This window comes from Bos indicus, chromosome 29 (genome assembly GCF_029378745.1).
Source record: "Bos indicus isolate NIAB-ARS_2022 breed Sahiwal x Tharparkar chromosome 29, NIAB-ARS_B.indTharparkar_mat_pri_1.0, whole genome shotgun sequence".
NCBI classification, from domain to species: domain Eukaryota; kingdom Metazoa; phylum Chordata; class Mammalia; order Artiodactyla; family Bovidae; genus Bos; species Bos indicus.
Genome location: NC_091788.1, coordinates 32,107,399 through 32,179,487, shown reverse-complemented (window position 1 = coordinate 32,179,487; position 72,089 = coordinate 32,107,399). Strand labels below are relative to the sequence as shown.

Below are 72,089 nucleotides of genomic sequence, written 5' to 3'. Positions count from 1 at the left end.
CCTGCATTGACAGGCGGGTTTTTTTTTTTTTTTTTACCTGGGAAGCCCTTTCTCAACAGTTAACATGTATAATCCTTTCTCAGAGTTCTCTTGTGTCCAGATCTCAGCAGGAAACAAAAGGAGTGCTTGAATTGGGCAGTTAGAGTGGAGTAGAGGACAGCTCATAAATGTGTGCACAGAGTGTGGGAACAGCACAAGAAATGTCACAACACCATAGGCTTCATAAGACTAGGCTGTTGGCCTCCCCAGAGGCGTGAGGGTGCTAGTGGGTTCTGGAACCCAGGCACAGAGAGCTGAAGTGGAGAATGATAGACCCTCAGTCCTGCTCCTGTTGATGCCACAGGAGTAAAAAGGAATCTGTATCGGGATTTCCCCAGTGGTCCAGTGGTTAAGACTTCGCCTTCCAATGCAGGGGGTGTGGGTTCTATTCCTTGTCAGTAAGCTAAGATCCCACATGCTTCACAGCCAAAAAACCAAAACATGAAACAGAAGCATTGTTATAACAAATTCAATCAAGACTTTAAAAGTGGTCCACATCAAAAAAAAAAAAATCTTAAAAATAAAAACAGAATTATTATCTTGGCCTCATTCTCCTCTTCTGTATGAGCTCCCTGATGATCAAACACGAGAGGAAGCCTGAGGGGAGGTGAGCATTGGCAGCAGTGTGCACGGCTCAGCCTTCCAGGGCACAAAGTAGGGTGGAGAAGGGGGCGGGGAAACTAAGGGGAAAAAAAAAAAATCCATCTTCATTCCGGGCCAGGGATGGGATGTACTGGCCTTGAAAAGTCATTTGGCAGAGACATGTACAGTTTCCAGAAAACACCCATGCTCCCCAAATTTCTCAACCCCTTTTTGCCAGGTGAGGTCATGTGGCTAGTTCTGAAAAACGGACAGCGAGTGGACGTCGTGTGTGTTACCTCTGGGCTGAAACACATAAGGGGCAGCACTGGACCCTGTGGCTTCCTCTCTCTTCGCTCTGCAACGTGGAGGCTGTGTGTGCTGTAGAAGAGTATTGGAGAAATAGGTTGGAGCATGAACCACCTCCCGAAGGAGAGGCGGCCTGGAGAGACGCTGGGCCTGCAGCAGACTTTGCGTAGTTAGAGATAAAACTTTGTGGGTGGGCTACTGAGATTTTGGGGGCTAATTTCTTCCTGCAGAATAACTTATTCATCCTGACTAACACAGCTAGGAAACTTCTGGCCTCAAACACTGATCTCTCAAAAATGAAATTGACTAGTTCCATATACTGAAGAAGACTTTACCAGTATAGGAGGCTGTGTGACGCATTAAGAAAGAAGACCGACCACTGCCAGCTGGATACTTCTTTCCATGAGACTGCCGTAGGCGTTTACTGATCCTTGAGTTCTTATCCCTCAGTTTGTTTGATTATCCTGTTTCTGAACGTGATTCTTCCCCAGTTTCCCCCTCCTCACACTTCCCATCCAGATGTAAGCAAGTTAGGTACTGCTTCAGAAATCCCCACCTCCTTTTTTGAGGCTAACAGTTACTATTTTCTTTGTTTAAAATGTATTTTATCAAAGTATAGTTGATTTCGGACAAGGCAATGACTGATTTACAATGTTGTGTTTATTTCTGCTGTACAGCAAAGTGATTCAGTTATACATATGTATATACTCTTTTTCACATTCTTTTCCATTATGGTTTCTCACAGAATATTGAATATAGTTCCCTATGCTCTACAGCAGGACCTCATTGTTTATCCATTCCGTGTATAATAGTTTGCATCTGCTGATCCCAAACTTCCAGTCTGTTCTTCTCCCAGTTCCCCTTCCCCCTTGAGGACTAGAACCACAAGTCTGTTCTCTGTCTGCAGAATCACTGCCTCTTGAAATATACCAGTCAAATTAATTGCTTGATGATAACCTAGAAACACATTATCAATTTGAAATCATAGAATCTCCCTACAGACTATGGGAAGAACTTGGATTTTGCAGCCAGCCCTCCCAGTGTTTGAGTTTCATTCCAGTCACTTATTAACTCTGTGACCTTGTGTATATTATTTAACTGAGCTTTAATTTCTTTTTCTCATCTGTCAAAGGAGGTTTTATTATCACTTTTATCAAAGTAGGATAAAACCTACTTTGCAAGATTATTGTAGGCATTTAAAAAGATAAGACATGAAAAACAGACTTATGGTTACCAAAGGGGAGAGGGAGGGGGCGGGATAAATTAGGAGCTTGGGATTGACATAGACACACTATTATATATATATATATAAAATACAGCAAGGTCCTACTGTATTAGTATAGGGAACTATGCTCAATATTTTGTTGTAACCTATAAGAGAAAAATATCTGAAAAAAAAAAGTATAACTGAATCACTTTGCTACACACCTGAAACTCAGGCAACATTGTAAATTCAATACACTTCAACTGAAAAAAAAAAACACAAAAATAGCACAGTGGTTGCCTGATATATTTTAGAAACTAGATGATTGAAAATCTTTATTTTCAGTTTGTGAGAATTCAGCTGAGGTTGTGGCTGATGGTAATTGAGTTTACCGTAACATCATCACAGATCTTTACCTCATGTTTGGTTATGTTGGTTGGGCCATGTCATGGGGCTTTGTGGGATTCTTGGAAATATAACATAGATGTTTTAAACTTGTGTACTAGTTTAAAACTGCTGAATTTCTGAGAGCGTCGTTCTTGTTGGCAAGCTGACTGAAAAGTTATAGCTCCTGACTCACCGCTCTCAATTGAGAGGTTATGGAGAGTATTCTATAATGAATAATATTCTATTCAAAATGCAAAATACTATTTTATTGGCGCTCTTTGGAATATTGGATTAGAAATTAGTCTGAGAGTCAAAAGATGTGGTTGCTCCCATCTCTCACAAATTTTAAATGTGTAACCGTTGCGAAATCATTTATTCTCATCAGTTCCTAGTACTATTCTCTTTATTAAAAAGTGGAAACAGGCATGTCTGACTTGCCTACACTCACAAGGTTATTAGGAGACTCAGAGAAATAGCACATATGCCAGGCTTTGAAGAATTATGTGCTATCTAGCATAGCGCTTGCGTGTGACTAAATATTTGCTGAATGGAGAAGGTTGGATAAATAAAAACTGAATCAGAAGAAATAGAACAGACTCAAATTATAGTTTCCCCTGAGGATGGAGAAGCAAACACAGACATCCACAAGCCTAGAATATCGAAGTCCTACTAACATGGCTGAACTTAGTGACCTAGAGCCACAAAATTCCACATGGAGAGAATTTTGAAAGTCCACAAATTCAATCTTCTTTATCCATGAGTACATCAAGGGGAAAGCGGCTTGGGGTTGTGGTAAAGTGGGAGTCCCAGCCTTTGTCTTCTAAATGTCAGAGGAGTGCTGGACTCACGCCACCACTTGGCGTCCTTCTAGGCTTGGTGACGTCCCTTTGAGTCCTGAGACTGTGCAGATTCTAAGGGAGGGTGTCTGATCCTTGTGAGCACACATATGGATGAGATCCGATTCATGTGCTTTGCTTTAGATCCACAAACAACACAATCCGTAACCCACACACATTTTGTCCCAAATAAGCCCGAAGGGTGTTTATGGTTGTATTCTGAGAATTCAAGGGTGATGGGGAGATTTTACCATTCACTCAGGCTCCTCCCACACTCTCAAGGTCGCCAGGTTCCTCTTCAAATGAATAGAGGCTTTCACATGTTGACAAAGCCTGTTCCAGGTGGTCTGGTGTTTCCAGGCATAGATAGAGATTCAGGTGCAGGGATGATGTCGCCTTCTGTCACAGGGCTGTCATAAATGCACTCTCCATGGTGAATCACTTTGCATGAGGGGTCCTGAGACAACACGGGGGCTTGCTTCTGTCTCAGACCGCCCCATAGCCTGTAGGGCTAAAACTTCTGTACCCATAAAAGTTGCTGCTTCTGATAGCGTCAGTCTTGTTGGCAAGTAGGCTGTGAAGTTACCGCTCCTGACTCACCACTCTCAAATGAGAGTGTGAGAGCACACGTGGGCGTGGACACAAGATCACTTGCACCATGCCTGGAAATGGATTATGAACGGACGGCGCTCTTTCTTGTCATTGGTGGTTCCTTACTATAAACTGGAAGCAGCCCAACGCTGGATTTCAGAGTAGCTCTGGGGTATTTGCTACCTAGGAAACAGAAGTTCTGCTCTGTGGGTTCTTTACTTTCTTCAGTCCTGAAGAATGAGGGGAAAACTCAAGTTTTTCTTTACCTTGGACAGGATTCCAGGTTGTCTGTTCCAATAAAATTCCACGACTTGATTATGCGGGTCTTTACCCCAAAGTGTGGATTGCACCTGGGTCTCCAAAGCAGAATGCAAGTTGAAAGAATTTCAAACATCCTCGTGGAAAAACAGGTTGACTTTCATTTACTCGTAGGCGTGGGTGTCTTTCATGAAAACATCACAGTTATTCTTGATTATATAATTGCAACAGTACTTTCTATAAAATACCCCTTCTTTGGGTCAAAATTCCCCTTTGGTGTCGATAGGTTTGACATGATAGATGGATAGGGTTTGTGTGTGTGTGTGTGTGTGTGTGTGTGTGTCTGTGTGTTTGGGGGGAGGTAAACGTAAAACTGAACATGGGTCCACTGAGTGAAAAAATTGATGAGATATGAAGGACCAGAAAAGGAGCAAGGTAGATTTGTGTGTTCCTTACGCCTGGTAGAGAAGAGAAGTGGATTTGAAGAAGTGTGGACATTTTGGTTAAATTGGACTGAAGGTAGATCATTGAACAATCCCTTTTTCTGCTCCCCATCTAAATATGAAAATACAATAAATCCAATTCCATTTTCACTTTTAACCTTATTTAAAATTTTTTTCTTGTAATTATTTCTAATCTTTTACTCAAGTGACTTACTGGAGCTGAGGATAATAAGGGGGTGGTCTTTCATTTTCCCGTATTTTGTGTCCCTGGGATCCAGTAGCTATGAATTTTACTTCCTACCTTTGCTCCCCAGTTGCTAGGTGATCTCAGTTAAGGCCTTTGATGTCCCTTTGGATCTGAAAAAGAAAAACCAATGAAATTAATCTACATCTCAAGTATTAAGTCCCCCAAAGCAGCACATTTCAACATTTCCCCTGACAGATAAGTCTGAGGTGAGGCAACTTTATCGTTCACTTTGCAGAGAAGCAGGAAATATGAAGACAAGGACAGAAAGAGACAAAAAGATGAGACAATGAATTAAACTTTTCTTTAATTTTAAATTTTCAGTAGTTTGATTTGAGAATTAGGTGAGCATGCACGTCAGTGCCTTTGGTAGGGACACGCGCGAGAGCAAAAAAGCCAGCTTGTGGTGAGTATCTTTTGATGAGAAAAAAACAAATTCAGGTATCTGTGGTAACGCTGTTTGTCTCCTTGTTTATCTCCTGAAACATCCCTCGATCTACACAGAACCACCAGAGAAAAACCACTGCCCCACATAGATCTTAGAGAGCTGACCTGAAAATTGAGATGGAAATTCCGTGACTGGACCAGACTGCAGTGCTTCCAGAGTGATCTTGGTCACTGTTGAATACCCCTCCCATCTCAGATGTGCACACATTCTTCTTACTGAATTTTCTTCGATTTGGGAAAGCTGGCCCGAGCCCTAATTCAGAATCCACCCTTTTTACTCTGTTAATCAGGTCAGGCAATTGACAGAAATGATTCCTGACAAGAAAGGGATTATACAAAATATCAAACACATTATCTAATGATTACTCTGCTGTTGAGAACAAAATCTAAAATTCCCAGCAAAGAGTCTGAAAAGATGTTCCTTTGCAGGGTTGAGGCTTAGAATTCTGCCCCTACTTAATAGATGGGATGTGGAGTGCTGACATTTTAGAGCTGAAAATCACCAAAGGCTTAGAGGAGAAAAACATACATGAAGCCCGCTGATTTTCAGTTCTGTGTTTGCATGGCCTGGAAACTCCCATAACTGTGAATCTTGATGCCATCCCCCAAAGGGGAGATTCTAGATCTAATATGAATGCACGCTCCCCAAACTTTTTCTGAAACAAACAAACAAAAAGGCCCAAAGAAACACACATCAGCTAAGTTTTACTACTAGCGTGTTGTCCGGAGCAAAATTTAAGGTTTTCGCAAGTGTCCAAATAGATTCTTTTTCTAATTTTCCCTGAGTCTACAAAGCCATATTCCTTCCACACATACCTGTTTTGTGCCTGTTCTGTACCGAGTTGTGATCTAAGGCGTTGGATACACAAGGAAATGTGATGATTCCAAGGAGCTTAAAGGTGGCATTAGTTTTCTTTCTATAGTAAAGAAAATCTACTGCAATTTCTGTACCCTTTTCCCTGTCTCGGTCTCATGGACCAAGTTTCACCTTGGTCTCCCATCATAACTGCCACCATTATGTGAGTGACTCTTAAGTCATTTTCAGGACTTTTGAAATCACTCCTAAGCTGTGGTCTAAGATTTTCAGTGTTCTGCTGTTTGTACTTACATTCATCTCAAGCTCAGACTCACTGACACTGTGCATAGATCTCCCTTTCTTGTCTGCCAACCAGATCATTCTCATAACGTTTCTTGTTCTCTTAAAGGCACGATATTCCCCAACTGCCTAGCTGGGTTCTCCTCTGTGGGCCCTTACATGGCAGCATGTCAAATGGTCCTTTAATTCAGCCTCCCCTACGTGTTCCCCATCACTCCTTCACTACCATCACCATCTCATTCTGGTTTGGTTTATTATCTCCTGCCAGCTCTGTGATAGTTCCTCAGTTTGTCCCCCATTTCCCCCTCTCTTTTCTGTTTTTGGCTCTGCTTTGTCTTTGTTGCACGGGCTTTCTCTAGATGCTTCAGGCGGCCTTAGATGCCCCTAGGCATGGGGATCTTTGTTCCCCCACCAGGGATTGAACTCATGTCTCCAGCTTTGGAATGCAGATTCTTAACCACTGGCCCACCAAGGAAGTTCCTCCTCTCTTTTTCATCTTAAACATAATGCTCACTGCTGATTGCTTTTAACAAAGCATCATTTCTTCAGCACTCAGCCTTCTTTATGGTCCAGCCCTCACATCCATACATGACTACTGGAAAAACCGTAGCTTTGACTATACAGGCCTTTATGAACTAAGTGATGTCTCTGCTTTTAATACGCTATCTAATTTTGTTGAATAATCATTTTGCTCCTATTGACTTCCTTTTGGCCACAAATAAACTCTAAACTAAGTATTATTCTTTTTTATGTCTATCTTAATTTCATGGTGTCTAGCCAAATGTCTTGCCATGTTAGATACTCCAGACTATTTGGTGAATTAAAAAAAGAGAGAATTCCTTAGTCAATTGATTCATGTGAGATAGTAAGAGATTAGGGCTCTGCAGTCAGATGTCAGGCTTCAAATACATACTAATGGCCCTGTGACTTTTGTTGTTCAGTTGCCAAGTCATGTCCTTCTCTTTGCAACCCCATGAACTGCAGCACACCAGGCTTCCTTGTCCTTCACTTTCTCCCTTAATTTGCTCAAACTCTTGTCCATTGAGTCATTGATGCCATCCAATCATCTTACCCTCTGTCACCCCCTTCTCCTCCTGCCCTCAGTCTTTCCCAACATCAGGGTCTTTTCCAATAAGTTGGCTCTTTGCATCAGGTGGCCAAAGTATTGGAGCTTCCGCTTTAGCATCAGTCCTTCCAATGAATATCCAGGGTTGATTTCTTTTAGGATTGAATGATTTGATCTCCTTGCAGTCCCAGGGACTCTTAAGAGTCTTCTGCAGCACCACAATTCAAAAGCATCGTTTCTTCAGCACTCAGCCTTCTTTATGGTCCAGCTCTCACATCCATACATGACTACTGGAAAAACCATAGCTTTGACTATAAGGACTTTTATCAGCAAAGTGATGTCTCTGCTTTTAATACGCTGTCTAGGTTTGTCATAGCTTTTCTTCCAAGGAGGTACTTACATGTTGTTTAATCTCTCCATACTGCGGTATGAAGACCCATGCAAGGAGGATAGTGCTAATAGATTGAGGTTGTTGGGAGGTCTAGTTATGTTCATTTATGAGGAGTGTTTAGAATAATGCCTGGTGCAGGGTGGACACTCGGGAAGCCCCAGTTAGCAATTTCTACTACTGTTGTTTTAAGTGTTGTTGGGATTCAGAGAAGAGCGAATTCTGTGCAAACTGGAGTAGCTGGAAGAAGCTTCCTGCAGAAGGTAGGACAGGAGTTGGGATCCTGAATGACGTTCAGGGGGAGAAGGCGCATTGCACTTTGTTTTCCTCAAGATCGCAGTGCGAGTCATGCAGATGGTGCAGTCCGTTGTCAGCCACAGAAGTGGTGTTGCTTTTCAGTCTCTAAGTCCTTTTGTTCAATAAAACAAGGACTTTTTAGGGCGTTTTTATCTCCCCTGCACCTGGCCCACATTTTCAGTGAAGACCATCAGGACGCAGAGTTCAGGGCTTCCTCCCGGTGCCAAAACCTCTGCTCTCAGCCTTGCTCAGCCCGTCAGCCCAGGAAACATCTGCGAGGGCGGCTGCTCGGTGACACATCTCAGCATCAGCCAGACTGGCCGAGAGCGGCCTGCTGGGCTCACCTCCTCCAGACCGCAGCGGGGAGGCCCAGGAAAGAGAACTGGGAGGCCGGGCTTGTCACCTGGACACAGAGGGCTCCGATGACGTGATCCTATTGTTTAAAGAGCAGCCATCTGATGCTTTGTTCTTGTTAGTAAAACAAATAGAGCCTCCCATTTCTATGGTAATGCCTGAGCCGCCTGCCCAAAACAGGCCTGATGGTCCCACCTGGACGTGGTTGCCTGGACTCTCAGTGAGGAGCAAGTGGGAGACTAATGACTTGCACAGCTCTGGCCTGATGAATAGCTTTGGAGGGAACTTCCTGGAGTGGGCGGGGGATGCTCCACCCAGGCATCTTGATTGCAGAAGCTATTTTGAAGCTTTTTTCTTTTTGACTCCCAGAGGGACAACCAATTGATTGAGATAGATTTCCTTTGGAGGCTGTTCATGCCTCACTCACCTTTCACCTCAACATGCATCCGCTGGGCCAATGCTCCTTCCACTCTATCAGTGCTCCTTCCACTCTATCAGTGCTCCCTCCACTTCATCAGTGCTCCCCCCACTTCATCAGTGCTCCTCCCCACTCCATTAGTGCTCCCCCCACTCCATTAATGCTCCCCCAACCCACCAATGTTCCCTTCACCCCATCAGTGCTCCCCCATTCCATCAGTGTTCCCTCCACTCCACCAGTATTCCCCCCACCCCATTGGTGCTCCCCCACCAATCAGTGCTCCCTCCACCCCATCAGTGGGTTCTCCCCAAGGAAGCCTTATCCAGAAGAGAGTGTCTGGGTGGTACTCTTAGTGGCCTGGTTTCCTACATCGAGCCTGCTTTCTGCTTCTCTTCCAACTCGTCATTCTTACTGTGGATGGGTTCAGCCACAGCTGGAGATAAGGAAAGATTTTTGTGTTCAGAAAACCAATTCCTTCTCTGTCTCCAGCATCCCATGCCTGCGAACAGCAGAGGGAAAAGTTTTCTGTTTCCAGTGTCCCTGGAAACCACTAGATTTCCTTTTGAGACTTGAAAGGTAGAACAGAGCTCTGTCTTCTGAGATGTTTTACCTTATCTCTGATCGTGGACTATGCCAATCAGTCCTGAAATGCATTTCCTAAAGGGTATGAATGGCAGTGCCAGGGTGGGATGGCATGATGGGTTGGTCAGTAGATGATTTGTAACTGGGGATAAGAGAAATGAGGTCTGAGGTGCTTGAGCTTGGAGTTATTTGTAAACATGTACCCAGGAGCCCATCACTCCCTTCTCTCACTGGGGACCCCTGTGATCCGTGTGTGTTTCCCTTTGAAATGGAAATGCGCACATGGCTCCAGGCTGGAGGCCAGGAACTCACAGCTCCAGGAGGAGGCTCAGGTTGAAAGTAGGAGAGCAGAATTCATCTGGTCTCTACTTCCTTCCTCCACACTTTGTCTGAAGTTTTGTTTCTCTTCTGGTGTTCTCTTTCCCAGCTCACATTCTTTCTGATGCTTAGGGATCTCGTCCCATTTTCAAAAGAAAATAAACGAAGCCACAGAACAGGCTTACCCCACTCTTAAAAATACCCAGGGGGTGGGGATGGGGGTAAAAATGTCTAAATCTTAAACCTAAAGTGTGATTTGGGAGATGGGTGCTCTATGCTCTGCCATGAATAATTCAGAGCAAAAAGAGATTCTGCTTTCTGAATGGCTTTAGATGAACTAAAAGAACACATTGGATGGGGTATCAGGCAGCAGAGCCAAGGCAGGGAAACTCAAGAGACAGTTACCAGGGACTTGTGCAGCGTTTCCTCCAAGTGAGAGATACCACATCTGAATTCAGAGGCTTTTACATAATGGGGCTAAAGGTTGTTTTCTTTGTTAAAAAACTAGGGTATAGTTGCTTTACAATGTTGTGTTAGTTTCTGCTGTACAAACCTCCCATTCCCTTTTCCCATCCCAGTCCTCCAGGTCATTACAGAGGTGAGCTCCCTGTGCTGTATAGCAGCTTCTCACAAGCTCTCTAGTTTACACGTGGTCGTGTATATATGTCAGTCCCAATTTCCCTATTTCATTCTCCACCCTCCATGTCCACCAGTGTATGTGTGCATCTCTGTTTTCGCCCTGGAAATAGGTTCATCTGTACACAATGGCAACCCACTCCAGTACTCTTGCCTGGAAAATCCCATGGGTGGAGGAGCTGGGTGGGCTGCAGTCCATGGGGTCATGAAGAGTCGGACACGACTGAGTGACTTCACTTTCACTTTTCACTTTCATGCATTGGAGAAGGAAATGGCAACCCACTCCAGTGTTCTTGCCTGGAGAATCCCAGGGACGGGGGAGCCTAGTGGGCTGCTGTCTACGGGGTCACACAGAGTCGGACACAACTGAAGCAACTTAGCAGCAGCAGCAGCAGCCGTACCATTTTTCTAGATTCTACACATATGTGTTAATGCAGAGATGTGAATGGACCTGGAGCCCATCATGCAGAGTGAAATAAGTCAGAAAGAAAAAAAAAAAAACAGGTTGTTTTTCAAAGTGCAGTCTTCATTTGGGGAGACTTTTTACTTATTCCAACTGTGGAATTCTAAACTTTTCTGGGGCCCCTCTTTTGGGGCCCCTGCTTGGAGAAAACTACAGACAAGGTATCACAGTTTTAGTCTCCCTGCAGTCCTAGAGTTTTGTAAGGCCCTAGAAGATAATATTTAAGACTAGAAAACAGTTCCTGTTTCTCCAGTTAAAAAATAAGATTGTAAATAAAAATAATGAGTTTATTACTTTTTAGGCCAAATAATCCACAGCAATTCAACACAGAGATGATCTATAAGCTCTAGTTATGTAATAGGTAGGTACACTATAATATGTTTGATGTGTTATGATGTAGCACATCCAGTATTTAATAAGTTTAATTTGTAGGAAGTTTGTATGATGACCCTGCTTCAGGCCTATGTGATTAGACATCAGTTTAAAACTTCGAATTGCAGAGGAATAGAGCAGCATAATAGTAAAGAACTCAGGTCCTAGATTCAAACCCAGTTAAAATTCAGAATTTTTATATGACCTAGGGCAAATTCTTTACCTCTCAAGCTTCTTTTTCTCATTAATCAAGTAGAAATCAAAGTAATTGCATTTCTTTTATAGAATTTTTTGAAGGAGAAAAGTCCTTTCGTACAGTAATTGGAACACAGAAAGCATTCAGCAAACTTTTAATTACAATTCTTGTTTTTCTGTTGATCAAAAATGGTTTGCCCTAGATGACTGCTATTAGTACTCTTCACCCTGGGCTCTAATAGAGATTTAGGCTGCCTCTAGAAATCAAATTCATTCCTAAAGGAATAAAAATGAACCAGTAGTGGGACTTCCCTGGAGGCCCAGTGATTAAGACTCCATGCTTCCAATGCAAGGGGTGTGGGTTCAATCCCTGGCTGAGGAACTAAGATCTACACGCCACAGGGCGTGGCCAAAAAAGTAAAAAAAAAAAAGAACCAGGAGTCAGAAGATTTAGAACAACGAGCTTCAGATCTTGATGACATTGCTGTTATCGTTTCCAACTGTCCTATGGAATGTGAGCACCTCTGAATGACATACCTCGAAGCATGTCTCTTGGACCAGAAGTCTCTCACTTGGCTGCTTTATTCTAGCACTTTTGGCTTAAAGAACAAAACTCCACATAAGAAATAAGCTATGTTTATTGTTGCTTGGAAATATTTGGAATAACAGCTGTTTCCATTGTCTAATAGTCCTCTTGAAGTCTAACAGATTCACTACACTATCTCATCACTTTCTTGTTACACAGACATCACAGCCTTCCTGGACTCTTTTTGGATCTATTGTCTTCTTTCTTTATCTGACTTACTCCTCTTCATCCTTCCAAACCCTGCTCAGATGTGTCTCCAAAAAAGCCTTGCCTAACTCCATCAGTTTGCATTGGGGACAGTGTTTTTCAGCTTCCTGTGATATCATCCAGTTTCTCTTATGTCGGACTGTGTCTGAGTTCAGTTAAATCAAAACTGATAAATGCTTTACTCAATATCTGTGTTTGTGCATGCTCAGTCACGCAGTCCCTGGCATTCTCCAGGCAACTGCTGGAGTGGGTTGTGATTTTCTCCTCCAGGTGATCTGCCTGACCCAGGGATGAAACCTGCATCTCCGATGTCTCCTGCCTTGGCAAGTGGATCCTTTACCACTGAGCCACATGTCGTTGTTGTTCAGTCACTCAGTTGTCTCTGACTCTTTGCGACCCCATGGACTGCAGCACGCCAGGCCTCCCTGTCCATCACCAGCTTCTGGAGCTTACTCAAACTCATGTCCATTGAGTCGGTGATGCCATCCAACCATCTCATCCTCTGTCATCCCCTTCTCCTCCTGCTTTCAATCTTTCCCAGCATCAGGGTCTTTTCCAATGAGTCAGTTCTTTGCATCAGGTGGCCAAAGTATTGGAGTTTCAGCTTCAGCATCATTCCTTCCAATGAATATTCAGGACTGATTTCCTTTAGGATTGACTGGTTGGATCTCCTTGCAGTCCAAGGGACTCTCAAGAGTCTTCTCCAACACCACAGTTCAAAAGCATCAATTCTTTGGCACTCAGCTTTCTTTATAGTCCAACTCTCACATCCATATATGACTACTGGAAAAATCATAGCTTTGACTAGACAGACCTTTGTGGGCAAAGTAATGTTTCTGCTTTTTAATATGCTGTCTAGGTCGGTCACAGCTTTTCTTCCAAGGAGCAAGCTTCTTTTAATTTAATGGCTGCAGTCACCATCTGTAGTGACCTGGAGTCACCTGGAAAGCCCAATTAAATACATGCAAGGTGTTGTATTAATGTTACTTAAACCTAGTCAGTTGCAACTTAATTCACATAGCTCTGTATGTACTATTTTCAATGTGTATGATTTAGGAGTATTGTAATATGAAACGTAAGAACGAGTCTATGAAAATAAAAACCTCCCAGACATGTGAAGATCTTAAAAGACAAGCTATTAATGATCAAGCCCTTGAGAGTTCTCACGAAGAGTAGTATAGAGTAGGGAATATCTCTGTAAGACTCCGGACAGCACTGTCTGGGTTTGAGTCAGTTTTCTACTAGTTAGTAATTGTATGAGTTAGGTGAGTCATTTAATTTCTCTAAACCTCAATTTTCCCATCAGGAAAACTGGAAAAATTATGATAATGAGCCTTGTGGTTTCTTCTGAGCCTGAGTGCCACATGACATTAATGACCACATCTAATGGACGGAGAGTTCCCAGGAAGCGCTCTGCCAGGAAGACTGTGTCACTCGGCAGACCACTGTGTGTACGGGGCCCGGAACCAGGCCTGGGAATGCGGAACTTCTCGTTAGTGCTGGCTGAGAGCAGAGCTGGTACCCATCAGGCATTCAGCGGAGGGACGTTCATCCGGACTGTTCCACAGCCTGCTAGTTGCCTCACTTCATTTTTCACTCAAGAATTGGAATGTTTGCTCATTGCAAACTTAGTCCTAGGATTCCTTTTAGCCCATTATTTCTTGGACCTCCAGTACCTTGAGGATAATGTTCATGCTCTTGAGCTCTTGAGCATTCCAGGCCTTCTGGGGTCTGGGCTCCACCTGGAGAGCCCTGCTCCTCTCCTGCTCCACTTGCGCTGCTCTTCTGTGGTCTCTGGGCAACTCGAGACCCCTCTTTCCTCTGCTCCTTCTGTCTGCTGTGTCTCCCAGCTCCCAGCCTACACCCTAGAGTGTGTCATCATGAAAAACTTGCTCTAATACTGTTTCCTCTCTGAAGGTATTTTTGATATTCTCCTTGTCCATCCTGAGCAGTTTTAGGCTCTCTGTGTACATCACTATTTTATGTATGTGTGTGTGAACATCTATGCATGTTCACATCAGGCTGTACTGTTTTCAGTGTGTCTGTTATCCCCAGCAAACTGTAAGCTCCAATGTGTTAGTCTCAGAAAAATTACCTGACATCTAGTAGAGTGTCTGACATAAAGTGTATTATAAATAAATGTAGATTGAATCTTGCTACGTCACTTTATTGAGTGAAGGATTGGGTTGAGGGAATGACTGACTCACTGATTGGCTGAATCAATGAATAGTCTTATATGGTAAAGGCTTCCCTGGTGGCTTAGTCAGTAAAGAATCTGCCTGCAAGGCAGGAGACCTCTTGCAGGAGACCCAGCTTTGATCCCTGGGTCAGGAAGAACCCCTGGACAAGGAAATGCAACCCACTCCAGTAATCTTGCTTAGGAAATCCCATGGACAGAGGAACCTGGCAGGCCAAATTCATGGGGTTGCAAGAATCAAACACGACTTAGTGACTCAACTACCATTTGGCAAGGACTGTAAGTACAGTCTAGTTTGAGTTGAGGGCTGTTGGTGTGATTACACAGGTAGGGACATACTTATGGGTTTAATGAGAGTTTTTTGGTGGATGGTGTTGTTCTTTTCCTCTTTATAGTATGTATTGCTATGGCTGTATGACTCTAGCTTTTTAAACATTTATTTTTAACTGAAGGATAATTGCTTTACGATATTGTTTTGGTTTCTGCCATACATCAACATGAATCAGCCATGGGTATACATATGTCCCCTCCCTCTTGAACCTCCCTATCACCCTATCCTACCCCTCTAGTTGTCACAAAGCACCAGTTTGAGCTCCCTGTGCCTCTAGCTTTATATAGAATAGATTAGGGTGAGGGGGAGAGAAGAGACTGGTCCCCAGGCCTGGTGCTTCTGGTCTACCTTTTCTCCACACCTGCAAGTAAGGATGTGTCTATTTGGGTGGGGAACTCTTTTCTGACATTTCACTCTCTTATTCTTTGGCTAATTTGAGAAACAGGGAGAGCCCAGTGTCTGCAGCTCATACTTGCAACTTCTCCCCCTGCTGCCCAGGGGGGCCTTTTCCAGACACGGGGACATAATGTAGTTGAGGAGGTCACTGGAGTGGGCAGGAGGGTCGGGTGCAGATCCAGCAGGCCACTTGAGCCCTCTGGACCTTCGGCCCCTCATTTATTAAAGGAGAGGTCACTGTGCCCCCTCCAGCTTGGACCTTCTAGAGTTCTGAGATGACTACCGTGCTGATAAGGATGATCACCTGTTGGTGGTGGCTTTAGGAGGGGGTCAGTGATGGGTTCAAGTCCTCCAGGCAAGCTCTGGCCCTCGTGGCATAAAATCAAAGAGGGCACGTTTTGTTAATGTGCTTTATCTTGCCATCAGCTCTGGGAACTTATTCCACTGGGTGATCACAGCGAGGCGGCCTCCTCATGTAAGGAGACTCGATCCCAGGAGCAGCTGCCCTCTGACCTCGAGCATTACTCACCCTGTCACTAGTCCCCAGACTGGCCCACTGCCTGTCGGGAGCTGCAGCTGGGCCAGGAATGAAACAGGATGCTTGCTGGGAGAGGGGGCAGGGTGGAGACCAACGGGCTGGAGGAAGATGCAGCCTGGACCAAACACACATACATGCTCAGCTTGAGGGCTTGAGGAAATGTGACTGCATCGTGATCTGGGACAAAGACGTGGCCAGACGGGCCCCTGGGAGAAAAGTGTCTGGATGCTGGTACCCAGACAGGAGGAAAAGATCGTAGCTGTGCCAAACCAAACAGTCAAAGCGTGAGGGGCAGCCTTGCCTGATGGGTTGGTGGCTCCAGTCACCTTTGCCTGTGTTTCTCTTCTAATGCAGAGATCTGCCTGCAATAACAAACAACAGGGAGCAGCCCAGATCTCAGTTCCTGACGGGCTCCGTGGTGGGAGAGAGAACAAACGTTACAAAAAGCCAGCCCAGGCTAGGGCCGTGTTTAACAAGGAGCAAGCTCATTCCAGTGGACGGAGCCTTGAATGTTCTCCAGCAGCTGCGGGTCTGGAGGGCTCAACAATAAGTCCTTCCAAGAGGAGGTCATGCACTTTGGTAGATGTTACCCCAGGTACTCTATCCTGCTCCCAGAGGCTAATGAACGGTGAGAGGAGGTGATGGGGAGATGCTGGGGGCACAGAGCGAAGAAAGGTTCGAGTAATATCAGGAAGGAGTCAGCGACCAAGGCTCTAAACCACCATGCTTTCAGGTTGGACCTGGGCTCTGCAACTGGCTCGTGACCTTGAGCAAGTTCATTAATCACATGCACTGAGCTTCAGTTCTCATCTTGCTTGTGGGAAATGGAAGGAAATCCCTATTGAAAACAGACGGTGAACTGAGACATTTCAAATATGATAGCCACAGATACACGGAAGTACTGCTCTTTCCTTCACTAAAGTATATGACTGAGTTCATTCTTCTCATGTTGCAGACGTTCTTCTATGGAGAACAAAGACAAGAACTAGAAAAGAGAGAAATGCCATATTTTTGTAAAGGACATGTTTGCCTTCCCTGGTGTTTGCCCACAAGGGCAGAGATTTTGAGGGGGGAGTTAATGATCACTCTGGCAGGACACACCCTCAGAGATTCTCTAAACTTGAGAATAAAGCAGAGATTGCAATGGTCACCAGTTCTATATCCTAGGAAACAGAAGGAAATAGGCTGTGTGTGTTATCTCTCCAAGCCCAACCTCTTTGATTCGGGTTTTGACTCAGAACACCAGCAACTTCATCCAGAGACTGAAACACCTTTTGAGATTCCAGCTCACGACACAGAGGCCCTTGGCTCTTCCTTCTGGTTTAGTGCAGCTGCTCTGCCGGACTGAAGGCAGGGCTGAAGCGGTGCTGGTGGATTCTGCCAGAGGAGTGGCCAGAGAGATGCTCACAGAACACAGTAAACAGGACATGGAGGAAATCAGGAGCTGGACTCGGGCTGTTACCGAGCCCCCCCACCTCCCCCCAACTACCCTGCTCATTGTCAGGAAACGGGGGGAGCTGAGAGCCACTGAGCACACAATGATGCTGCGGGAAGTGGCCTTTATAAATACGCAGGGGTCAGGGCCAAGCCCAGCAAACAATAGGGGGAATGGAGATGGAGGGCAGTGGGTGTGGAGTGTAGGGAAGGCCAGGATGACTCCATCAATGACAATAGCTGAGCAGGCAGTTGGTGGGGGTGGAGGTGCACAGGGAGGCTGGGGGTTGGGAACCAAACAATACAAATTGCCTGCGACCCTGTAGCCACAACAAAGGGCAGTGGATTCTGTTAATAGTCCTCAGAGTGTCCCATTGTTCCTTCCATAACTTCTCCCTGGCCCCTACACGGCGGAGATCTCTGTTTTGCTCTATTTACTGGAAGCTGCCCCTGATTCAGAGGGTGCTGCTCCTCACCAGCGGTGAGCAGGGTGGGCTGTTTGGCCACATTTTCTGCCTTGAGTTCGTCCTTTTAAGCAAATAGGCACCAAAGCCAGCTTGGGAAGGCTGGTGTGGAAGGGACAGAGGGCAACAGGCAGTGCTCCCTGACATGCTCTTTGATGTAATCTCCCTTGATTCACTTGGATGGATAGATGGATGGATAGATCCATGGGGATGGATAGATGAGAATGTCACCCTCATTTGCTGTGTAGGGAGGTACAGCTACCAAGTAGAACTTCCCTGGTGGTTCAGTCAGTAAATAATCTGCCTACCAGTGCAGGAGACAAGGGTTCAATCTCTGCATCGGGAAGATCCCCTGGAGAGGAAACAGCTACCCACTCCAGTAATCTTGCCTGGAGAATCCCATGGACAGAGGAGCCTGATGGGCTACAGTCCATGGGGTCGCAAAGAGTCAGACACGACTTAGTGACTGAACAACAGCAACACCCACCACGGGCAAAGATGGTTGTGTGGTTATGGCTCAAGTCGGACATGTAAACTCAGCAGATCAGATGTTCTGTCTGTCCGTCATTATTCTGTTTTCCAGTGCTTCGTTGTAAATATAGCTACACGTTTAATTGGGTAATGAATTATTCCATGGTCATCCCTTTCTCTGAAATGGGAGCTTTTTGAAGGCTGGTGCTAGATCTCTCCCGTTGATGTGGTTTCCCCAGGGCTCAACATAGTTCCTCCCGTGAAATTGGCCCTGAGTTAATATTCATTGAGTAACTAGAGGATGCATGCTTTTTTTGCTGGTGAGTCCCCTCCCTGTACAGCCTATACAAGGAGCCATCTGGACCCTGTGACCTGGGCTGGCTTTATCAGAGCGGCCTTAGCACAGGTCATCTAGATCTAGGAAGACTTGACCACGGGGTTGTCCTCAGGGTGCTCTCTCAGGACCACGGAGTATGCTGTGCCAGCAAAGGAGCTGCTCCTTAAATATCTTGTAGCATATATAATTAATTAAAATGTTGTCTGAATTGGGGTGAAATAAAAGGCATATGAAATTCAAATGGAGATTAAGCCAATTTTTATCTATTTTAATAATTGTTTATAACATACATTAAAAAAAAATAGGCTTTGCCTTTTAGTGAGAAAATACTAAACAAAATGCAAATTTAGAGCTTGCTAAAGGTAGCTTAACTCTAACCTGAACCTTCACATTCTGCTGGTGAAAGTAGAAACAGCCATATATTTTGTAGCAAGCCATCTTGCGTAAGGCATCTCAAAAGCCTGAAAATATTCAGCTTCTTCAACCCAGCAGTTTTATTCTGGGACTCTTACATGAAAATGTAGACAAAAAATTATAACCAAAGATGTTTATCATAGCTTTATACTAATAATGCTTAAAGTAGGAAATAATTTGTCTAATAATAGGGGATTTTTAAATTAAATTACTAATGTGAAAAAAGTAGAATATTATGATGCCATTGAATTAAGTTAATTAAATTAATGGTGTGCTGTGCTGTGCTCAGTTGTGTCTGACTCTTTACAATCCTGTGGACTGTAGCCCACCAGGCTCCTCTGTCCATGGGGATTCTCCAGGCCAGAATACTGGAGCCGGTTGCCATTTCCTCCTCTGGGGGATCTTCCCGACCCAGGGATTGAACCCGCGTCCCCTGTGTCTCCTGCATTGACAAGCAGGTTCTTTACCACTAGCCCCACCTGGGAAGCCCCTTAATTAAATTAATGATATCTTGAAAACTTACGTATACTTTGGGTTAGTGATTATTATTTGACAAAATGAAAAAATGTAGGTGCAAAATACATACAGCTTATATTCTCAACTATGAAAATACACATTTAAATCTAAAAAAGACTATAAACAAAGTTTTAAACTATTAGTGGTGATGCTGTCAAGATGTCAGAGTAGTGGTTTACTTTTTTTTTTTGATATGTTTTTCTGCTTTTTATAAAAGTGGAAATGTATTTATAAACAAGTATTTTATAATTGGTTTTTGAAAGTTTTGCCCTGGTAAGTTTACTTTTTAAGTTCCAAATTTTCTCTGTGAACCTCTGGAAGGAGTGAAATGTTGGAGTGAGTCTCTCCATAAAAAAAAAAAAAAAAAAAGAGGAAGGGAGAGGCTTAGTTGTTGAAGGAAATATTCTTCTGATTTGGGGAAAGATCATGAGGGAATCACTATTGTAATATGGGAAGACATTCTACGTGTCCACACTCTTTTCTTCCCTCCCTGCTGCTAAGCTGTGAATGAAGAACGTGTTTAGCAGAGGCTGTGGGAAGTGGCAGCCACATGACAACTTGAAGTGAAGAAGGCATGGTCTCAGCTGCTAGAGGTTGTCGTGGTCTTTGATGTGAGAAGGCTTTCGGGCAGAAGTCTGCTTTGATGGAAGGGTGAGAGGCAGACACCATAGGATGAAGTTGACGAACCAAGGTTAGGTCAAGAAATAAGAGTTAACATCGGTTGCATACCCACCACACGCCAGGCACTGTTTTGAGTATTTAGTATATGTTAATTCCTTTTATCCTAGTGGCAAATCCATGAGCTGTGTATATTACTTTCCTCATTTTAGAGATTAGTGAGTGGAGGCATAACATGCAAGTAATTTGCCCAAGGTTACAGGACTAGTGGATAAATCAGGAATTGAATTCAGGAAATCTATCTGAGAGCCCTAGCTTTTTCATCATGATCTAATCCCTCTCTGATAAAAGCTCTGAACAATAGAAAGGTAGGATATTAGTCCCAGGTGTTCACAATTCTCATAGCCCCGGGACACATTCATCAGGACAAGAAATGACACTTAAATAGAAGATAGTATTGTAAAAGGAAATAGCTAGTGTTCCCTTAAAACCTCAAGTCCCATTCAATACTTATTTGTTTAATAAATATTTATAGAGGGCAGGATGTCCTGGAAGGGGTGATAAAAGACTGACTGTAGAAAGACAGACAGACAAGTAAGTAAATGGTGACGGGCCCTGAGAGCCCTTGGTGGACTGACAGAGATTGATGTGATTACACGGATATTTTAGAGAAGACTCTGACAATCAGTACAACAGCTGGGAGCCTACAGGGAGACAGATCAGGAAATAATACAGCAATCAGATCAGATGTACTGAGGGCTTGAAATGCAGTCATCTGAGTTGGATGGAAAACACAGAATTGGTGACTATATAGCAGTTGGGGTACCATCAGGAAAGAGATGGCACAGTCTAGCTGGGAGTTGTTATAAGTTTAATATAGGGATGACTTACGATCCAAAAGGATATATGCACTTCAATGCTCATTGCAGCTCTGTTTACAGTAGGCAAGACTTGGAAGCAACCTAAATGTCCATCGACAGAGGGATGGATAAAGAAAATGTGGTTGTTGTTCAGTTGCTAAGTTGTGTCCACCTCTTTGTGACTCCATGGTACATATATACAGTGGAATATTACACAGCCATCAAAAAGAATGGAATTTAAAAAATGAAATAATGTCATTTGCAGCAGCATGGATGCACCTGGAAATTGTCATACTGAGTGAAGTAGGTCAGACAGAGAAGGAGAAATATCATATGACATCCCTTATATGTGGAATCTTAAAAAGAAATAATGCTAATGAGCTTACAAAACAGAGACTCACAGACTTAGTTAGAGAAAGAACTTAATGGTTGCCAGGGGAAAGGATGGGTGGAAGGGATAATTAGAGAGTTTGGGATGGACGTGTACATGCTGCTGTATTTAAAATGGATAGCCAACAAGGACCTACTGTAGAACACAGGGAACTCTGCTCAATGTTATGTGGCAGCCTAGATGGGAGGGGAGTTTGGGAGAGAATGGATACATATATATGTATGGCTGAGTTCCTTCGCTGTTCACCTGAAACTGTCACAACATTGTTAATCGGCTTTACCCCAATACAAAATAAAAAGTTTTAAAAAATATATACGGATGATTTACAGAGTATGAGAGTGGGGATTGAGCAGTACCCTGAGGTTGGTAACATCAGGAGGCAGGAGGCTCTACCTCCTCCAAGTTCGATGAGCAACAGGAAGGGATGGTTATCAGAACCCAGAACAAGCCACGTGGAAACGAATTTGTGATGGGCTCTGGCCTTATGTCCAGAATATAGCCAGTCCATGGGGACCTGACAGGGAAGGAGAAGGGAAATAAATAAAACACCTTTTCTCTCCTGCCTCCTTCCAGTCTCTGGCCAGTGCTCACCAAAGGCCAAGTGCAACTGGCAGCCAGAGTTCAAAGGAGCTCAATGGTTTATGTCACAGAAGTCAGTCTCCTTAGGGGGTGTGTTTGGGAGGGGGAAGTGAGCCTGGATGGAGGGGCGTCTGGAAGGTGTCTGGCTCACTTATGTATGAGCTTCCCGGGTAGCTCAGTTGGTAATCTGCCTGCAATGTAGGAGACCCCAGTTTGACTCCTGGGTTGGGAAGATCCCCTGGAGAAGGGATAGGATACCCACTCCAGAATTCATGGGCTCCCCTGGTGGCTCAGACAGTAAAGAATCCGCCTGCAATGCAGGAGGCCTGAGTTCGATCCCTGGGTTGGGAAGAGGCCCTGGAGGAGGGTATGGCAACCCATTCCAGTATTCTTGCCTGGAGAATCCTAATGGACAGAGGAGCCTGGAGGGCTACAAGCCCATGGGGTCACAAAGAGTCAGACATGACTGAGCAACTAAGCTCAGCGCATACTACTGTACATGCGTAAGCACTCATATATAGCAGTGATGGTGTGGGTTGACTCTGTCACAAGTCCCAGGTTTCTCTGATGCTTCATTATTTCTAGGTCCTAAAATAGGGAATATAGGAAGATGTACAGAGCGAGGATGAAAGTGGTGTGTTCTGCTTGGAATGCATTTTTGAAGTGCATGTGACAAATTCATGTAAAACATCTAATACATAGTTAGTATATACTCAGCTAAGAAGAGAGGATGAGGGATGTGGAAACTGATAGTCACTATGAGTTATCTAGGCGAGAGATAAAGCCATTGGGAGGTGGCTGGGGAGAATATGCACAGTGATGACTAAGGCCCGGAGGATCTCCAATCTTTAAAGACGTGATGGAAGCAAAGGCACCCAGAAGAAGCTTCCAAAGAAGCACAGAAGCTTCCAGATCCCTCTTAGCCTGGCCACTGCCCGTGTGCCAGGATCCTTGGGTTTGTATTTCTGTACATGGACTCCTGCCATTCCAAGGGTGTGGGATGCAGAGTGATGGGATCGTAAGCTGAGAAGTTTAAGACCTGAGTTTGTCTGCTGGGCCTCGGTATAGAAACTCAAATGCTGACCTTTCCTCTTAAAGCCTTCCTCACTTTTTGGGAAGAGCACTGTTTGACCACATCCTACCTCTCGGGGTGTTTTTAAGGATAAATGAGATAACGTCTGTAAGGCCCCTAGAGAGGAAGTACCAGTGCAGATAAGCATATGCTTGGGTATTTTTAGCTGACAGCATTCGGTGTTCAGGACGTGCCATTTAGCAATTCCTGGAGCCTTGAAAAGGAAAGAGAAAGGGGTGGGGAGACAGGGAATCAGAGGCAGACAACAAACATTGTTTTTCGAGAAATCCCTCCTACCCTGAGTGTAAGAATCCACGTCAAAGGAAGCAAACACCATGTGTAGATAAAACAGGAAGGTGACAGGTTTGCTTGCTTGCAACCAAGATGGTTCATGCCAAAGGGCCAGCCCTGGCAGTTCGTTTGCCCTAGGGGGTGGAGGTCCAATCGCCGCCTCCTCCACTGATAATGAAAGCAAGGTTAAGTGACTCTCCGTCCTGTACAGAATGGCAGGAAACACCTTCATCACCCATGACTCTTGGAGAGAGTGGCCCGGGTGGGGGTGGGGCGTGCATTTCCTGCCCAGATTCCAGAAAGGGTGCTCAGACTGTTAGGAGGCATGAACCTGCTGACCCAACAGATGCAAGGCTGTGGAGTGACCACAGGGCCTGGCCTGGCCCACCCGTGTCCGTCCATATCTGCTTCATAAGCACAAAGCCTTCAGAACGTAATAACAGGAGCCTTAGAAAGATAACTGACTTGGAGAAAGGTCTTAGAAGAGTTCATCTAACTGTTTCTTTCTCTTTTTTTAAACTTTAATTAATTAATTTATTTTTATTTTTGGCTGTGCTGGGTCTTCGCTGCTGCGTGTGAGTTTCTCTAGTTGCGGTACATGGGCTTCTCATCCCGGTGGTTTCTCCTGCTGTGTGCCACGAGCTCTAGGACACACACGGGCTTCAGTAGTTGTGGTACACGGGCTTAGTTGCTCTGAGGCCTGTGGGATCTTTCCTGACCAGGGATCAAACCTGTGTCTCTTGCATTGCAAGGCAGGCTCTTAACCACTGGACCACCAGAGAAGCCCCATTCAACTGCTTCTTCAGTGCTCTTTTCCATGCTGCAGTGAGATCTTTATTTTAGAAATAACGCATGCCCTCTGTAGGCACCTAAATGCCATGCATTGGAGAAGGCAAAGAAGCTTGAGTACCTGTTATGCCATCGGATCTGAGTTAAACATTTTATATACATTATGTCATTGAACTCTGTCTACAAAACTTTAGTGGCTGTTGGTGCATCTTTGTAGATAGGTCAGCTGAGGTAGACATCCAGAGTTGATTTGAAATAATTAGATCTGGGTCCAAGTCCTACCTGTACTCTACAGAGTGGAAGTGGAAGTTGCTCAGTCATGTCCGACTCTTTGCAAACCCATGGACTATACAGTCCATGGAATTCTCCAGGCCAGAATACTGGAGTGGGTAGCTGTTTCCTTCTCCAACTCTACATAAGCAATGTGGTATTTGGTAAGTAATTTAACCTCTCCAGGCTCAGTTTATACACAAACTGGGGGACATAACTTTCTTCATGAGATTATTATGAAAGTTAAATGAGATACAGCAGACAAATTTTGAATTTAGTTTTATATTATGTCTATGTTCTTTCCATGACTACCCTGTTAAACACAGAAGTCCAAAATGACACAGAGTACCATTAGGATGCTTTTCACAAGCTGCTTTGCCCCAAAGATGCAAGTTTATTTCAGAGTAAAATCAATGGGAGAGTATAATTTTATTCAGAACATGGTCATCAACTAACAAGTTTTTGTTTTCTTAAAGTGGAAAGAGTATGCCCTCTGTAGACACCTTCAGAGATATCTAGACAGGTGTTTCTTGATTGTGTAAGATTATCGCTTGGTTTGTGAAGGAGTGACAGACAGAACGTATTATAGAGAGACTGGGGATGAAGCTCACATCACATGCCCAGATCTTGCACGTTGAGCGGTTTGATATCAAGACAGCAATCACCTGTAAGATAAAAGATTGGGTGATATACAATTTCCTTAGAAGATGGGAAGGCTTTAATCACACGAAGCCATGAAACATTCGCCTTACCAAAGACCCAGTTCTCTTAATTACTAATGAAGAAATTAGAAGCCAAGTCAGTCTTACTCAAATTCTAATAGTCAGCTAAGTCCAGAATTGGGATGGGCATTCCTCAGCTTTGACCCAAGGCTTTTTCCTACTACATCACACACCCCTTTTTGCATTTTATATCTCTCACATTTTAGCTTCTCCTCTCCCCTTTTCTGGGTATTTCCCCCTAAAGCAGTGGATGGGGTTTGTAATAGTGCCTTGCCATGAGAAGTGTTCATTAAATGTTTGTCACAAGAATGAACAACAGAATACCTGGAGGCATTTTATTCAAATGTTTTCTCAAATCTCTGGCTTTCCTCTTTGGTTTGGGTTTGAGTCAGTTCACATAAACAGCAGTTCACTTAGAGTTAGAAAATGAAGAAAAATTGTTCTTTTATTTTTTAAGGATTTTTTTTTATGAGGATTTGTTACAATATTGCCTCTGCTTTATGTTTTTGGATTTGGGGTCACAAGGCCTGTGGGATCTTAGGTCCCCAACCAGGTGTCAAACCTGTATCCCCTGCTTTGGAAGTTGAAGTTTTAACCACTGGATTACCAAGAAAGTCTCAACTGTTCCTTTTTAAAAAATGTTCCATTCTTCTTATACTCTCAGGATCATCTCTCATTTGAGGAATATTAAATATTACAATTGCCACCAAAAGCCAACAATGATGCCCCCAGTGCCAAGTCTCTGGCAGTGACTGCTTATTGCCAATGGAGAATTAGATGAAATGACAGGGTTAACTCCCAACGGGACACCAGGCGTTGGTGACGAGAAACTATTGCTGATCTGGGAGACGCGTCAGTTACTCTCCTGACAGTCCGAATGGAGTGGAGGAAGGGTTTCGTCCGTGCCTAGCATATTACCTCCTTTCATCATTTATCAAGGCCTTTGATGTTCTTCACGATGTGAGTAGGAGGAAATCAAGGTGCTTTCTTCCAACCCGAGTTTGGAAATTCCATTTGTGCGAAGTTTGCAAATGACTGGGCAGAAGTGAGCTCTTCACATGAAAAGGAGAGGCCAGCATCAGCATATCCCGTATAACTTGAGTCTGCTCTTCTTGAAGGCCTCACCAGGATTCAAGAGGCCCCAAGGGAACGTGCGGCCTATGGAGTGGAAAGGTTAAATGAGTTTTATCGTCTTCTCACAAAAACGACAATTCTCGTGTCAAGTTTCATTTAGGTGATAAATGTCATGGTGGGAAGGGACAGCAGTGAGCCCACCTCCTTGCTCATCAGCCTGCCCATGGGATGGCCAAGGGGAAGGACATGGCAGAGAGACCTGGAAGGAATGGCAAATAGCCCGCCGTGCTCTGGAAGAAGGGTCTCATCTGACAGTAACTGAGAGATCTCTGGTCTCAAAACACAGCTGTGTTGAGTTCCAGACCAATCCCTGCCATATAAATTTATGTCCGGGTCAATATATGCTCCCCACCAGCAAGAAACCATTGACAGAGATAACAGATCCAGAAGTCTGGATACTGACATTGCCATCTTGGTTGAGCTCCTTTCACAGGTTCTCTGAGTATTTACACCAGATATAAAATGGTTACCCAGCTTCCAAACAATTGTAATCTGTGAAATTAGTTGTCTGTGAACACTTTTTTTTTGTTGTTTGGTAAGGAAGGGCTGGTGAATGCTTAATATGAGCCAACTTCATGGTAGATACTCAGTAAATTTAGGTGGAATGAAAGAAGCTAATTGAACTTCATGTTGCAGAATTTGATTCCTCCCTTTAAGACCGTGCTGCTCGAAATGTGATCCAGCATCCTCATTATCTGAGCAATTGTTACCCAAAGTGCCAAATCTCAGGGCTCACTCCAAACCAACTGGATGAGTATCTGCATTTTAGCCAAATCCTTAAGAGATGGATACGCACATTAAAGTTTGAGAAGCTCAGCTTTAAGATGCTGAACCAGTGAGTTGGGTGGTTTCCACAGGGCCAATGATGGTGCTTTTTACATCTTTTAATCTCAATGATAAAGACCCTCCCAGACCTAGATAACTGAAACAAGCAAACATCTCTGTAGCACAAAGTCAACTTGCATTCTTTTCTAGGGAAAAAAAAAGTGTATCTTCTAAAATAACTTAATACTAAATTTCTCATTCCTCCTTTCAAATGTTATAATTCTTTATTAACACGCCTTAGTCCCTTAAAAAAGTTTTGAGCTCTTGGAAAGTAAGGGTCATATTTCAGGTATTTCTTTGTATCTGTACATTTTATACATAATAGCTGGTTTTAAAATGCTTGTTTAATAGTCTCAGACCTTCAGGTAAAAATAAGATATTCTCCCTCATTGCACTACACAGTCTCTGGGAAATAAAAACCAACATTTGTAACTATGTATTTCAGTATCTACTTTCTTAACGTCTTCTCCCCCTACTAGATACAAAAATTTATATGAGAATAAGACAAGATATGTCTCATTCACTTTGCTGCGATGTTTGCCAAATAGATAAATGCACAAGAGTAGCAAGCCTACAGTTAGACGTTTCAAAGGCTCATTAATCAAGTCATGATTTGCCTTTCTACTTTGAGAAGCCAAAAAAAAAAAACCCAACTTCTGTATATACAATCTTTCTATAAAAAGATATATAATCTGTTTAACAGATTGAAAATATCCGTCCATCGCCTCCTTGAAGACCTGAATTTGGACCCTTCTTTCTCCATTGAACTGCATCTTCAGAAAGAAATTGTTTTCGATTCTCTGAAGTAGAAACTCTCAGTTTCAAGTCCTGAGAACTGTCGGTTTTATTTTCCTCCCAGAACTACCCTCCGCAAAGGAAGCCCTGTAGCATTCATCCCTCTGTGGGGACATCTCAGTGTCCCAGTTCCTCTGCCATCCAGCCAGCCCTCCGTCTCCATTTTTGGCTTTTTTATGGGCACATGAACCGACCTTCTGGTGTGCTGAGACTTTGGGGTTAAACTTTGTTTTGGGGTGTGTGTATGTGTATACGTTGCTCTGTTTTGTGGTGTTTCTTTGCAGCCCTTACCATCTGTGGGTGTTTTCTCCATCTGCCTTGGAACCACTGACTGTCAGCAGCCGCGGCTGTTTGTGCAGTTCTCTGCAAAAAATGGCTTCAAGTGTTACCTTGCCTGCTCCACTTTGGGGCGACCACAATGATGAACAGGCACGAACCCCTTGACACATGCACTTCACCTCCCCAGCGGGGCCGATAAGATCAAGTATGAGGGCGGCGAGCGGTCTGGCATTCTGTGCGCGTTCTGCGCAGAGCTGATGCTCAGCCCCCCGTTATGCCTTCTCAGGGCTGCTGGTGTTGCCAGGCTCCCCGGCCCCCCATTTTGGTCCCCCAGCTGGTGAGGGCCCTGCCTGAGTTTCCAGCGGGGCCTGAGGGTGCATTTCAGACACAGAGAAGGACCTAGAACAACTCATATCTTGTCGCTTTCGTTGTTTATTTTTTAATATAGACCTGTTGCTGGAAGTATTCAAGCAATAGACATTTAAAAATTTACTCTTTTTTTCTTTTTTTGGCCACATGGCATGAAGGATCTTCGTCCCCCCAACCAGGGATCCATTGGAAGCATGGAGTCTTAACCACTGGACCACCAGGGAGTCCCCACTCATGGCTGATGCCCACCTCTGGCTATTTCTCCTCCTCTGCTAATAACAATAATGAAGACAAATTTCTCACATGGTGAGCATTTTTACTGAGCCAGGTTCTGTGTTGAGGCATTTATAAATATATGTATATAAATATTCCCTGTCAGCCACCTCTCTACGTCTGAGCTCACAGGCAGAGCCCCACACACCCCAGCATCTAAACCAGAGTGAGGAGAGCTGGCTGTCCTTGCAGCCCACTCTGGGGCTGCTGCAGCTGGTGGTATTTCTGATAGGCTTTTCAAGCTTTTCTTTTTCTTCTAATAAGAATTCTGTCTGACTCGAAAGACAAGCAACCTGTGATGGAGGCAGTGTTAGATCGTAATCGTGTTGTGGGCAAAAATCATCTGGGTCTAATCTTTATGACCAAAGACATACTCAGTAAACTCTAACTGACACTGTTGGTGCAACACTCAATATTAAGAATCTGATGACCCCGGACACCGGAAACCCTGAGAATCACTTGTACTTGGGAGAAGACGTAGGATCCAGGGCTGGGTGTGGTGGGCAGCTCAGGGAATTTTGTTCAGTTGAACTGAAGATGGTAGGTGGTGGGGATTTTTTTTCCACAGATAAAAAAAAATTGAGGCAAAGAGCAGAAAGTGGAGTGGATCAGGATCCACAGGGAGTTAGCCACGGAACCAGTCATCAAGAAAGTTGCCACGGCAAGGGAATTGTTTTTCCCCTAACTGCAAAAGATGGCTACTCATGAAAAGAAGTTATTCATTTTCTTTTCCAGAAAGATGCCAAAAAACAAAATTATCAAGGGTCACACAGAAATATAGGGAAATGCCTTTCTTGAACATCTGTGATGTTCCAGGTTCCTTAGCTCTTTTTTAATGTTTTTATTTCTTTATTTATTTGGCTGCACTAGGTCTGAGTTGCAGCATGCAGGATCTTTAGCTGTGGCATGGGAATTCTTAGTTGCTGCATGTGGGGTCTAGTTCCCTGACTAGGGATCAAACCTGGGCCCCCTGCACTGGGAGTGTGGAGTCTTGGCCACTGCAGCACTAGGGAAGTCCCAGGTTCCTAAACTTCGAATTGAGGTATTTTGAACTTTGTTTCATAGATGGAGAATTTGAAGCTTGAAGAGGGTGAGTAATTTGCCCAAGGTCGCCCAGACAACAAGTAGGGGGATTTGATAAGGGTGCTGCCATGTGTGACTATCACTCGGGCTGCCTCCCCACGTCTGAAATGCAAAACAGACAGACAGGCTCTAACTCAGCCTGTTGGGAGCTCGCAACCCATGGTAAGGCCTCTGGTCATCCATGTCCCAGCCTGTGAGCTGGGCCCTCTTCCTCGGGCATCTTCTGGTGCCTGGGGTGTTGTAGCCATTCCAGCAAGGGGGGTGCTGAGGCCTTTGTCTACATCCACTGTCTACAGCTACCTGCTTCTTCCGAGGCTGAGCCACTCTTCAGCCACAGACGGTTGGCCCAGTGTTTTCATCTTTGGTCCCCAGAGTCAGAGAAATAGTGTGTCCTGTTAGTAACTGTGAGGTCCGACAGACACCCACCAACCATCCCAGCAGTCTCGGTAGCAGCAAGGATGAAATCCAGCCCCCACACACCGGGCAGCAGCATCTTCGATTGTAAAAGAGAAGCAGAGCAGCAGGAGGAGTGATGGGGAGGATTTCGGAAGGCGTGGGGGTACCACTCTGCCCCAGAGCCCAGGAAGGGGAATTTGGAGAGACTTCATGTCATGGTCTGTATGCGGGTTGGAAAAGGATTTCCAGACACAGAGTATTTCAGAAAGAAGTGAATTTTTTAAGAACAAATGATGACATGCATGTGTAGTTGTGTCTGACTTTCTGTGACCCCCCATGGATTGGAGCCCACCAGGCTCCCCTGTCCATGGGATTCTCCAGGCAGGAATACTGGAGTGGATGGCCATTTATCATCCCGACCCAGGGATCAAACTCATGTCTCTTGCATCTCCTTCTTTGGCAGATGGGTTCTTTACCATTGCACCATCTGGGGAGCCCATTAAGAACAAAGAGCAGAGATAATGTGGGCATTGCAAGCACAATGCCAGCTGACCTGAGAGATCAGAGAGAGCTGATGCTTTTTGCGGGTTATTAGCCAAGTTTTATAGACTCAAGACAAAGAAAATTCCTGCTGGAAGGGTGGCATTAGGTGATTGTTTAGGGCACTATAGGGTGAGTGCCCTAAACTATTAGGGACATTTTTACCTAATATGGCGTCAAGGAGCTGGATCATTTAGATCAAATGGGCTCATGACAATGTTTGCTATGGGGCTCAGTCAGTTCCGAGATGAACTTGATTCTGGGCTCCTCGTCTGTGGCCTTGGTACAAGGCCTCGAACCTGTGACCTTGGTATGGGACTCCACACTTAAGAAAGTTGCTATGCTTTGATCACTGGGCTCATCTTGTGAAGGGTAACTCTAGCAAAGGGGGCCTCCTGTCCCGAGCTTGGTGCGTTGCTATCTCATCCCTTCTCGGTTGCCTCTGGGTCACCTGGCAGGCGGCTGCTTTCCCTCTTTCTGGTCTGCTTCCAAATGTCAGAATCCCAGAGTCCAAAGTTCCAACAATTGTGTCAGCTTAATCAAAATCATGAGTTTCTCCAGAGGAGTTTTTGTTTGCAAAAAGGGTCAGGAATGGCGGGTTGGGAGAAGAGCAGGGAGAGAGCGTGGGGGCATCAACAACCCCACCTCCCTCGTCTCCTCTGAGAACCCAGCTTGCTCTGGTCACAGTTTCCTTTGCTTCAAGCAGTATAGGTGATAGGACGGGAGCCATTCACACACATGTGAAAGAACAGAATCGCTTCTGATTGCCTCTCAGATACTCCTTTCCTCTCAACACTCCCCCTCTTCAGAGGAGTGGAAAAGTTAAGTCATATCATTTTCTGGCTTTCAGAAGCTTACTTTGAGTCATCCTAGGGCCAGACCTTTATTTAAAAAATTCGAGCTGCCAAAAATTGCAAGCCTTACCCCCAAGGAGTGTGGCTATTCAAATATTTTCGGACAGGGTGGTCGTGTTTTATTCAGTGGTGCTGCGCTCGATTGCGAAATCATGTCAGACTCTTTGCAACCTCGTGGACTGTAGCTCCTCTGTCCGTGGGATTTCCCAGGCAAGAATACTGGAGTAGGTTGCCATTTCCTTCTCCAGGAGATCTTCCTGACCCAAGGATTGAACCCGAATCTTTTGCATTTGCAGGCGGATTCTTTACCACTCAACCACTTGGGAAGTCCTTTATAAAGTCACAGAGTTTCAAAGCTGGAGAAGCCCTTAGAGTCTCTTCCTTCTAATTCTGTCCCTTGACAAATGGTGAACGGAGGCAAGAGATGAAAGTGACCAGGCTGTCACACAGGAAATGACCGGCCCTCTGGCCACAGACCCCCAACCTCACATGCCGAGGACCCTTCTTTCTTTTTATGGGGTGTAGCATCAGAAAAGGAAGGCTTTACAGCAATGCAGCAGGGCTGGGCATTCTTGTCACCTTCTCCTGCCTATTGTTCTTGTATTCAGTTACAAATCTGGCTCTGACCCTTGTTGAAAGGGGTCATTGAACCTAGGGAAGGGCAGAGAGAGCTACAGGCTTGGTCATGACCAAATCAGTCCATGGTTACTTAGTTTCTCGGGACTGGAGCCTCTTTTTACAAGGTCGAGACATGGAAGTGGAGGGAAAGCAGGGGCTGCGGACATAGGATCCAGGGAAGTGGGTGGACAGCTGGCCACGCCATTAGTTCTGGGATCACACACAACCCCCGTGGCTCCCGTTCAGCTCTCAGTGGCGAAGCAAAACCCACAGGAGAAATTGATTGTCCGGCAGTTTCAGTGTAGACTTCGTTCTGTCACTGACTAAAAGAGGCAGGAAGAAAGAAGATAATCTGAAAAACAGTTGCTAGGAATGTCCTAAAAATAGTCGTTCTTAAATTTTAGAAGTTATTAAAACTAGGGCTTATTATACCCCTGTACCCCCACTCTAGACATTCTGATACAGTTAAGAGTAGAGGCCAGAAATGTCTTTCTTGTTGGTGGTGATGCTGGTGTGTTCCTCTAATTGCCCAATAGTGGGGTTTTTTGTTGTTGTTGTTTGTTTGTTTTCTTTTTTTTTCAGAGGTGTTTTTTTTTTTTTTGGACCATTTTAATGTCTTGACTAAATTTGTTACAATATTGCTTCTGTTTTACCTTTTGGTTTTTTGACCACTAGGCATGTGAGATCTTAGCTTCCTGGCCAGGGATTGAACCTGCACCTCTTGCATTGGAGGCCAGGTCTCATCCACTGGGCCCTAAGGGAGGTCCCCTAATAGTGTTTTTATGATTATTTTTTTAATAAACCTTTTTAGGGAGAATCATTTTAGATTTACAAAAATGTTGCAAATACAGCATCAGGAATTCTTTGTATCCTTCATCCCATTTCCCCTGATGTTAATTTCCTTTTTTAAAAAATGTTTTGGTACAGCCACTATGGAGAACAGTGTGGAGATTCCTTTAAAAACTGGAAATAGAACTGCCTTATGATCCAGCAATCCCACTGCTGGGCATACACACTGAGGAAACCAGAATTGAAAGAGACACATGTACCCCAATGTTCATCGCAGCACTGTTTATAATAGCCAGGACATGGAAACAACCTAGATGTCCATCAACAGATGAATGGATAAGAAAGCTGTGGTACATATACACAATGGAGTATTACTCAGCCATTAAAAAGAATACATTTGAATCAGTTCTAATGAGGTGGATGAAACTGGAGCCTATTATACAGAGTGAAGTAAGCCAGAAAGAAAAACACCAATACAGTATACTAATGCATATATATGGAATTTAGAAAGATGGTAACAATAACCCTGTATACGAGATAGCAAAAGAGACACTGATGTATAGAACAGTCTTTTGGACTCTGTGGGAGAGGGAAAGTGTGGGATGATTTGGAAGAATGGCATTGAAATACGTATAATATCATATATGGAACGAGTCACCAGTCCAGGTTCAATGCACGATACTGGATGCTTGGGGCTGGTGCACTGGGACGACCCAGAGGGATGGTATGGGGAGGGAGGAGGGAGGAGGGTTCAGGATGGGGAACACATGTATACCTGTGGCGGATTCATTTTGATATTTGGCAAAACCAATACAATATTGTAAAGTTAAAAAAAAAAGTTTTGGTAAAATACACATAATATGCAGTTTACCACTTAACCATTTTTAAACATGCAGTTCAGTGGCATTAAATAGATTCACATGGTTGTACTAGCATCATCACCATCCGTCTCTAAAGCACTATTATCTTCCCAATCTGAAATTCTCTCCATTAAAGAACAACCCACCACTGCCTTGCAGCCCCAGAGCAACCCCTGACACACCACCATTCTTAAGAGCTTACAGAAAAACCCAAACAAACTTTTTGGCCAATCCAGTACTTTCTGTCTCTATGAATCTGACTAGTCTAGGGACCTCATATAAGTGGAAATCATGGAATATGTGCTGTTTTGGGACTGGTTTATCTCACTTCACATAATGTCTTCAAAGTACATCCATGCGGTAGCCTGTGTTAGAATTTTCTTCCTTTTAAAGGCTGCATAATAATCCACACACACAGACACACACACACACACACACCATTTAGTCTTTCTTCTACCAATGGACACTTGGATGGCTTCCACCTTTAGGCAACTGTAAATGGTATGTCTATAAACACGGTGTGCAAATATCCATTTGAATCCCTGCTTTCAGTTATTTTGGGATATTACCCAGAAGCCTAATGTTAATTTGTTACATAACCATGGCACATCACTCTTCACTCACCTACAGATTTCACTGACTTTTCTGGTAAAACATACTCTTTTAATAATCTCTCCAGGTGACTCTGGTTTGCTGGGCTTTTAGAAACATTGATTTTTTTAAAATTTAAATTTATTTATTTTAATCGGAGGCTAATTCCTTTACAATATTGTATGAAACGTTGCTTTTCATTTTATTTTTTTAATGTGAGATTCACTCCAGAAAACAGGACACTGTTGGGAAGTCAGTCTTGTGCAGGGGGCTTGTATGCTGGATCTTGTTTCATTTCAGCGCCTTTCACTGGACCTAATGTTCCCCAACTTTCAAAGAAGAATGCTACAATAGATGGGTTGGAATTATCTGGAATGTTCTAGAGAGAAGTTCCGGGATGTAAAGTTGTTCTCAAGGTAGTAATTTCCAGACAGCAGCTGGCAAAGGAAAAATTTGCCAGTGCTTCTAAAATCTTAGAAGCAAATTCAGTAACAGAAAAATACTTTGAAAGGAATATGACTGGAGGTTTTCTGTATTTCTTGTTTGTCTGGTGTTGTCTAAATACAGGGTCCGTTCAGACATGTGACATCTGCCTTCCATTGCCCCAGAGGACAGCAGCAGAAGAAATGCTCGTTGGTTGCAGTGGTTGATACACATTAACCTTGAAGCTCTTTCTGATATGTGAGTGGGTGACCCAAATCTTTGGTGCCCTGATTTTGCATCCCCAAGTGAATGAATCTTCTGTAGTTTCTCAAGTAACTAATGCTAATTTTATTTTTTAATTTACCCAACACACATTTACTAATTAGTAAGTATAAACCTGAGGATGCAGAGGTAGCTTCATAGAACCTCTGCCCTTAAAACACATGCAGGTTGGTGGAAAAAATAACTGTCCATGTCAGTACCCTGGAGAGCAGTGGTTATTTCAAATTGCAAATGATTTTTGCTTGAATTAAGTGTGGTTTTGACTAAATGTCAAGAGTTCTCGCCTGCCAATGCAGGAGATCTTAGAAATGTGGGTTCCATCCTTGGGTTGTGATGATCCTTGGAGAAGGGCATGGTAACTCACTCCAGTATTCATGCCTAGAGAATCCCATGAACAGAGAAGCCTGGTGGGTTACAGTCCATAAGGTTGTGGAGTCAGACATGACTGAAGTGCCTTAGGACGCATGCACATGAGTTCTAGGGTCCTTTGACAGATACACTGGGTCCTTACAAAACAGCATGGGAGTATTTTTCTATAGGAACCAGCCCAACATAGCCCTACCACACAGAGCTTTTGCAGATGAGCACTGAGACTAAGTATGATGGAGAAGAGCAAAGGTCTAGAAACATGTGAACCAGCTTCATTAGGGCTGCCTCAGGCATGTGGTACTCTCCAGTCATCCTTTTCACTCAGACTTTTCATGAAAAAGATGTAGGAGAAATGTAAATTGAACCTGGGGTGGGGGGTACTTTTTTAGGATGCAGCCCTGAATGTAGCACAGGGATGTGCCTTTCGTGGTGGAAGCACATGAAGCCCAAAACAGGCAACCCAAGATACTCCAAACAAGTACTAAAAACAGGGAAGCAGGAAGTACTCAGCAAGAGAGGAGGACCTGGACTGAAATCTGGTTTAGATTCTCTTAATCTCAGTGGTTTGGGAAAAGCCCTGGACGGTCATTAGCTAAGGGAGGAGCAGTCATGACCTCAGCACTAACATCTTTACATCAATTCCTGGGGACCCCCTTGTGGCAGCCCTGACTCAGAAAGAAACTCACCAGCTACTGCATCACATCATCTTAGACCACTTCCTGAAGGGCTCTGGGTTTTCCCTAGAAGGCATGTATGTACAGGTCCTATTCACGTACAGATCCTGCCAGGAACCGGCAGGGGATCAAGAGGTAGGTAGGCCAATGTGAAACTGAGGTCTTCTACACAATAAACATACACACCACCACACACAAATAGAGCAGATAGTTCTAGAGATAGGGGGATAAAACAGAAGTCGTACCTTCCTGTGTGTTTATGTATATACACATATATACCTGCAGGGGCTTTCCAGGTGGCTCGGCGGTAAAGAAATCCACTTGCCAATGAAGGAGACGCAGGTTCGATCCCTGGGTCAGGAGGATCCCCTGGAGAAGGGAATGGCTACCCACTCCAGTATTCTTGCCTGGGAAATCCCATGGACAGAGGAGCTTGACAGGCTACGCAGTCAGACACGACTTAACGACTAAACAGCAACAGCAATACACAGGCAGACACACCCACACTCAATTTATTTAGTATCTGTGCTTTCTAATATCTATGTAAAAAGTAGATTCAGAAGTAGAAAAATAAACCCTATGAAAGAGGGAGAGAAAAAGTCATTCCATGACCTAGGTCAGGCTTTCCCAACTTTCTGTGCTTCAGGATAATTATGCAAAAGCAGAATTCTATAATCAAATAACCTTAGGAGAGGTTGGATAAAGCCAATTCAGGCTTTGATTGCTGGGCCTCTTAAGATGGTTAATATGCTAGTGGACTTGTAAATCTCTTTTCTCACACTTGTTGCCATTAGATGTGTTTTGTGAAAAACATCTTCAGAGGTGGTCTACAGGGCATCACTTTGGGAAATACTGACCTGGTCTGATGCAGCTGCCTTATTAGAACGTTAGCTCTGCCAGGGCTGTCTGGCAGGCAAGGCAGTGAAAAGAAATATGATGGGTCATAGTTTTTTCATCAAATAGAATCCTATCTTTTTCACATACTCCATTGAAATGGATTTTTGGATGTAAGGAGGTCATTGAACTACAAAATAAATTATCTAGCTAACAATGGCTTAATGGAAAATGTAGAATAATAATGATTATATTATTAATTACAGTAATAACACTATTATTATTACATGTATTTCAATTATATTAAATGTTGGGCATAAGCCAAGAAGGTGGCCTGAAACCTTAACTTAGGAAAAGACATTTTGTATTGGGGGAAGGAGAGCAGGCCTGTTGCTTTCTGATAATCCTATGTAATAAAATTTATTAAATTTAGAATACCTTGAATACTCATTCATCTATCTATGATTTGGAGAGGAGTTGAAGTTCAACAATTTACATTTCAAATCTGTAGCTGGGTCCAGAGCTGTTTTGTGTTTTTTTAATATTATGTAATTTTTTTCATTTTTAAAAAATTGAACAATGATTGCTTTACAATATTGAGTTGGTTTCTTCCATATATCAGCATGAATCAGCCATAGGTATACATATGTCCCCTGTGTCCTGAATCCCCCTCCCATCTACCTGAAGTAAGTCAGAAAGAGAAAGACAAATACTGTCCATTAACTCATGCATATGGAATCTAGAAAGATGGTACTGATGAGCCTCTTTGCAGGGCAGCAATAGAGATGCAGACATAGAGAGCAGACTTGTGGACGCAGTAGGGGAAGGAGGCGCTGGGATGGTAGCATGGAAACATATCTATTACCATATGTAAAATAGATAGCAAGTGGGAATTTGCTGTGTGACACAGGTAGCTCAACCCAGACCTGCTTTTTGATTGAAGGAATAATTTGCACACATTTTTAACAGGATATGCAGATGACAATGCTTGCACATTCTATTAGACATTTGAAAAGGTGGCCTCTTCTTTTACCAAATAAAAGTCTTTTCAACCCCTCCAAGAATGAACGCATGGGGAATCCTGCAGGCAAGACCACGACTCTCTTCAGAGCCATCTTAGATCTTCTCAGATGCTCAGAGAGATGCTTGAGTGGATGAACAGACTGACAGGGGTGGCTGGCGGAATAACCATAGCACCATGGCATCGAAGTTAAGGAAGAGGGTTTCCCTTTTTGGATGGCAGAGTTTCTTAGAAAGTAAAGAAGTGCAGAGAATCTTCATCACAGCTGTCTTATCCCCTTGATCTCTTCTGTCTTCATTAGCACAAACCCTCTGGGACAGTTAGAGTGAAAGTCCTGATAAGCAGGAAATCATCACTTTCAAACTAATCTAGCACATCTGTCTTGAGATGGTGATAAACAAGAAAGGTCTAATTGTTAAACAATCAATAACATAGACCTGTATTTGGAGACAGACTACTGGTTCCTCCCTAACTAGCTCTCCCACCACCCCTACCACACAACACACACATGCACACACGCAGATTTAACCAAGCAGAGTCTGGTTTTTTTTTTTTTTTGCCCCCATGGTATCCTGTGTTTCTGTTTATCAGAGAACTTACCACATGATGTTGAAATGAACTGTTTATGTGTTCACTAAACACAAAATGTTTCCCTCTTCAAAGATAGGCCCAACATAATCATCTTAAAACCCTACTGACCAGTGGAAAAAGTTCTTACAAATGTGTTGAGTATATTACCTCTAGACAGGTTCCATAGACACTCATTTATGCCATACTTACGGATTGGTTTGACAGATGTTTTCTTCCTTGAAGTAATCCACTCTTTTTCAGATGAGTAGCCAATGAGAAAATAAACTTTTAGTCCAGACTGTCAAACAGAGGTAACACCTCTAAAGAACCAATGTGTCTCTTTAGGAGAACTAGAACTTTGAAACATGGCAAGAGTAAAAAAAAAAAAAAAAAGTTGAGACAAACTAGGTCAGTCTTGTTTGTGAATTCAGTCAAATCCAAGGAAATCAGAATGATTGTGTGCCAGATAATGGAAACATAAATTAGTCCTTTCATCATTATCTTACTCCCAAGTCCACTCTGTGTTCTACCAAAATGCCTTTGTTTCACATCTGGTAAAGAATGGAATTAAAGGTCCATGTAAGGACTGCCCTGGTGGTGCAGTGGTTAAGACTTCACTTTCTAATGCAGGGGGTGCACATTCAGTCCCTGGTCAGGGAGCTATGATCCCACATGCTTCGTAGCCAAAACCCCAAAAAACATAAAACAGAAGCAATATTGTAATAAATTCAACAAAGACTTAAAAACAATGGTCCACATCAAATTAAAAAAAAAAAACAATGTAAAAGTGAATTTATTTTCTAAAATCTTCCTTCCTTACATACAAGTAATATAAACTCCTTGGAAGAGAATTAAGAGATTGGGCTCTTTACATTTTGCTTGCATCCTTAAATTGCCCCCACCCCCCAAGTATTTTTAGGCATGAGAGTATTATATTCAAGAACAGCACTGTTCAGTATAAATATAATTGACTCACATATGTAATTCTAAATTATATAGTAGCTTTGTTTAAAAAGTAAGAAAAAGCTTTAAGAATATGTTTTGTTTAACTCAGTACATCCAAAATGTTATTTTAACATGTGGTCAATAGAAAATTGTATCATGAGATATTTTGCAATCTTGTTTCTGTAGGACTTCTTTGGCATCTTGTGTATATTTCATATCTACAGCACATCTCAATTTGGGCTGGTCACATTTCAGAGTTCAGAAGCATGTGTGCAGGTGGTTACTATTTTGGACAGTAGCCGTCTGTAAAACCTATCACATCAGAGCAAAGATCTCTTGTTTTTTTTTTATGGTATCTATGGTTTTGTTGAGAATATATTATTACCTGAATTGGTGAGTCTAATTGTGCTGAGTTGAGATACAGTATCTGATAACAAATATTTATTGAGTTTTTAATGTGTTCTTAGCTTTGCTTTAGGGATTGAGAATGTGGTTGTGAAAAAAACAAAAGTCAAAATTTCCTCCCTCGTGGAGCTAGTGTTCTGTCAGTAGGAGACAGACAATAAAATAGACAAACTTATTTAAGTATCAATAAATGGTAAAGAAAAAGCTTAGAGTAGGTGAAGAGGTGTAGAGAGTAGTGATGAAGGAATTTAAGGAACAGCTATCAGGCCAAGTCTCACTCAGAAGGTAGTGTAATTGGTTAAAGACTCTCATGTTGGCAGCATTTCAGGAAAATCATGGTCTTGGGTAACTTTCCATTTTATTTTAGTAAAGAAGATTGATGATGCAATGTATAAATTAATTTTCTGATTAAAGTTTTTTAATTAGAAAGTTTTATGTATCTATAAAACTGAATGAATTGGGACAAAAATTCTCTCATTCAACAAATAGCTTGCGAAAGGGAACCGCATGCTAGTGTTGGGGATGCAATAGTGAGGGAAATTAACAGTTTCTGCTCTTCTGGGGTTTGCATCCTAGAGAGAGAATTAATGTACTAATTACATATTTGTGCCAATAAATATGTAATTAAAACTCGAGTTGGTACCATGATCTCATACCATGAAAGGACCCAAACCAGACCTAAGTGAGAGTGGATGGAGGCCCCAGTTCCCTGAGCCAGGACTGATGGGAGAAGTGGAGAGAGCATTCCTGGAGGAAGGCACAGGATATGGGAATGCTCTTGGCAGTGAACTGAAGAATCAAAACTGTAGCTCGTCTGTCCAGAGGGAGGGGACAATTCTACAAAATGAACCTGAGATTTAGGCTGGGATCCACAGGAACTTGTAGGCCAATTTCCTTCACAAAAAAATCCACCTTAAGAGTCCCGGTCCATTGTGACGATGGCTAAAAAGAATTTTCACTTCTAAGGGACCAAACTGAGAAACACTGAGGGTGATCTTCAAACGGTCTTTGGACAATACAGGGCTTCCCTGGTGGCCCAGGTGATTAAGAATCTGCCTGCAATGTGGGAGATCTGGGTTTGATCCCTGGGTCAGGGAGATCCCCTGGAGAAGGTAGTGGCAACCAACTCCAGTATTCTTGCCTGGAGAATTCCATGGACAGAGGAGCCTGGTAGGCTATAGTCCATAGGGTCGAAAAGGGTCACATATGATTGAGCAACTAACACTTTCGCTTTCTGGACAGTATAAGATATAAAAGACCTGCTGAGGCAAAATGAAGGAAAGAAAAAAAATAGTTTACAAAAAGTTTACTTATAGAGGATGGCAGTTACTTGCTTTGGGACTCCATTTGATGCCGCCATTTAGTTCAACACACTCCACTCTGTCAATTCCCCTGTCTGCAGGCTCTTCTTCCTTCAACCTATGGGTTGGTTCATCCCGTGGCTCTCAGACCTGAGGTGGGGGCAGGGCTGGAAGTTATGTCACCAAGAACAAAGGGGAGAGAGGTCAATTGTAAGAGATAAAGATGGGATGCTGGAAGCCCAGGCGAATTTCTAGAAATAATCCCCAGTTCCTTTACTTGTTCTTTTATTCTTGTGGGACTCTTAAGCCAGACCCATAAGAACTTTTTGTGTGTGCTAAGTTGCTTCAGTCATGTCTGATTCTTTGTGACCCTTTGGACTGTAGCCTGCCAGAGTCCTCTGTCCATGGGATTCTCCAGGCAAGAATACTGCAGTGGGTTGCCATGCCCTCCTCCAGGGGGGGATCTTTCTGACCCAGGGATTGAACCCAGGTCTCTTGTTTGGGTCTCCTGCATTGGCAGGTGGATTCTTAACCACTGTGCCACCTGGAAAGACAAGTTTCCATTGTACCCAGAGTTTATTGAGACTGCATCTCCATTCGTTGTTGTTGTTTTTGTATCTGTCCAGTAGAGTGTGAGCTTCCAGAGGGCAGGGCATTGCCTTGTTATCCCTGTATCCTCGATGAGCAGAACGCTGCCTAGTGTATAGTAGATGCTCAAGAAGCACTGATTAAATAAATGCTTGATAGCTAAAATTTAATTAGCAAACAATTGAATGCCCACATGTATCAATTTAGCACTCAATTTATCATTGAGTTGTCATTTGTCATTGAAAGTGTTTGAAAACAACTTTAAAAGTGTTTCAGAGATTTGAGAGGAAAGAGAGAGAGAGGGAACCAAAATTGAGAGCATTTGTGTACTAAGATATTGTTTTCTATTTTTGTTCGTAAAGTCCTGGGTAAAGTCCTGGATACCTCACCCTCAGTTCAGTCTCATACTTCCACAGTCTTGAGACATGTGACGAAAGTATCAGCACAGTGGCCCATTTTCCTTTGACAGAACTACCATACCAGGAACTTACGACAGAGTAAAAGCATATCCTCTCCCACGGCACAGAATCCAGGCCAGGGCAAGGTGGGCAGCTCTCTGTACGGTGTGATTCTGCAGGTCCTCAGAGTGTTGTCAACAAGTGATCTTGTCTGCCAGCTTGCCATTAGGTATGACATTTCTGCAACTGAAATTGTTCCTTTCACATAAGATGGTATCTTCCGAAATTCACTTGTTACACACAAAGCAGGTCCCCAGGATGGATATCACGTTCAAGGTTAATGAACAAGATGGCTTGGCAGAATTGGTTCCTACCGCTAGAGAACGCGTCTTAGAGAAGGTGCTCTTGGAGAATGGGCCACGAGAAGGTTCTTGGTGAAGAATTTGATGTCGGAAAATTTGAGCCTGAAGTACCGAGAGCAGGTGGTGATGGGAGACTCAGGTGTGAAGCTTAGTTGTGTGTAGTAGCTCAAAGGCTCAGGGGTCCGTTTGGAAAAAAAGGGGGAAAGTGGATCCGGATGGACCCGCTTCTCCGAGTCTTCACAGCATGTTCCTGCTTGCTCCTAAGTTGGGCTCTCAAGGTTAGGACACGTTTTTCATGATGTGTATGAGATATCACAAGACATCTTGGTTTCTCTGTTTTCTTGCAAAAGTGTAAAACTCTCTCTTTCCAGGGTGTGTCTCGTTGCCACAATTGAGAAGTGTACGTTTGACAGCAGCAGCACCTTTGATAATAAATGGAACTTTGTGGCCACTTTTCTCCTATGATTGTGCTGAAAGAAAACAAAAAACAGGCTCAATGTTATGCAGGAAAGGCCTGAATCAAGCAACAAAATATTTTTTTGAAAGAGATGATCAACATGGCAGGGTCACAAGCTTTCATTGGCCCAAGCAGAGGAGCTCTGCTAAATCCTGTCCTGTGAAGTGCCTTTCCTTTTCTACTGCATGGCGTGGGAGGGACTCTGTGTGAGCATTTTCCCCTAAGAGCACAGACACTGATGAGATGTCCAGTGTAATTAATAACCACAAATAATTGAAACATGGGACTGAAAACTTAGGATCTCCATTCCCTATAAATTTCCAGGTTTATTACCTGAATTGTCAGCCTTGCTCTTTAAAATCCACTCCTGTTGCTAAGTCACTTCAGTCGTGTCCGACTCTGTGCGACTCCATAGACGGCAGCCCACCAGGCTTCCCCGTCCCTGGGATTCTCCAGGCAAGAACACCGGAGTGGGTTGCCATTTCCTTCTCCAATGCATGAAAGTGAAAAGTGAAAGTGAGGTCGCTCAGTCATGTCCGACACTCAGCCTACCAGGCTCCTCCGTCCATGGGATTTTCCAGGCAAGAGTACTGGAGTCGGGTGCCATTGCTTTCTCCCATCTATTTGCTTATCTATGCCAACCTGGAGTTGGGAGTTTGAGGAAGACCTAATTTTCCAGATACTCACCATGTGTTTGTTTTTTTTTTTTAAACTTACAAGTGTAGACTCAAAACAATTTGTTGTTGTTGTTCAGTCACTAAGTTATTTCCAACTGTTTACAACCCCATGGACTGCATCACGCCAGGCTTCCCTGCCCTTCACTACCTCCTGGAGTTTGCTCAAACTCACATTCATTGAGTTACTGATGCCATCCAACCATCTCATCCTCTGTCAGCCCCGTCTCCTCCTGCCCTCTGTCTTTCCCAACATCTGGTTCTCATCAATCATTTGTCTTTCTCTAGAACTTATTGGGAGCCCAAGAAGTATTTTTTCTAAGGCAAAAAAAAAAAAAAAAGGTGTCTAATGCAAGGAGTGAAAAATGAGCTTTTTATGTTTTACACTGACCATAACACACAGTTGGGAAAATTTGAATAACTCTAGCTCAATGTGGAAAGGTGCTTCAAAAAGCCTATAAAGTGCTTTCCGATGTATTTTGCTCATTTGATTCTTCTAAACTTGTGAAAGAGTGCTTACCCCATTTCAGATATGAGATACTGGGGCTCAGAGAAGTGGAGCAGTGAGAGACAAGGCCGCGCAGCTCGGAAGGCATTGAGCTGACACCAAAACCTGACTGCAGGCTGGGCAGTTTCAAATCTCACCAACAAGAGAGACAGAGATGTCTTGGCCACCCAAGGGTTTATTGTGATGCATTTTTAAACTCCAGGCCAACGAGCAGACAAACAAAACTCCCCACTGAACGCTGAAACATCCCCAACCAAACTCAAACCACCAAAAACGGGAATTACTTTTTCCTTAGAGGAGGCAGATAGAGATGGGTACCTGCCTGGCGGGTATCAACAACACTCAGCTGCAACTGGCCTCATGCTTCCCCTCGATTTTCCTCAACCAAGCCTCTGAGGCTCTAGTTAATCAGACTGAAGGCCTGGGAATTTATCGCTCTTCCGTCAGTATTCTTGCTGACGACCGATTTAAGGATACGAATCTCCTCGATTATCTAAGAGTTAGGGACAACTGAATCCAAATTTCGCTGACAGGGAGATGAGAACCCAGGGCAGTACCTAAGACTATGACTGGCAATTAATTAGACAGATAGCATCTTACTTTTGGAAAAGTCCTTAGAGGTTGAATCCAATCTCCCTCCTAGTGCAGGAAGCCTGACAAATAACCATCAGGCATTTGCTGCTGGGACAGGAATTTTCCCGTATCTCCACTATTGGTAGTTGGGCCCTTGTGAGAATATCTTGTCTTCACGGAATTGAATTCAAAGCCCTCTTACACTGTAAATCTATGTTCTGACTTCATTCTGCCCTCTGGCACTTTAACGACTATGGTTACTTGTCCATTTGTAAGTTCTTTCCCGGATATTTGAAGTTAGCTGTCTTGGCTTTCTTAAAACATCTCTTCTCCAGCAAAACATACTCAGCTTCTCCAACTGTTTCCGTATTTGCTGATTTTCATGACTCTTGACTCTCTCCAGATGGTCCCTTGTTTGGGTTTTTTTTTTTTTTCTTCTTTCTATTTTGTTTAAGTGAAATGTCCATAGCTGATTAGGGTCTGTTTTTCCTGCTTTATTTGTCCCAGTATTAATATACTTTTAATAATTTTACTGGTCTTGAGCTCACCAGTGGCGCTATGTATATGGTGGTCAGTGACAGGATCAGTTCCCCAGCTCTGTAACCGACCGGAGATTACCAAATGAGAACTGGTTTTCTTCATGTAATTTACCTCAGAAGCCACACTACCAGCGAGAGGACAAGAACGATTGTCATGTGAAGGCCACAACTAATACACAATTGTCACTTAGACCCAGTTTTTGCTTCTATAAGCAAAACCAGCTTTTTTGTTTATCTAGTACTGCATCTCTCAAATACAGAGAAAAAACAGGTAAGAGACTAGTTTACCAAGGACTTGACAAAGAGCCTATGAGGGAGACTGAGTGACATTTGGAAAGTTGGTAAAAGCCACCAGAGTCAAAGCAAATTCTGAAAAAGAAAAAAAAAAAAAGATTGTGGCTACGCTCTGCTCAACCAGGCCACACCTGTTTTCAGAAACCACCGAGTGTTCTGCAGATAAACAAAGATGCCAGCTCTGACAGTCTCTAAGGCAACGAGATACAGATCACCCCTACACACGGACAAGATAGAAAGAGACATTGGTGACAAAACAGTGAGCCCAGTCTTCAGACTACTCAATGGTGTAGTAACAGCTGGAGTGAATTCTGCCCCAGGGGCTCATCCCACATCCAGTCTCAAACCCTAAACTCTAGCTGTAATGGAGAGAACCCTGCAGTTAGAGAAACACCTGTAGGATCTGGACCCCACTTCTTAAGCAATCATCCCACGACTCATGTGAACCTGAAAATGAGCTTCTGGAGCAAGAAGACACAATACATCTCTTCTCTGGGTTTCCTTTTCCTCACCTGCAAAATAATGTTTTGTTGTTGTTCAGTTGCTCGGTCACGTCCAACCCTTTGTGACCCCATGGACTGAGGCACACCAGGCTTCCCTGTCCATCACTCTCTCCCGGAACTTGCTCAGACTCATGTCTATGAGTTGGTGATGCCATCCAACCATCTCATCCTCTGTCATCCCCTTTTCCTCTTGCCCTCAATCTTTCCCAGCATCAGGGTCTTTTCCAATAAGTAAGCTTGTCATATCATGTAGCCAAAGTATTGGAGCTTCAGCTTCAGGATCAGTCCTTCCAATGAAAATGATGTTTATGTGGCTGGGATTCATGAGGGTCTGCACTTGGTGGTAAGCCAGTGAATTTGGCTCCCTAATGAGCAGGTTGGATATAGGAAATCACCATTAAAATAGAACAGTGTCTCTGATTTCTGAACATTTATATCTATTAAAGATGGATAAAATCAGGCTTTCCCATTTTGCGCTATTTCCAACTTGAGATATTTTAAAAGGAGTAAAGGAAAGAAGTGGTTTGTAAGAAGTTGGCAGAGACGCAAGATGGATCCAGGAGCTGGAGTGGGGGCTTGTGTATTGTGTTGAAATCATTGTCCTGGGGTTATTTATGCCTGCTTTTCTTGGTCCCTAGACTCTGAGCTGCTACATCTTGTCCACTGGGGTCATTCCCACTTTCTTGATTGGTATGTTCCTCACCTTGTTGGATCCCAAGTGATAACTGTTGAGTTGAATCACTGTGTTGCTTTGAGGAGATACGGCTTGAAGACCAGTGGATAAACTGGAATCTCATGGCTCAGGACATGGGAAACCACACTGCAAAGTCAGAATAATTAATAATTTAATGAACTTTGAAAAAATACCAGAATAATAAATGTCAGTGACAAGTTAGTTTAAGGGGCCTAATTATAAACAGCAGCAGAAAGAGTAACTTAAATGATCAGCTGATCAAATGGCAGCCATCTTTAATTACAAGGTCTGGCTGGTTGGGATAAGAATTGTTAAGTGGAGATGACTGAGGGGCAAAATGTATAGAACTAATTATGATGGTAAATACAACCAGCTTTATATCAACACCAAGGTGTACAGTGGAGACATCAAAATAAAATTCTAAATCTCACCCTGTCCGTATTTATTTTATAGTTTATTGTCAAAAACTTATAAAATACAAGCAACCAAAGAGACAAAACCAAAATTCACACAAAGGCCTACCAGCAAGAAATAAAATAGCTGTTTTAGTATTATGAAGGTATACATATTTTTTTAGTTTGTTTCTCTCTGCAAATATCACAATATATATCACACATTCATACACACATTTTTGTTTTTTGCTTCTTTAAAAGTAAAACTGATACATACATTTGTTCTGTAATTACTATGTTGCTTAGTATAGCAGGGCATATTTCCATGTTATTTCAATATTCTCTGCTTTTCATAGCTGTGTATTATTTCATTATATTTATGTATCATACATAGCATATTAATGGACATTTAGACTGACTCCAAAGTTTTTCTTCCCCCATTGCGTTTTGGTTGTGTCTGGTCAAAACTTCTGCAAATATTGTCTTCTGGAAAGTTCATGCATTTTATTTTCCTTCTTGTAGTATATATGGGGCCTGTTATCTTCTAATTTAAGAGGAAGTGTGGCTATCACTTTAAATGGCATGACACACATCTTCCTAATAATTAAAGAGCCTTTCCTATTAAAAATGAGAAGAATTTACAGCAAGTGACTTAGTCATCAGATTGCTCTACATTGATTAGGCCCCCAAAGTCGATGGTTAGAACACTCCAACACTGGTTTTTAACATAAGATTTAAAATCAGGTCAAAATAGTATTACTCCAGGAAATTTTTACATCATCAAGAGTTCAATGAATATTATCATCCATAAGAGAAAAATTTCTCACAGATGTGTTCTTATATTTAAAAAGTGATCAAAGAGAATTGAGGTGAAAACAATGAAATATAAAACAGTCTTCAGAGAGTATTCCTGCCTGGTGGTTGCACTCTCCCTGTGGTCTTTTCACTTTTGTCTTCTCTCCAAATACTTTCCATAAGCATCTTGCCAGTGGTCCGTGCTCCAGAGACTTCACCGGCTACTATCTCAAAATTTCTCTTTTCCTCTTCTGCTGTGAGAGCCAGAGTGACAGTTTTAGCTGGTGAGAACACAGGACTAGTGAGTGCAAAGCTGCCTGATTTGGGCTATTTAGCTTTGAGTAGGACAAAATAAATCAAAGCAGGAGACGTAAGAGATACAGGTTCGATCCCTGAGTCGGGAAGATCCCTGGAGGAGGGCAGGGCAACCCACTCCAGTACTCTTGCCTGGAGAATCCCCGTGGGCAGAGGAGCCTGGCAGGCTACAGTCCATAGGGTCACACAGAGTCAGACATGCCTGAGACGACTTAGCATGCATGCATGCATGCAGGACAAAATAAAATGCTTCTCTGTAGACCCAGACCATCTATCTCTCACTCATAATAGCTCAACAGTGAAGAAAAGATGGCTGTTGGATGGCTCAGGACAACTTGTCACAACAGCTAGGAAAAATACTTATTGTCGAAGTCTGTCTTGCACTGGGTCAGGAATATGATCACATGCAGGAGACAGTAGCTTTCTCCCTCCGCAGTCTTCCTGCAGGTCTTCCTGTGAAAATCCTTTGAGATATGATGACCAGCCAAAAGCCTAGAGCTGGCAACCATATTGAGATAGAAACAGAGCATAATTCTTATGGTCAAATGCCCCACTCGTAAAGGGGAGAACCCTTACTTGAATTTGAAGACTGTTTCGTTTCTTTAACTAGTGATGTTAGGCTTGTTGTGTAATCACTGAGCTGTGTCCAACTCTTTGTGACCCCATGGACTGTAGCCCACCAGGCTCCTCTGTCCTTGGAATTTCCCAGGTAAGAAGACCGGAGTGGGTTGCCATTTCCTTCTCCAGGGGATCTTCTTGATCCCAGGATTGAACCCACGTCTCCTGGCAGACCAATTCTTTACCACTGAGCCACCAGGGAGGCCCCGATGTTGGGCTTAGTGTGAAATAATTAACTCTTAACTCTGACCTTTCTCCATGCTTGGCTTCCAGAATACAGGTAGAGCTTAGAGGGGCTGAGGCCTGATTGTACACACGTGAGTCCTAGCTCTTCCACTGATTCCTGAGCCCCAGCTCTTCCACTGTGTGGCCCTGGCGAGTCTCTCAATCTCTTTGGGCCTCAGCTTCCAGGTTAATCAAAAATGAGTGATGACAACACCTCCTGGGAGTGTCCTGAAGATGAAATCAGCAAACGCACGGAGAGCGCTTAGACCAGCGCCTGTCACAGGCTCACTGCTCCCTAAGTGTTAGGGGCTCCTGTGGTTGTCACTCCTCTGTTCTGACCGGTGTCTGGACGCATGGCTTTGTCTAGGATTGCCCTGGCAGCCTTGGTGTTGTCTCACCACAGCTCATGTGAGTCTAGGAATATTTACTGAGAGCTGTAATTCTAACCCCTGAAGGGCCCCAGGGCATGAGCGAAGGCTCTGGGAAATGTGAACAGGGCACTAGAGAGTCATTGCGTTCACGTAAAGGGTTGCTGTTTCACCAGCCTTTTCCCGCCCATCAGCACAAGACACATCCACAGGGTGATAAGAAACTTGCCTGGCAGTCGGGTCAACAGAGCAGAGTAGACTGGAGCCCAGCCACAGACCGGCCTGTGCCGTTCAGCCTGCGAATACCTGGGGTGCCCACCCCTTCTCCTTCTTCCTGTGATGACACGAGCAGGCCACGCACGAGCTTGTGAATGCGTGTGCACACACGATTCCCACAGCCACTTCCAGCAGCCCTGGTTCCTGATCTAGGGGAGCAGCTGCTTGGGTCAGATGAGGTGATTCCGTGATTTTCCTGGTTCCAGGCTCTGGGGAAAGGTTGAAGGGAGAGGCTTCAGGGCAGGGCCCAGAACAAGGTCTTGCCTGGAACATGTAACCTGCCTCCCACTTCTTCTCCCTCAGGCTCCCCAGCTCAGGGAAGCCAGGGCATGGGAAGAGTTGGTTAACTTGGTTGTGTCTCCACCTCCCTGTGTATCATTCCCTTTGGAGCCACACGCCATCTATTGTGCTGACAACGTCTGTCCCTGGAGGCCATTCCAAATAGGCTTAAGAACATATTGTTCCTAGATTTATGGTGACGTCAACCAATCAGTTGGAAAGAATCCCATTACATCAGAAAACACAGTTGGGAATTCAAATCTCTTTCCTTCAACGTTTGTCAGGCAGTGTCTCTTCTCACCTAGGTCCAACTTCCTTTTTGATAGTAAATGAGACAGAGTAAGGCTGAATTTTCAGCCAGATCAATGGCCAGAGTGACCAGGGAGATGATAGAATGCTTGTGAAAGGCCAGCACTGACCTGCAGCTGACTTCTCCAGAAGAAATAGAAACAACAGAACCTCAAGCCTAATCTTAAGAGTTCGTCAGAGCTCCACCATTCTGCCAATGCAGGAGACGTAAGAGACACGGGTTCCACCCCTGCATTGGGAAAATCCCCTGGAGGAGGGCATGACAACCTACTCCAGTATTCTTGCCCAGGAAATCCCATGGACAGAGGAACCTGGAGGGCTACAGTCCGTAAGATCGCAGAGAGTTGGATACGAATGAAGTGACTTGGCACATCCTCGTAAAAAACTATCAGCATTAAGAATCCTTAACCTCAATGTTTATTGCAGCACTATTTACAATAGCTGAGACATAGAAGCAACCTAAATGACCATCAACAGAGGATGGATAAAGAAGATATGATACATATACACAATGGAATACTACTTAACCATAAGAAAAAACAATGAAGCAATGCCATTCGCAACAACATGGATGGCCCTGGAGATTATTTTACTAAGCAAAGTAAGTCAGAGAAAGATGAACATCACGTGATATCACATACGTGAATCTAAAGGGAAAAAATGAGACAAACGAACTTCACAAAACAGAAACAGACTCAGACTTTGAAAACAAACTTACGGTTAACAAAGTGGAAAGCTGGTGGGGAGGGATAGATTAGGAGGTTGGGATTTACTTACATACGCTATTATGTATAAAATAGATAACCAATGAGGACCTGCTGTATAGCATAAGGAGCTCTACCTAATATTCCGTAACAACCTATATGAGAAAAGAATCTGAAAAAGAGTACATATATGTATATGTAAAACTGAGCCACTTTGCTGTATGCCTGAAACTAACACAACATTGTAAATCAACTGTACTCCAATATAAAATAACAATTAAATTAAAAAAGAACTCAATACTTGTTTTACACTTCACCTCTACACAAAGCTTTCACATTCATTATGTATCTCATCTTCACAAGCCCAGTAGATGGACACTCCCAGCTTGCCAAGTTAAAGATGGTGGCTCAGATGGTAAAGAATCTGCCTGCATTGCAGGAAAGCCTGGTTCGATGCTTGGGTAGGGAAGATCCCCAAGAGAATGGAATGACAACCCACTCCAGTATTTTTGCCTGGAGAATTCCATGAACAGAGGAGCCTAGCAGGCTACAGTCCATGGGGGTCACAAAGAGTCAGACTCGACTGAGCAACTAACACACACACACACATAGAGACAATCTCAAGGGCTTTCCTGATGGCTCAGCAAGGGAAGAATCCACTTGCCAATGCAGGAGTTGAAGGTTTGATCCTTGCTCCATGTTTCCACTGCAGGAGGGGGGTGCAGGTTCGATGCCTGGTCTGGGAACTAACACCCCACACGCTATGCAGTGAGGTCAGAAAAACAAAACAGAAACATGCACTAGAACGGGGAAATGGAGGCATGCACTTTTTAACAATTAGCACAAGGACTTATCCAAGGTCAGAGAGTGAGTCAGAGGAAAAAACTGAGCTCCTGGTGATCTGATCTGGTCCTAAAGATTCCCTGGGGAGAACCCCATCTCTGCAGAAATACGTGCATGGCCAACACTTTGGCCAGCAGATGTTTTATCAAGCCTACTGTACAATGAGGCCCGCCCTGGCCTATCTGTTCCTATCTGCTTTTATTCTGCTTTGGGGCTGCAGCACGATAAGACCTCCCATATGGTACTTGTATTAACATTAAATAATGAACATTGTGTTGTGTACACTATCACCATAGAAATATTTACTTAGTGGAACACAGACACCGGTCAGGCACGGTGATTGAAAACAAGCTAATCATAAAAACCATTCATGCTCACATCTATTTATAAAATCTGTTTCTCTTGTGCCAGTTAAGTACAGGCTTTGTGCTAAACAAACACACGCAAACCTTCTGCACACCCAGGGACATGAAAGACAGCCCTTCCCCCCTCGGCCAGCCGGGCCCTGGGGTGTGGCTGTGTGTGAAATAGCAGGCGTGTTTCTGGGGCTCGACAAGGTTCCTCGGAGGCTGAGGCTGGCCCATGCTTTCTGGGCTCCTTTCTTTTCTCCTGGTGCTGACGTCCCTCCAGGGGCCATTCAGGCCTCAGGTTCTCAAACTTGGGTGTGCTCAAAAGCAGCAGGGGTACCCGTTGCAATTGCAGTTTCCACTGCACACCCGAGAGCACCTTTGAGTTGTGACAAGTGGGGCCTGGGAAACGGATTTATAGGAAACCCTCTGGTGGTTCTGGTTTTGAGAGTCTGTTTTCTTCACTTGAAAAAGGGTCCTGTCCTCTGGGCTGTGAGAGCGGGCCCCTACCTGCTGCTCCTCCCTGCCTATAGCAGATGCTAGGGAGCTCAGAGCCCTGGCTCCTGGGGGCTGCTTTTGTGTTTTTTTTTTCTTTCTTTTTTTTTTTTTTTTAAGATCAGTTTTATTAGTTTTGGAACAAACTAGTATCAACCACAGAGAAGGCAATGGCACCCCACTCCAGTACTTTTGCCTAGAAAATCCCATGGATGGAGGAACCTGGTAGGCTGCAGTCCATGGGGTCGCTAGCGACTTCACTTTCACTTTTCACTTTCATGCATTGGAGAAGGAAATGGCAACCCACTCCAGTGTTCTTGCCTGGAGAATCCCAGGGACGGGGGAGCCTGGTGGGCTGCCGTCTATGGGGTCGCACAGAGTCGGACACGACTGAAGTGACTTAGCAGTAGCAGTAGCAGTATCAACCAAACTAGTGAATACATTTTCACTTTTGTTGCATATCCCAAATACTCAGATTCATTGATTCTTAACAATGAAATGATGCAGAAAATGGAACATCATATTGATGAACTTGAGGATCTGCTTTCTTTTTGGTTAGCTTTTTATTTTGTATTGGGCTATTAACAATGATGTGATAGTTTCAGGTGAACAGCAAAGGGACTCAGGGATACATACACATGTATCCATTCTCCCCGAAACTCCCCTCTCATCCAGGCTGCTACATAGCATTGAGCACAGTTCCCCGCGCTTTACAGTAGGTCCTTGTTGGCTATCCATTTAAAATACAGCAGTGTGTCCATGTCCCTCCCAAACTCCCTAACTGTCCTGAGGGCTGCTTTTTGATGCCCTTGAATTTTGTTTCAAGAGATACCAGCGATTTCCATTAACGCGAACTCTTAAGAACAGCCAAGTGGCTGAGAATCTGGATTCGCAGTCAGTTTGTATCTGTCTCTGCAATTTACTAACCACATGGCCTCTGCAATGATGGAGCCCCTCCAGACACCATATATATATTTTTTTGACTTATAAAATGAGGATAATGATACCACCTGCCCCATCGAATTGATGGGAGAGTAGAGGTAGTCATGAGTGTCTGGCACACAGCCCCTCTCATGAGCAGTTCTGTTTCAGAAATAGGTTGGGCAGGCCTTTCAGGTCCAGGCATGTGGGAAGATGCCATCTGAGAGAACACAGTGTAAAGAAAAGGGCAGAGAGCCTGTGTTGATACCCGACCCTGCCACCAAAGGACAGTGACTGGGGGCAGGTCCCTGTCCTTCTCTGGGAGAATCTACGAAATGTTACCTGTGACATGAGTAGGCAGGTCCACAGCAGTTATGTACAAACAACCTGAGCAGGGGATGCCTTCCAATGTGAAGAAAGTAGCAGTGTATCTGCTGGTGTTTATACTCTCCTGTTCATGGACACATCGTGACAAAAGGTTTTTACATATTCTGTAATTTTAAATTTTATATTAACATTTATTCACACCAAATCCTATTTACGTTGATTTGGGAAATCGGCTTGTTTTGCATGACAGATGTTATTGATCAGACAACAGATAGTGTTTGACCAGTCATTAAGGACACCCAGTAGTTACGATTGTTTCAAGTGGGGGTCACCAGGTGCAATGGTTGTTTTTTAAAATCTTTCAGGCACACCATGTGGCACATGGGATCTTAGTTCCCAGATCAGAGATTGGGAACTGATCGAGCCCCCCCTGCACTGGTAGCATGGAGTCTTAGCCACTGGACCACCAGAGAAGGTTGCTTTTTACTAGATCACTCTTGGTTAAGTAATGGGATCTGAAAGCCCAAATTGTGAAATGGATTCCCTGGGAGCAGATTCGCTGTTTCTCCCGCTCACTTCTGATTTTCAGCCAGCAAAGATTTGACAGGTGGCTCTGTTTATTCAATAAATCATTTCTGAGCACCTAGTGTAAGGAGGTGCAGTTCTAGAAGCTTGGGGCATGTCAGGGACACAAGCTCCACCCTTCCTAGTGAATGCATGCCTCTCTAGTCTCTCACAAGGGGTCCCAGGTCTCTGAGGCTGAAATGCCTGGGAGGACCCAGGGGGAAGAAGTGAGGTTTGCTCAGGCCACTTGCTCTGTCCTTTTTCCCCTCCCACCCTTTTCAGTTACTTCTTCCTCTACCTTACTTTTTTTTTTTTTTTTTTTTTACAAATCAGAAGCTTTGATTATGACTAGACAAAGATCTTTCTCTCTCCAAACTTTAGTTTCCTCATTTATAAGAATAGAGGTTGGCTTCTCAGATGCCAAGCTCCTCTCTAGCTCTGTAACTCAGTCTGATTCACCCAGCAAAAACAAAACACCCCATTTACCTCAACCATCTTGTCATCCTCTCCCCATTTGCCCCAATAAACACTTTGAGGCACCTTAGAAACAAGCCAACGATATTGATATAATTTTTTTTTTTTTTTTTGCCACGTCTTGGAATCTTAGTTCCCCAGCCAGGGATCGAACCCAGGTCATGCCAGTGAAAGTGCCAAGTCCTAATCACTGGACAGCCAGGGAATTCTCAGTGTTGTATGTTCGCAGAAGCTATGTTTGTTTGCAGAGTTTAGGACTACTTCTCCCTCTAAATGTCAATCTCTCAGTCCTGACAATAGATACTCAAGAACATCTTTTTTCTTAGGCTCAGCCAGGGGACTGATGGGAACTGAGGCCAAGGTCACGGCATCAAGAGTTTCTGAAGTAGTTGAGTATTAAGTGCAAAACGGGGGGGTGGGGGTGGGGGGTGGGGAGAGGTGGGGAGAAGTGCTCCTCAACCCCCAGCCCCAGTCACACTGTTCTTTATTTCTTTCACTGGTGTGGCATCCATGTGCCTGTGTGGACTAGGTTTCTAGCATGCCCAGTTGGGAATATTTGTTGAATGAATGAGCAGACTCTAGCCTGGCTCATTTTTCCACTTGGTTTTCCCCACCCTTCATCAGCCAGCTCTGCTTTGGGAAGGAAAACACACGCTATTAGGCAGATTCATCTGCAAAAAAGATGGAGGGTGGCTGAAGCCAGCCCCGTCTCTGTGCCGGTTACTCCATGTTCTGCTTCCTTTTTGCTCTGTGTTCTTACACACACCCTGTTCAGCATCAGAGAAGTCAGCCAAGGGTCCTCTAAGGGGACTAGAACTTTATCACGGGCTAATGTCCTGGCCTCATCCTCATGGGAATTAAGTGGCAAACCTTCAGATGGATAGTAATACACTCAATACAGACCTCCAGGTCTGCCCATGAGAGCTGGTCAGGCTGGTCCCCCAGGATCAGAGATCAAGTGCCCGCACACATGTGGTCTTGCAACCATGTGCAGAGCTGATGTGCCTGGGTGTGTGTCTACCTAATTCTGCAGCCAATAGTGTCCTGAGCAGAAGCCTGCTTTTGTAGACAGTAATGTGGATTCAGAGGGCTTCCTAGGAGGCGCTAGTGGTAAAAAGCCTGCCTGCCATTGCAGGAGACATAAGAGACCCAGGTTCGATCCCTGGTTCTGGAAGATCCACGGGAGGAGGGCATGGCAACCCACTCCAGTACTCCTGCCTGGAGAATCCCATGGACAGAGGAGCCTGGCGAACTACAGTCCATAGGGTTGCAAAGAATTGGACATGACTAAAGCGACTTGACAACATACCCTCCTGTAATAAGTGAGGAGGGTTTTGGGGCCACATAGGCTCAGCCCATGCTGACTTCCACCTGCCACCAGGATCAGCATTGATCCACTTCGCGTGCCCTGTCTCTGGTACTTCCAGGGGAGCACCCCCCCTGCAAGATGCTCCCACCCTGGAGAGGAATCTGATACATAAACCCTTGGGGCAGGCCTAGTGGAGGCAAAGTGGTTACATTAAGGATTGGGGTTCTGTTTATTGACGAGGTCATGGCCTCTCCTGGTTATGACCCCCGAGGGACCCCGGCATGGAAACGGGATTTGTAACGTAACACTAACAATAACACACTAGAGACAGCCGTGACAGGGCCCGTCTCTCCTACACGCTGCAGCTGGTTCAGGATGAGGATGGAGCAGATGGGCGGGCAAGCGGGCAGCAGACAAAGGAGCAGAGGTGGAGACGATGTGGCTGGAGGTCCCGGGGCCAGGAGTCCAGCGGGGTTTTGGGGATCCCTGTGGTTGGAGAGGTTGCCCTCTGCTCATGAGCCTCTGTGGGCCTGTGTCCCTCCAGCGTCCAGGGACGTGCTGCTGGCTCTGCACCCTCTCACCCGGCTCCCAGCTACCCTCTCACCAAACAGGCCTGCTCACGGGGCCACCTCCTTCTTGCTCCTCATCCTTTGTTTGTGGATGTATTTTGTGTCTCAGGGGTCAGGGAGGGAATGGGGCAGGGCAGGAAGAGTGCAAACCTGAAGTCCCAGGACATTCTCGTGGATTTTTTTTTTTTTTTTCGTCCACAGGCAACCTGGACAGAACTGGAATAGATATTTTCTACAATTTCTGTCCTGGCCTGTTAGGGAGAGGACTTGGGGAGCTGTGACATATTTTTGATGGGATATGACATAAGGGTTCTCTGAAATCCCACCATATTGGAAACCCCCTCTTCTAGCGTTTCATCAATGGCTTCTCTTCTGGTCCATGTGAGATGAGAAATCTGTGTGCCCGCATGGGACCTGACCCAGGAGGATTTTCCCGTTAGCAGATGACTAGCCCTGGACTCTGCTATTTTTTTTCCGTCAGGGCTGTGCTTTACCTCTCACCCACCCAGTGGGCCAGAAGCACCGGAGTGGAGATTCTAGAAGAGCCTGGCATCCCTTCAGGGGTGATTTCCAGAGGAAACAGTTAAGAACGCTTTTCTTCATCGTGTGCTCTGGGATTGTCCATTTCCTTGAACTGAGGTATCATGGTCCTCGTTGGCAGCACCTCCACAGTCTCAGACGAGACCCTCCCTTCCTGAAATCCTCCAGGAGCTCAAGTTTCCAACTAATGTCCCTTTCTGAGGTTGTTTAACCAAGCCTGGTGTCCCAGATGTCACGGCAACCCTGCTTTTACCACGTGCTCTTGTCCTTTTGAGGGAGATGCCAACTAACTCATTGCTATATTTGAAATATTAAAAAAAAAAAAAAACAACAACAACTCAGAAAGGGTATCCCTGGAAATTGCCTATACACATAGCGTCATGTTGCATGGAGAGGTTGTAATAGTGTCCTGACCCTTTATCCCCAAACTAGACACAGGCAAGCTTCACAGACAAGATGAGGGAGCTTCATGCTCAAGTCATTTTGTCATCTCACCAGCTTTCCACATTCAGTGATTGTAACTTGAACTGGAAGAGACTTCTCTGGGCCCTTTCCTGGTTACTATGTAGAGATTTGGGCCATAAAGGAATACATTATATGTCTTTGGTTGGCTAATTGTGAGAGGAGGAGCCGGTTGACCAAATGTGATATTTTTCATGGTTTCTTTTTCGAAACACAGCGGTCTGTCTACATCAACTCACACCTACTTCAGCACTCAATTTCCATCTCGCTTGTGAATGTCTTCTAGACCACTGTGGTTCCATCTCTGCCTATCTGACCTGTATACAATCTAGGCCTTGCGTCACCCTTTGCAGGGTTGTGTCGAGTACCGTCCACTGTTTCGCATGCCCTTCCTCCTTCCCTCCCGGTGGGCAGAGGCGTTAGGAACGCACGGGTCTCATCCCAGCGCTGTTCCCAGCTGGCTGGCCCATTCGTGTTTCTCGTCACGTAGACGAGTTCCATGTCCACATGGAAGTGTCGTGATGAAGTGCAGTGTTAGTTCAGAACAATAGTCAGGGATTGTCTGAAAGACAGTCAGAGAAGAAAGTCCCAGATGACATGTCATTTAGATAATATTTGCCTAATCTTTTGCATGAAACCTACACAATGATTGTCTCTATGTACATCAGTGTTTATCTTCTTTCGGTCACCCTCTCTCTCACTCTCTTTCTTTCTCTGTCTCCCCCATCCCTTTTGCCCCTCTCCCTACCTCCCTTTTTGTAAAAGTAGAGACAAAAGTTACCGGAAGTCTCAATTGTCAGACTTCAAAGTCTCTGCTAAACATTTGACATTTGACACTGTGTCTCCCTCCCCTTCCTTCTCACCCTCTGCTCGCTTGCATGGGCACAGCCTCACAGAGATAACCATATCGGGCAGAATAAATGAAGCCTGTTTCCTTCTAAATTTGCTTCCTCCCACACATGGTTCGACTGTGTACCCTGGGGCTGGCAGGCACTCTACCCGAGACTTTTCCCTACTGACTTCTGGGTGGAGGTGGTGGGCTGGATGTGGTCAGAGACTCTTCATTCACCAGGCAGAAATCGTGGAGTTTTTGAACCAGAAAAAGATCCCACACAGAGTCTCATCGAACACTCTCACTTTATAGATGGCAGAGTGGAGGCTGGGAGGAGTTCATCGAACTGTCTGAAATCAGTTAGATATGATCAGAGCAGGCCCTGGGAGCCAGAATGCTTTTATAACCCAGGCTGGTCTTCTTTCTGCCTGAACACAGAAACTCAGACCCTGTATATGTCAGAGTTAACACTCAAAGCTCAGAGAGTGGATTTCTCCAGTCTGCAGGTGACCAAATCCTCCTGGGGGTTCATCAGGGTGAAGATAGAAGTCCTGTCCTAGGCTCCCTGCCTGCGAGAGGACCCGGAAACCCAGCTGCCTACGTGCGTTGAGGTCCGTGGGAGAAGGAAGCAGCAGGTAGAAGGTGGTCTGTGCACTGGATCCAGCCACGTGCTCTGCAGAACCACTCAGAACCTAGACTGGGGCCATCCCCTGTCCCCAGCCCAAGAGAGGGCAGTCACAGATGATTCTCCAGATGAAGCAAACATGGCCGTGGCAGACAGGAAAGAAAGAGGAGCCGCTGAGGCAGAGGGCTGGGCATCTGAGGAGGAGAAACACACAGCTCCCCACTGGGATACGTGGGGTATCGCCTCCAACATGCTTCAGAAGAGAAACTCCACTAGTGAAGCTCCTTAACTTTAGGTCTTCAGGGGGTTTTAGAGTGGAATCCATAGAAAATTACAAATGCCTTTAAAAATGGTTGACTTCCCTGGTGGCTCAGATGGTAAAGTGTCTGTCTACAATGCGGGAGACCTGGGTTCAATCCCTGGGTTGGGAAGATCCCCTGGAGAAGGAAATGGCAATCCATTCCAGGACTATTGCCTGGAAAATTCCTGGGACAGAGGAGCCTGGTAGGCTACAGCCCATGGGGTTGCAAAGAGTCAGACACGACTGAATGACTTCACTTTCTTTCTTTCTTTAAAAATGGTAGAGGAACTTCCCTGGTGGCTCAGATAGTTAAGCGTCTGCCTACAATGTGGGAGACCCGGGTTCAATCCCTGGGTTGGAAAGATACCCTGGAGAAGGAAATGGCAATCCACTCCAGGACTATTGCCTGGAAAATCCCACGGTCGGAGGAGCCTTGTAGGGTCGCAAAGAGTTGAGCATGACTGAGCGACTTCATTTTCTTTCTTCTTTCTTTCTTAAAAATGGCAAGACTTTAGTAAGAATTGGAAAGTTGAATAGAGAGAAAAGCTGGGTGAGGAAAATGCAAAGAACCTGTAAAATCTTGACTTTCTCTTCTTGCCACCTCCTAGCATGTGCGTGGACATGCACACACACACACACACACACACACACACACTCCTCCCAGCACAGGTTGGCAAAGCTCCCTTCCTCTGCCACCGTCTGGCTGAAGAAAATCTCTCACCACGATCCACCCCCGATTGCCACCTGTAACGGGCACCCCAGCCTCAAATTGTTTCCTCCTTTCTGGGTGCTCAGCAGGGCTGTTCACACCTCCCAGCTGACCTTCTCCTTCTATCAGGCTTGGTGGGTCTGGCTTGCCACCCGCCTCGTGGGCACCTGCAGCCCTCCTCGCAGGGCAACTAGTTTTGTGCTTTTTTACTGCTTTCTCATCCCGCATGCCCAGCCTCCAGGGTCCCTGCGGGCAGGAGTACTTCCCACTCGCTCACCGCTCTGCCTGTGTGCTTCCCAGCCTACGAGGGCAATTTTTCAGAAAACTATTTTTAGAAATAAGTAACCTCAGAATAAACACAGCACACCAGATGTTGGTGTTTTTCTGGGGCAACTGAGCTGAGAATCATTTGTTTAAAGAGAAAGGTAAAAGAGCCAACCTTGCTGTGCGGGCAGGGCCACTGGCTGCAGATTGCTGGGTTTTACTCCCTCTAGTGACAGGACCTTAGATGGCAATGAAGCCACCTTGACTCAGAGTAGCAACTTTATTATGGACTGTATTTTTACATGAATTCAATTTTACATGATATTTAGGCTTCTAGTTTAGTAAAAGTGAGGACGACTGAGCATGTGATGGATGACAAAGGATAGATGGCATTCTAATTTTAAGGGTCTGTACAGGTGTATAAAGTCACTTTAGTTGTGTCCAACTCTTTGCAACCCTATGTTCTCTGTCCATGCGATTCTCCAGGCAAGAATACTGGAATGGGTTGCCATTTCCTCCTTCAGGGGATCTTCCCGACCCAGCATCTCCTGCATTGGCAGGTGGGTTCTTTACCGCTAGCGCCACCTGGGAAGTCCAATTTTAAGGATACAAAACTCAGTTTTACTTGATATTCAGGCTTCTAGTTTAATGAAAAGTAGGTTAGATGGTATAATTTTAAGGGAACAAAATGATATTAGGGCAGTTTCTCTGCATATTTTCCTTATTGCAAGAAAGACTGATCACTGTATAGAACTGTATTTTGGAAATGAGGCTATGGTACAACTGCTGGAGACCTTTGGTTAAATAAAATGTTTTCCCTAAACAGAATCTGCCTGTAACAGGAATCTATTACGGCAAATGCTGCACTATATGCCTCTTCCCTAAGCACGGGTCAGTTGTTCTGCCAGTTCCATAGAAGATGGGATAAAAAGGGACGGGTTGGAAGGTGCATTTGTTGGTCTAATGTTGGAGAGACAACAGAACAAAACAACAACAAAGCTTTCTGATTGTAAAGCAGAGACCAGAACTATTACCTGAAAGCACCAAGAGTGTCCCTTTCAGAAAGTTTCAAGCATATTTCTTCGTGAATTTGGTGCAGCCTGCAAAAAAGACATTAAAAGGAAACTGGAAGACTTTTGTAGACCTTCTGAATTCTAGCACTCTACAATTTACAGCCTTAAGAGTCTTCTAGCTGGAAGAAAGCTGTAAGTGAAAGGTCTTCACTGGCCTGAAGACTTTAGTGCTCAGATCAAAAATGCTTCTCAGTGTGGAAAGTAGCTGATGGACAATTATCTAGTCACATTGTCAGTGACAGGGTTTCTCCTACAACTGGCTGTGGCTTGCTAGTATCAGGGTGATGGAGGAAAACCAAATGGCTGTGGCTTACAGGAGGGAAAACATGCCATAATCGATCAGTCAGATTATGCTCCATCTCTCAGCCCATTTTGAGTCAGACTTTGTGAATTATGGAACTGCGTTCATTCATTCTGCAGAAAGCTCTCCATTCACAAATCGTTCAGCTGAACTGACAATCGATGCATTGAGTTCTTTTGCTCGAGGGCTAACAGTTTTCCAGAGTAACAGCCTACTCTTTGACTGCCCTTTTCTCTCTGTTCATGTTCATCGTTTTCACTCACAACTTACCTAATTTCTAGCAAGTCCTGGTGGAGAGACCAGCGCATACATCCCTCCATGGCCAGGAGCCCCAGATGACACCATTTGTCCCTTAAAGGGATAATCACAAAGAGCATGTATTGCTGCTGGTTGTCCTATGTATACCCACAGAGAGAGGGGTTTCATCATGGGGACTTGTAACTTCACTACAGGCAGGAGGGACTAGACTTGGGGTTAAGATGAATTTCACAGACATGTTTTGCTCATTGACCATGTGCCTGACCATAATGATGAACAAGACAGGCAAGATCCCTGCTCTCATGGAGTCATATTCTAATAGTGGGAACAGAAGGCAGGGAGAGACAAAGAACAAAAATGGGGAAAATGTTAGGAGGTCATAATGACAGAAATAGAATGACATGATGGCAAGTTTAACCACACACTGAGGGAGCAAGGAGGGTCTCTGAGGAAAGAACATTAAGCCAAGATCTGAATAACTGGGTGGAGGCAGGCAAGGGAGAAGTGGTCACAAGGGCATGGGGAATCCAAGGAAGAGAGGCCGCAGGGGTGACTCCTATATGCTTGGCTCAAGCTGCAGGTTGTCATTTGTATTAAGATGGGGAAAACTATAGAGGGGCAGATTTTAAAGGGGGTGAACACTGGCGGGAAGTCAAGAATTCACTTTTGCCACAGGAAGTTTAAGATGTCCAGGGGTGGCCATGAAAACGAAGAAATTCTAAGTGTGAAGAGAGCACAAGGGGAGGCCGAAGAGGTGGTGAAGTTTAAAGAGCACCGAGGATGAAGTCCCGCAGGTTGTAATGGGTCATAGACACCCTCCTTGGGCTCTCCTGGTGCTCCAGTGGTTGAGAATCTGCCTGCCTGTCCAGCGGACCCAGATTCGATCCCTGGTCTGGGAAGATTCCACATGCAACTAAGCTCATCACAGCCACTGAACGTGCACTATAGAGCCCATGTGCCACAGCTACTGACGTCTGCACACTCTGAAGCCCGTACTCTGCAGCAGGAGAAGCCACCACAATGAGAAACCTCCGCATCACCACTAGAGTGGCCCCCACGTGCAGCAACGAAGAACAGGGCAGCTGAAAATAAGATCAATTCATTAAAAAATAAAATAAACGTTCAACTTAAAAATATCCTCCTTGTGCAGGATCCTTGAGGTTATTACCCAGGGTGGGCAGGATTTTGGCTGTCGAAGAAAAACTTATAGAAGGAACTGAAATGATAAGGAATAAGGGCAAGTTTTCTTGATAGATTCCTAGAAGTTAGTGGACAATGGGGATGGTGAGGATGAACTAAAAATATGCCTGAAAAGTAGCTTAAGATGATAATTGATGAAGACAGTGTATATTCTTAATAATAATTACAATCATATTTCAGCAACTGAGCCAAGATGCTCTTTAGCACAGCCTGCACCAAAGAATAAAATGTAAGAAGTGAGCGACCCTGAAATATATAGTAGTATCCGTATCTCATTAAGTATACCAATTTCTTGAGACAGAGTATTAAGAGAGATATTCAGATTATATTACCAATAATAATAGCAGTGAGGGATCTCAGAAGATCCTGTCTGACTTGGAGCATTTCTAAACAAATTCAACCTAAGAATTCTTTTCTGCATCTACTTTTCTGTGTGTGTTTTTGTGTGTGTTCTCAGCACAGATTTTGGCTACTATTTCTCTAAGCAAACATGTGATTCTAATGAAATTTGCTGAATTTCAAGCAGCCACACGTGTATGAAAGCTGCCCAAGTTGGATATTTGTGGAATGCTGATTTTTCATACATATCAACATTTGGTAATTATCATCAGAACTATTCATGCAAGTTTAAAAGTGGAAATAAAATTAAGAGAGATTCAACAGGGACCTCAGATGACCTACCGGGTAACCCTTGGAGGTGATCAGTCCTTTCGGTGAGACCTATGTGAGTCGGCAGTCTTCCTAACTCAGTTTCTCCTGAAAATCTTGGCAGAAACACCTGATATTTCTTCTTTAAACCACACACTGGGTGGACTCGGGAACGACAAGCAAATTATAATAAGCATGCCTCAAAATTCTCATAAGCTTGTGTTTGTCATGATTTTGTAAGTTTCCCAAGGCCTTCTTCCTGTTTTGTTTTTTCATTCATCTCTCTCAAAGGCTCAGCATATAGGTTTTAAATGAGTACCCTGGTAGCTCACTGGTAAAGAATCCACCTGCAATGCAGGACACCCTGGTTCAGTTCCTGGGCTGAGAAGATCCCCTGGACAAGGGGCAGGCTATCCACTGCAGTATTCTTGGGCTTCCCTGGTGACTCAGCTGGTAAAGAATCCACCTGCAATGCGGGAGACCTGGGTTTGATCCCTGGATTGGGAAGATCCCCTGGAGACGGGACCAGCTACCCACTCCAGTATTCTGGCCAGGAGAATTCCATGGAATGTATAGTTCATGGGGTTGCAAAGAGTCAGACACGACTGAACAAGTTTCACTTTCACCACTGGTGAAATGCATTGGTTATTGATCTCTATAATAAAGTACCCCCCAAATATAGCTGCTCCAAAGAATAAACACTTATTTTCTGTACATTTCTGCGGAGCAGGACTCTGTAAGTGTATTATCTACATGGTTTATGACATAGGATCTGTCAGGAGGCCTCAGTCAGGTGTTGGTAGGGCCTGCAGCATCTCAGGGTTCAACTCTAAGAGGACCCAACTCCAGGATGCATGCATGGCTGTTGGTGATCCCCAGCTCCTTGTCCACAGGGCTGCCTCTCCATAGTAGCTGACTTCTCCCAGAGGGAAATGATCCTGAAGAGATGAGAGGGAGAACCTGAGAGGGAAGTCAAGGTCTGCTTACAACCCAAGCATGGAAGTGTTGTTCCATCATGGCTAGTTTTCTGTTCATTAAAAGCAAGTCAGTGACTGCAGCCAACACTGAAGGCAAAGGGAATGCACAAAAATGTGGATATGAAAAGGTCAAGGCCATTGGGGACCATCTGGTGGCCAACCACACACAGATAGCATCACCGAATCAGTGAATATGAATCTGAGCAAACTCTGGGAGATAGTGGAGGACAGGGGAGCTTGGTGTGCTACAGTCTATGGGGTCACAAAGAGTGGGACATGACTCAGTGGCTAAAGAACAACAATAAGAATGACATATGTATACTGAGTGAGGCGTATTGCCTTGCACTGCAGATGAGGAAACCGATCCTCAGGATTTTAATTTGTCCAAATCCATAGGTCTTACAGATGGAGCAAAAATGAATGTAAAATTTTGCAAAAGACATATCTGACAAAGTACTGTTTTCCAAATAAAAGAAGATCATTTAAAACTCAATATTAAAAAAATATTAGAAAATGGACAAAAAACCTTAACAGATGCCTTTGGAGGGTATTATAACAGAAACCTGATCTACAGCTGTGGGATTTGAAATACCTTAACAGAACTTTTGTTAGAAACTTTAGGCTGAGAAGAAGTAGGAATCCCTCTGACTTTCTTTCAAAGTCATAAGACTTCCAGATACACTTTTAAGCATTAAATATATAACATGTTGTTGTTTAGTTGCTAAGTTGGATTTGACTCTTTTGTGACCCCATGAACTGCCAGGTTCCTCTCTCCATGGAATTTCCCAGGCAAGAATACTGGAGTGGGTTGCCATTTCTTTCTCCAGGGGATCTTCCCAACCCAGGGATCAAACCCACGTCTTTTGTGTTGCAGGCACATTTTTGATTGCTGAGCCACCAGGGAAACCCAAAACAAAGAAACCAAAATTTTGTGAAAAATACAGAAAATGATTCTCAGTGCTGTCAAGATGATCATAAATTAATGCTGATGTCAAAATAAATCACTACCACTTTACAATATAATTTTATAGCATATGTCTAGGTTCATATAGTGTTTATAAGGTTTGATCTTCTAAACCCATTGGGGAATGTGTTTAAATAAAATCTTCCAAGAAATTAAGAGGAGAAACTATATATGTCAAATGTTCATTTTTATGTGTGTGTGTCCGACTCTTTGTGACCCCATGGACTGTAGCCTGCCAGGCTCCTCTGTCCATGGGATTCTCCAGGCAAGAAGACTAGAGTGTGTTGCCATACCCTCCTGCAGGGGATCTTCCTGACCCAGGGATCGAACCTGAGTCTCCTGCATTGGCAGGTGGATTCTTTACCATTGAGCCGCCTGGGAAGCCCCCATCACCCTTACAGGGAAACAGGAACTCATGTGTAGCTTTCGTGTTGTGAGACTGATGTTAACTCTGCTTTTGCAGAATTCAATTTCCCAACCCCCGACCACCCGCCGCATTTGAAAAACAGAGTATGTCTGAATCTCTAACCTTTCATGAACTTTCTAGTTTTCTAAAGCTTTTACAAGATTATAGATTGGATTTTGACAGTCACTCTTCCAAAGTCTTTCTATTTTCTGGGAAGAGATTGTTCCAGGCATGAATCTACTAAATGCGGCTATAGATTCCTCCATCCTTTTCTCTTTCATTTAAATTTCTTATCCTTTTTTTTCTGATTTTTAAGTGTCTTTTTGAGTTGGAGCTCCATTTATCCGGAAGCAAAATGTTACTTGTTAAGTCTTCCCTTTTCTCTGCCATCTGATAACATTGTATCATCACTCCCAGCTAGTTACCTTCTATTTCATCTTCCTGTTCCAAATATAGCTTGAAAGGCCCTTTTGGTTTCCTTTGGCCTTAACCTTCCTGATTCTATTGTTGTCAGTCTAGGTCTCTGACATTCTACCATCCATGATTTTGCACCCCTCTGTTTCATTGTTGGTGTGCATACTTTTAAAATGAAGATTTCTTACAAAGTGATGTACACAGGCATGTTGAGTTTGTTCAATATCTCTCCTCTTGTTAATTATCCCCAGATCATTCCCCTAAAGGGAGATTCCTGATATTTGTGACCTTTTTCTAAAAATAAAATTTCAGGCAGAGATATCACATCTGATTGCTAAAGTTTTTGGAAGAAAATACAGTAGAGAAAGAAGAAAATGGGAAATATGATTATTTTTAATTCAAAACAGTTTCCTTAAACACATGCCAGTGAGCAGTACAAAGATATGTGTTTCTTTGTATAACAACAATCACTGAAAGAAGAAAGACTTTATGGGCTTAGTTTCTCCGAGACATGTGGGAATCTTCCCAGATCAGGGATGGAAACCTGTGGACTTTTCACCACTAAGCCACCAGGGATACCCATTACCAACTATTTTTTTATTAATCTGGGACCCAGCTCTGCAGAGATGCACAGATAGGTGATTGTCAGGGAATCATGATACTACCAAATTCTATGATCTTTTTTCAGGTCACTTATTTCTGATTGCATTGGCAAGTGGATTGCCTTCTGACTCCTAAATAGTTTTCTAATGCAGGGAAAACTGTTTATTTTGAGGATGCTTGTCAACTTCTCCTCAAGCATGTGTCCACAAATCAGTTTGATTAAAAGCAAAATAATGATATAGTGACTATTTTGTTTAGAAATATTCGGTATTCTAAACAAATAAAATAAAGCTTTGATTACTGGGAATGTCCATTGTCTCAGGCTATTCAAAGAGCAGTGGATGAATAATTTTTTTTTCTGTGTGCCTCCAACATCTTTGTCTTCCTTCAGTAAGAGCTCAGTTTAAAACAATAGACTTCTCTGAATATAACAAATTTATTCTGATATTAATGTTTAGGAATATTAAATATTCTATATTTAATATTAAATATTTTCTGACATTTTCTGCTTCTAATATAAACTCATTAACACGTGTAGTAATGTGCTTTTCTGAATACTGGAGGATTTCATGATACGTTTGATCATCCTATAGGACACTGAATTGTCATAGCATATGAAATTTCAGTGTCACATGAATTCAACATAAAACCTTAAGTAGAATTTAGTGGCTTAATGCTATGTTTTCTAATGAAAACATAGTAACTCATGAAATAATTTCCACCCCTCTGCCAAGATTCCAACCTAAATTAAATTTCTTTGATGATAAGATATATCATTTCCCTCCTTTTAAGCTTGTGGAAAGGAGGTGAGTATCTGGGTTACACTGTATTACTAACTCAGAGAGCATTGAGGTGTTTATGTGAAAGTAAAAGTCAGTGGACCTCATAGATAAAGAGAAGACATACATACACAAATATACCTATACACACATACATCCATGGGTAGTTATAGACCTATAATTTGTTGTTGTTCAGTCGCTCAGTCATGTCTTACTCTTTGTGACCCCATGGACTGTAGCCTGCCAGGCTCCTCTGTCCATGGGATTTTCCAGGCAAGAATACTGGAGTGGGTTGTCATTTCCTTCTCCAGGGGTCTTCCTAACCCAGGGATTGAACCTGAGTCTCCTGCACTGCCAGGCGGATTCTTTACCACTGAACCACCTGGGTAGTTCCTGTAGCTATATATATATTTTTATAGCTATATTATAAAAATATAAATATTTTTATAGCTATATTATAAAAATATAAATATTTTTATATATTATACTTATATAATATATATAACATATTATATATATTATGATATATAAAATAAGTATTTTATATATACTCTGTTGGAGTACAGTTGTTTTGCAATGTTGGGTTAGATTCTGCTGTGCAGCACAGTGAATCAGCCATGTGTATGCTTATATGCCCTCTTTTTTGGATTTCCTGCCCATCTGGATCCCCACAGAACATTGAGTAGAGTTAAGCAACTGAGGAGCAATCATCTCTAAGAATATGTGAGCCTCCTGAGAATACTAACGGGCAGTGCCATTGGGGTGGTCCATGGAAGCAAGGGGTAAAAATTGTTTGGTCTTTGTCAAATTATTCCCTGGCTTTTCGGTACCATGGGCTTCCCTGATGGCTCAGAAGGTAAAGTAAAGTGTCTGCCTGCAATTTGGGAGACTCGGGTTCGATCCTGGGTTCGGGAAAATCCCCTGGAGAAGGAAATGGCAACCCACTCCAGTACTCTTGCCTGGAAAATTCCATTGACAGAGGAGCCTGGTAGGCTACAGTTCATGGGCTCGCAAAGAGTTGGACGTGACTGAGCAACTTCACTTTCTTTCCTTTTTTTCTCTTTAGGTGTTGTTGCAAAACATTTAAGAACCACCTCCTTTCTCCCATAACCCTAAGAAGGTAAGAGAACAGAGGGAGGAGCATCATGCCTGTTAAAGGAAGCAAGAGATCGAAGAAGAGAGGGAGAGGAAACTGAGGTCATCCCACCTCCCTGGTTGGGGCGCTTATGGAGGGTCACTGAGTGAAGAAAGGCTTATGAACTGCTGAAATACAGAGAGAAAAAGGGCAATCGGAGACAGGGGTGAACCCCTTCCCTCACTAAGCTTAGTACTCATCAAATAGCCTTACTGTTACTGTGTTGAAGGATCTGTTTATACTCTCATTGGCAACGAGCTGGGCTCACAATGAATCATCAGTCTGACTCACGGAGGTGATCCCCAGTGTGAGGCAACCATTGCTTCTAGGTGATGGATTTTCCTATAACATTTCTTAGTTCCTTTAAGGCTCCTAACCTCTAAAGCTGGCTTCATGTCTCATGATGCAGATCTGACAATGCCTCGGTTTTGTGTTGCTTCATCAAATGTCTACTATTAATTTTTAGTCATTCTTTTGGTTTGAGGCATGGAGTGTTCTTAAATAGATGCATATTATTATTATTTTTTGGCAGGGGGCTGCCTGGTCTTCCTTGTGGCTCACTGGCTCTTGAGCTGAATGACTTAGTAGTTATGGCTTAGTTGCCCTGCAGCATGTGGGATCTTAGTTCCCAGATAAAGGAACAAACCCATGTCCCCTGCATTGAAAGGCAGATTCTCAGCCACTGGACCACCAGGGAAATCCCTAAATGCATACCATACTAATAGAACTGATTGAGTTCTATTCAGTCTTTTTAGAGGTGAGAGGACCCTGTCCCAACCTGACAAGCAACTTATCATGACTTAGTTTAGCAGATCTAAGGTGCAAGATAATTGACCAAGTCTAAACTGAGTTCAGTTCAGTCGCTCAGCCGTGTCCGACTCTTTGTGACCCCATGGACTGCAGCATGCCAGGCTTCCCTGTTCATCACCAACTCTTGGAGCTTGCTCAAACTCATGTCCATTGAGTCAGTGGTGCCATGCAACTGAGTAGGTGAGCTTAACAGCAAGAAGGGTGGCCAGTAACAGGGTAGGTTTCACTGTGGAGCCTGATACTCTGCCCAGGAGACCCAACCCGAGTGTGCTACCACCTACAGGGGGGTGGGGGCAGCCAACCAAAAGCATGGGAAGTCACCATGAACCAAGTTTACATAGAATTGGAGGGAGCATAAAACACCTCTGCTCTAGCTCCACAGATTTTAAATGAAAAATAATGAAGGCTGAGGAAAATAATGTCTTGCTTATGATCACTCAGGTTGACAAGGTCAGGACTAGACCTTACTTGTCCTGACACTCTGTCCAGATTTCTCTATACAACGCCTCAATGCCTTCCTTCTGTCTGGGGGGATGCCCAGTGATCTAAATCTTAGTCTGTGGATCTCAAAAACATTGTTTGGTGACTGTGAGCAATAACCATGGTTATTTTTTTTAACAATAATAATAGTTACTATTTTCCTCTTTGGTCAAAATTCAGATACTGGCAGAGAATTGTACAGTGGTCATGTTTTTTTTTTTTTTTAATCAGTTTTTGGCGACACCCCATAGCCTGTGGGATCTTAGGTCCCTGACCAGGGATTGAACCCACACCTTTTGCACTGGAAGACAGAGTCTTACTCACTGGACCACCAGGCAAGTCCCAGTCTTGGGGTTCTTTATGTCTTTAATCAACTTAAATCATCTTAGAACTCAGAGTGACCCACATAGGGAAAGGGAGCAGTGGAAAGTTTGCCTCTAGAGTCAGTTTGGTAGATGAAGATTTAGATTGAATTTGAGCTTAGTTCATTCTCATGGACTAGAAATTTTTCTGCTTGAACAGGTGCTTTGATTCTTTTTGGGGGGAATGGGGCATTATTGGGGTGGCTGAAGAGCTGACTGGCACATGTTACCTAAGGTGCCTAAAATTATTATTTCCTTGAACAAGAGAAAAAAAAAAGAATGATGTGAAGTACAGATCCTTTATTCTTGCATTTCCTATCACTGGCACCAAAGCCAGTAATCACTACCCATGGGGCATATATTCTGTAATGTAAGATGTTATCGTTTAAACCCAAATCACTGGGTTCTCATTTCCTGGAGATCTTACAGAGTCTGTCTGTGAGAATTGTTGAGAAACAAGAGGTCCTCTTGAACCCTGTCACTTTGTAGGGTGCTAAGAATGCCTTCTTTAGCTAGATATTGCTATAGCTATCATGACAGCTGTGAGAAAAACTAGAAAATGAGAAAATAAGTACCTGTTCTTGATTATATTACATTTTTTAAAATTATAAAAGTGATAAGTTAATTGTAGGGAAGAAAACACAACGAACAGGGACCGTCAGTGATTAAAGTAGGTATGGAGTAATTTCAAGTAACATGAGGCAGGAAGAAACAATGACCAAACGCACGGATCTTCTCATTTCTGGTGACAACTGGAATAGCAATTTAAGTCTGAAGAATGTTTAAGTGAATTGTTCCAAAACAAACTTATTATCAGATTTGAAAATGAAATATATTTCATAGATGAGAGAGAATTCAGATAGCTCTCTTTCCTACTAGAAAACTAAAGCAATTTCAGTACAGAGGAAGCAACAAAAATCACTGAATTGCTAAGCAACAGAGATCCTGTTTACATGCAAATATCGGTAGTAATAACAAAAAAGAAACAGTG

General features: G+C 43.8%; 1 long non-coding RNA gene across 1 annotated transcript; it reads left to right on the top strand.

Moving 5' to 3' along the window:
• Nucleotides 1–14,589: 14,589 nt before the first annotated feature.
• LOC139180587 (uncharacterized) lies at nt 14,590–70,101 on the top strand. Its single transcript, XR_011564800.1, has 5 exons — nt 14,590–14,791; nt 16,132–24,447; nt 28,566–28,713; nt 34,979–35,092; nt 69,378–70,101. It is a non-coding gene; the product is annotated as an uncharacterized lncRNA (long non-coding RNA).
• Nucleotides 70,102–72,089: the final 1,988 nt, after the last annotated feature.